This window comes from Pavona decussata, unplaced genomic scaffold (genome assembly GCF_977016875.1).
Source record: "Pavona decussata unplaced genomic scaffold, jaPavDecu1.1 SCAFFOLD_184, whole genome shotgun sequence".
NCBI classification, from domain to species: domain Eukaryota; kingdom Metazoa; phylum Cnidaria; class Anthozoa; order Scleractinia; family Agariciidae; genus Pavona; species Pavona decussata.
Window position 1 is genome coordinate 2,693,583 of NW_028145593.1, and position 72,089 is coordinate 2,765,671.

Genomic DNA, 72,089 nt, shown 5'->3' on the forward strand with positions numbered 1-72,089 from the left:
GCCGATCTAAAATGATTGGAAGGTAGTTTCACAACCGCTTTTGGTTTATCTCTTGTGTATTTGCAATGTAAACGCAAGAATTGATTTTTTTGTCGTACTGTTTACTTATGAAAATATCTATTGTCACTTTCTATAGAACTCAGTTCATTTAGGCCCGATTGCGTAAATGGAAAATTTCTGGATGTTGTTTCTTTCTCTTACAACAGACATGGAAGATGGCGTCGCAGTGGACAAGAAAAAAAAAATGCAGAAGTTCGCAAAGGAGCTTTTAATTCAATGAAAACATAATCAGTCTTATTTAAGGGAGGCTACGGCAGAAGTAATAAAATTGCTCCGATTTATATTAATTTTCCCAACAATTTACACACAAGTAAAAATAATTGCCACATGGTTGAAAAAAAAAAACTTATTAAATGTACCTCGATTGTCATGTCGATTGTTTTTTCTGCTTTTTTTTTTTTGCCTAAGATTAAAAACATGCAGTCGCAATACTTAATTTCCGTTTTATGATTTTTTGTAGTATACGAACTATAATTATAAACCTCTCAGAGAGCAGTTGATCATACATTAAAATTACAATTCTGGCAAGTTTGACAGCGGGGTGTTATCAGTATTGATGTCGAAAGCAGGTGGATGCCAAAGGAAAGAATACTGTGCAGAATCTTTTCAAAAGAGATTGGATTGCTTTTTGACCTCAGGAAAACGCCAATCTCCCGTTGGATAGCAAAAAAATGTTATAGCTTTCCTTCAAATTTCAAAATATCAACATTGTAACTTTTAAAGTGTAACTGGAAGTCAAAATTTCCTTCGTTCATTCTATTTTATAATTATTTTTCTAAACATGAATTAGCAATAGAAACCCTGTATGTGTTATCGATCAATTTTACAGTACTACGGCTAACGAAAGTACATAGAGGCGCAATTTAAGAATAATACTATGAACTTGATTATGGAAAATAAAAAGGAAGAGTCGAGCCAAAAAGCTTTTATTTAAAGTCTTCTTTGGTAGTGTTGATTGCTACAAGCTAAAATCTTGAATACACTTGAGCACCATATAATGTATGATTTTAGTGAAACAGAGTGATCTCGATATTTCATTCGAATTGTCAAACCTTAGCGTTTCGTCAAGTAACGCAAACAATTCAGCCACATTACAGTGAACCGACTAGAATGTCAAGTACAAGAGGAAGATATACGGTTTTAAAACCATTTTCGCTTTGAGACTGATGTATTATTTAGTGAGTGACACAGGTATAATCGGCAAAAGAAAATCCCTAATACTCCTATCGGGAGTCGAGCTAAGACCTTCCGATAACTAGCTCGGATGCTCTACCACTCAGCTATATGAGACTCGTGGGAACTATGGTCATTAAACTAGGTTCATGGGACAAATATCCTTAATACTTCTAGGATTTGCATATCTATGTGTAGCATGTGCCCAATGGGATAAATGTGATGGTATATTTTAAGCCTGGTAAATGAATGACAATGATTTATTATTCATTGAATGACACAGGCTTACTCGGGAAAAAGAAATCCGACTTTGTTTTCTCTTTCCGCTCCAACTGAAAAAAATTCTTAATATGTTGCTCACAATATTACAATTTACATTTTACAACTTTTATTTGATATATTTTGGAGTATTTACAGTGTTTTTAATTACTTTGGTCTACCTTGGACTTTGTGAAAACGTGTTTAAATACTGTTTGCTTTCGTTTCAAGAAACGGTTTTGTCAACTTAATTGCTTTTAAACCATTACACTTTACGAGACAAGAATATGGAACATCCACTTTGTGAAAATGAAACTACAGTGCATTTAAAGAGTCAATACCTTTTGAACATCTTGACTTATTCACTCTTTGGTGTTGTTTCAAACTATTTGTCGCTTTACATGAAACCATTGTAATTAGCGCGCATGTGCTATTGAAGTTTTTAATTTCGATCATGGGGATCTTTTCAAAGAATCACTTATGGCTGGAATATAACAATTATAATAGAAGATTTGACTGAAATAGTCTTCAGTTACCTTGGTTTGAACCAGTTCCTGTAAACACTATGTTCTCAACTGACAAGAAAGATTATTTTTGTTGTTGTTGCTGTTGATGGTGTTGTTTATGATAATAGTGTTGTAATTGCTTCAGCTGTTATTTTAATGTTCGAAGGGACCTTGAAAGTCCATATCACTCGCGAATTACCACCAAAAAGATATATTTCAAACAATTACCACATAACTACTTATTATATACATGCTCTACAATGTATGGCGATATAGTTTGGTCAAAGTAATAAGAACTCCAAAGCCTCTGTGAATGCTGTTCCGGAAAGCGCGTCCTCAACGACACTGGTTGGTCTAAAACGTACTAACATACTATTAGAATATCTTATAGTACACTCAACAAAATTACTCAATTTTGATCGGTCGAGAGCAGTACAATTAATCTGAATTGTACTCTGATGAAGTACCTATTATGTTTCCATGGAAACGGCGCGTTAACGCAGCCAATCGGGCAAAATTTGAGGTATACTGAATTTTTTTCTTTTTCATTGAAGGGTCTTGCTGTTCTGTTTTCATAATTCTGTGACGATAATTAACTTTTAGAATGAAAACAGAGAGAATTGAAATAATATTGTAATGCTTGGAATTCGGACAAAGCAATTCCGAAAGTGGTGTGCTCGTAATCAATGACTGGTAAAAAGGCTTCATCTTGCACTTTAAAATGAAATAAGTTTGACAGTTCTTAGCTGTTGCCCAGCTTCTATTTAATACAATCGCTTACTTGTTGAGGTAATGTCAACGCTTGATCTAATCCGTTCAAGAGTCTCTTTGTTTTTCTTTTTTTGTTTGTTTTTTTTTTGTTTTTGTTTTAGTCCTATCCCTTCTTTCCCCAAATAACGGGGTGTTTACATGATACCGGCGCGACTTTCATTCCGGTACGAGTTCACTCCGGTTTCCTCTTGTAGCTCTGTATTTGTTTACATGAGACCAGCACAGAATCTCATACCGGAGCGAGTCAAATCGGTGCGAGTTAGTTTACCCCGGTACCTGTACCGGTACGGAAACTCATTTCTGTGGCATGTAAACGCGGGACGACTGTTTGTTCCGGTACAAAATCACTCTCTCGGGATTCTAGAATGAGTGAGGCATGCGTAATCTTCGACATACTATCCATGATGGCGTCACGATCACGTCGCCCGACGTGAAGTGTCTCTTTTTGTAAACAGTGTGAAATCACGTTGTCATACCGATATGAAACTTGCACCGGTGCGAGTTCTCAACTGTAAACACCCCCTGTTAAATTTCGCTCCATTTAGAGGAAGTGTTTAAGCGAGGACAGTAGTATGAAAAGAACCTTCTTCATTCCTCTTTACAGCTGGCGTGGACAATGTAAGTGGTACTAATTGTAGGTTTCCCCTTCCTTCCAATTCATTGACCTCTGCCGGATGTATGACCTTTGAGGTAGTATGATCTCGCCACAAGTGGTGTTGAAAGAACACAGTGCTTTGTGTATCGACGGCTTCAGTGATTGCTTCTCCTACAGGCTCGACGCCAACGGTACATCTCCTATCGCAGAGCAGTATTTTACGAAACTGCCTTTTGAATACAGGATTCATTCCTGCATATATAAATGGATTAATTGTGTTGGAGAAATAAAGAAGAAACATGCAGAGCAGTTCTACATTTCGTGGCATTTTGGCCACTAGATGAAAGCGCCGTAAGACAACGATAACCCAAAATGGAACCCAGCAGACCATAAACGCGAATACGACTGCAAAAAGGGATTTGCTGAGTTTGATTTCGTGGGCACTGATTCCAGAATTCGCCCTTGAATTCGCTCTTCCTCTCTGGGTAATGGTCGATGCATCTGCATTGTGTTGACGGATCTTCTTTGCGACTTTTATGTAGCTAAATGTAGTGGCTATCAATGGTGTTAAGAAGAACACGGTAAGGACGATGCCGTAATGGATCATTTTGCCGCTTTCACTGAGATGAGCGATGGAGCACTGGGCATACCCTGGAACAAACTCGTATCCTTGAAGACCAAGTAAGCGTGGAACGACTGTGTAAAAAGCAACAAAAGTCCACACGAGAGCAAGCAAAGTGCGCGAATTGTGTGTTGAAAATAATCTTTTGTAATGTTGTTCGGACTTACACATTCTTACGTAGCGGTTTATAGCTGTTAAGCCCATAGTTACTGGTGAGACGTAGATAACAAACAGGCTGAAGAAGGCATGAAGTTGGCAAATCGTTCCGCCGAAAACCCATTGGCTGGTAATAAGCACACTCGTTCCAAAAGGCATCACAAACAAAGCGGATAGCAGATCGCTGACTGCCAAGGCGATGATGTAGAGGTTTGTAGTCGTACGAAGCCGAGTGTTCTTGTAAACTGAAACACAAACCAGCGTGTTTCCTGTTAAGGACAAAACATTCAAGATAACAAGCGAACTGACTTCCACAATGGTTAGAAAGAGACTTCTTGCGCTCAAATCATCCGCCATTGTAGATTTGTTTTCCACCAAGCAATGCCACCAGCACAGCCGCCTTCTCTGTGCTTTGTTTCTGGGTTATTTTCAATGTATGAAAATGATCACGGTTTTGATAAATGTGGCCATGGTCATGTCAGGTTTATCTCGAATCCATTTTCGCCGAAAATTGCGAATGCTTAGAAAGTATGACACTTTATGACATTTATTTCCGAATGTTTCTAATTAGTCCATCAATATGTAAATGCTTTTATAGCCACAGAATAAGGATTTTTTTTTTCTTTTTAAAACTGTTGTTGTTTGTTCCAGCGCGTTCGATCACTCGATGTTTCGTTATAGGATTGAAGCTAAGGGGCAAATCATCCTTGGAGTTGTATTTGCCAATGATTCCATATATCCGTGTGGTATAAGTAAGTGCAATCCTATTCTTGCGTTCCCAACGAACGTGTATCCCACGTCTTGCTGATTATAAATGACAGAATTATTGTTTCGGGAAAATCACACGGCAAAGATAAAAATCTTTCCCACGTACACTTGACTGTGGCGCCTCGTCTAGTTATGATGCGAGCAAGTGCTCTTATCGGAGGCTATCGGGGGCATTATTTTGTGTACCTTGTTCAAATAGCGCAATAAATGCTAATGTCCTTAACTTGTTTTTACGATTCGCCTTGTTTAAATAAGACGAGAAAATCTATAAAAATATAGTTTAACAATTACTACAAACATTAACACCACACATGAATATTTGTTGTCAACGACTTTCATTTCAAGAGCAACACCTTAATGTTTCATCAGCAAGAGCAAGAGCCTTGGTAATTGAACTGAGGGATAAAACAAAAGGACTTCTGTTTTATCTTTGTGTCGTTTTCCGGCAACCATTAATTGAGACTACCATATTGAAATTTCTAAACAATAGATCCTAATAAAGATACGTCTTATAGTGCCGTTGGCCAAGATAAATACTTTTAGAGAATAATATTGTTATGTCGGCTAAGACCTCTAAGAACAGAGTTCCGCTCTTAAAAGCAATAGGCAGGCTTCTACTTCTAGAAAATTAAATATTTAACGGCCAAAGTGTACTTTTCTTCTGTATAAATCGTCAACTTCTTAGCAACCAGGAAAAACACTTAATAGTTGCAATTGATTTTTCCGCGATTGGCGTTTCAATTTCTCTGTAAGACGTAACTGAATTTATCAAAAACAAGTTATAATATACTCCAGAAAAAAATAAGTTATTGATGAATGACGCGCCGTCTACCACGGAAGATGCTGAAAGAGGAAATTGAGTTTTTTTTTTTTTTTTTTTTGTCAAGGCTAGACGACCGTTTTTATCCTTGGACTAAAGGACACGTGTAAAAATAATTATAGAATAAACTTCATCTTCAACTTGATGATTTTGATGTACTTTTTTTACACCAGTTCTACTGCCCGCAGGGAACCAAGTGCTGATCGAGGTGGGTAGCAAGAAAAGAAGTATAACTGATGCCTGTACAGACGCTTTTGTTCACAAGAAAAGATTAACTAAGAAAAAGAATACTAATGAAATAAAGGTAAGAAAAGGAAAACTAAACCGATGTTAAGGAAGATAATAAATTTTTCGTGTGTTTGCATTTGTATTTTCTTATGCAGTTGAGCTATAATAGAGTTAGAATAATTTTATTGTTGTCAACAGTTAAGGGAAGATCTAGACGCTTGCTCGTACTCTTCGGAACCTGAATCATAATAAGAAAAAGCATATGGTGTATTTGTGTTTTAAAAGCGCTGCACTTTGACCGTCTCAAATCATTCCGTATGATATACATTGCATAATCATTTCCCTACACTTGACAATTCCAACAGAGGCTGCTCTGGTGGCAAAAAATATTTAAGAAACTAAAACTTTACAACTGCAACGATAAAACCGTGAAAACAATGCAAAAATGTGACTGCTGGCTAGCTTATATTAAATAGCCAAAGGCTATATTAACGAACCTCACGATAGTATTGTTCCGTCCGTTTCATTTTCAAGAAGTCAATTTAAACCTTAAGAACAGTACCACAGGCAAGTGTTGATTAATACCTTTCATTTTCAAAAAGTTCATATAAACCTTATACAATAGTACCACAGGCAAGTGTCGATTAATACCTTTCAGTTTGATATTAATTTACACAACCTGTTTGAGTATTTGCACATAATTTCCACTGATCATCCACAAAGCCCATTGCAAATAACTTCTTTAAGAAGACTAAATTGATCAGTTCACTAGATAAAAAAAATAATAGTAATAATAATATAGATAATTAACGAGTGCAAATGATTAATCTGAACTGTCGTTAAACTGTACTTGCCTTATTTGGGGATTAAAAAGTCTCATTAACTCGATTGTTGGAGAAAAAACAATTACTTGTAACTGCATTGTATGTCTCACGTACCGACCAAAATTTATACAATCAGCAGTGTTGTGAAGGTGAAAACACTCCTGCCAGGCCGAAGAGGTGACGATTACTCAAGGAGCTAACGAAGACTGAAAACTATACATCTGAAAGTCTAACCGAAAAAGAAAACAGGTTTTTAGAGCAATCCCTTCGAAAGCGAAACTGATTTTTAGTTGAAGAATACGATAGAAATTTCAACTAGGGTCCTGAATACTACTAGCCTCAGCGACGTCGACTCAACAGTACTCTGCGAGGAAGAGTATTTCAAAGGCAGGAAGACGGCGTTAAAGCCATAAGTGTCACACATCAAATAAATTTTAATGCTAGATTATTCCCACGTACATTTTCTAGCTAAAGGGGAATATCTCTGAAATACGTCCTTTAAAAAGGCAACAGTAAGAAGGTATCTCTTTTATATGAATCCTGGTAATCACGTAGGCCTTCCCCTCCCCCCCCCCCCCCTAACTCCGCTACCGTTATAAAGTACATTTGACAAACGTCAAATACACACATGACGTCTTGGACTTTAAGAAGTAGAATACTATTGGCTTCGTTTCAAGCCCCTTTTAATCATTAAACACTTTTAATCCTTGTTGTTTGCGGCTCATGCAAATTTGTTTAAAAGTCGAGGCATTTATCGAACAGTATTGCAAACCAGAGGTCAGATGTTGGTCACCATAACATACGCTATTGCAGAAAGCTTATTTTAATCAACTTCCTCGTGTTTGGTAAAGATCCCATAATTAATTACATAGTGACACAACAAAAAACAACAACTCGGTGTGGCTGAAAATGGGGAAGTGGGTGACGAAGTGCTCTACTAAGAAGTCAGCCCCGTGTACTCCTGGAGTATCGCGCTAAGAAAACTTACGGCCCAGGGTGGTGCACAGAAGGTATGGAGGAGGGAGTAGGGCCTCCTCCCAGGGCCAACTGTGACCATTCCTGGGTAGAGAGGAGGGAGTTGGGCCTCCTCTCTGATTGGAGGGAGTTGGGCCTCCAGTCTAACCTAAATCCAGGGAGTACATAATGGAGGGAGTTGGGCCTCAATAATTTCGAGTCTATGGGGGCAAAAGTGTGACAAGAGGAGCACTTCATCCCCACAAAATGCAAAGCATTCCCCCATTGACGAGCCACAGAAAATACCAGTAAAAACACTAAAAGCAAGTAAAAATTTACAATAGGTTCACTAATGTCTGAGGAACCTGTGCCAGAACTGAGGGTGGGGTTTTGATGTATCTCTCAAAGCAGTCGGAAGACCATCTACCCAAAACCTTAATTAACCATGGGGATAAATTTGCTGAAGCAGCCGCTGTTGCCGCACCTATCCGAAAACTATGCCCGGCGAATTCACTTGAGTCTAACCCTCCCCTAGAAAGTAAAAGCCTTGTTTCACTTGTGAGTTTTTCCCGAGTAAGGAATGATCCAGATACATAGGAAAAAAGGGGGCCTGTGGTGGGAAAGGGGGTCCTTGAGGCCAAGTATGCTTGCATAGCAAAAATAGGGCATAGGTTGGAGTTTGTCCTCCCAATTACTATGGTTTGCCCCTTTCTAAAGGGGTCTGTCTTTGAAACCTTTAACCGAACCAGCATATACTTGGGAGAAGAGTGAGGCATAAATGTTAAATCTGTTACCATCAAGTGAAGTTTGGGGTCAAAAATAGAATTACATGTCAGTTCACTTATACGTAGGAAACCAAAAAAGGCAAGGGTCATTGCGGCCCAGACCATGAGAGAGTCTTTGTTGTCGGTATATTTGACATTGAGAAGGTGGTAGAATAAGTTTAGCAGTTGCAATGTGATTGGTCTGCGAACTTTAGAATGTGCCCCTTGGGAGCGTTTTATTCCCCGAAGAATTAGCTGCAGGCGAAGAAAACCGGCCATATGCAGCTCATAGCCATTACTGGAGTGGTAGTGTTTAATGGCGGATAGATAATTCTTGATAGTACTATGTTGGACTGTACGGGCCATGTAGACCGAGAAGTTGATCAGAGTAGCCTCATCAATGGGAAGCTTGGGAGTAATTCTCATTTGTGAACAGAAGGCATAAAATTGTCGCACACCAGAACTGTACGTTTTCTTAGAGTTCTGGGCAAGGGCCATCCCCAGGAAATACTGAGCTTCTCTACTTAGAGACTGTACACATGGGCTGGGATGGGGTCTGGAGACACATTGGACTGAGGAGCTAGCTGGCGAAAACGCTCCATCTGAAAGCGAGAAAGAGAGTCCGCAATGTTGTTATTTTTCCCAGGGACATGTACCGCACGGAAATAGAAATTTTATTTCAGGGCACAAAGTGTAAGGTCCCTCACCAAGTCCATTACCCGGGGTATTTTTGATTTTCGAGAATTAATGACCTCAACCACGCCTTGATTGTCGCAATAAAACTTAATGCGCTTGGATGTCCATTGGGAGCCCCACAGATGGCAAGTAATATTAATAGCAAATAACTCTTGCCAGAGAATACTTATACCAGGTTGACCTAACTGTTGGTGGGGTAACCATTTTCCCTGAAACCACTTATGTTGAAGAAAGCCCCCGTAACCCACCGAACCAGAGGCATCTGTGAATAGGGAAAGGGTGTCGGAGGTGTCCCACAGTGAGGACAGGAACAGCCCTACTCCATTCCACTGTTCTATGAAAACGGCCCACATTTGAATATCCTTGTAAAAACCCGTGGTGAGCTTGATGTGATGATGGGGTTTTTTGACACCTCTGGTAAGCTCAATCATTCTTTGGAGGAAAGGGCGCCCAGGGGGGATGACCTTGCATGCAAAGTTCAGGGTACCAATCAAAGACTGAAGCTCTTGGAGTGTTGTTGACCGCTTTGATTGGAAGGTGCGCAGAGCGGTTCTGATTCGCTCAATCTTGTCCTCTGGCAGTCTCGCTTCCATTTTCTGCGAGTCTAAAATGATTCCCATGAACTGGATGATTTGACAGGGACCCTCCGTTTTGGCTGCTGAGATTGGAATATTGAGATTCTTGAAGGTCAAGATCATGCTAGATAGGCTTGCTTGACAGGGCGACTCATAGGGAATGGTGGGAGCGGGTGGTTCGATTATAAGGAAGTCATCCAAAATATGACAAGCAAAGGAAATTGAGCAGTTGTTCAGCAAAATCCACTCAATGGCGTCGGACAATTGATTGAAGAGAAATGGGGCGGAACGGAGCCCAAAGGGGAGGACTTTGTCAAAGTAATAGTGCCCATTCCAAAACATTCCCAAAAGCTCCCAATCATCTGGATGAACTGGATAGAGTCTAAAGGCAGATTCTATATCTGTTTTTGCCATAAAACAATTGGAACCAAACCCTTGAATGGCGGCTATGGCATTGTCAATAGTAATGTATTGAAGGGAGAAGTCATCCTTCTCTATGAAATGATTGATGCTGGTGGTACCAGATTTAGGGAAGGACAAATGAAATATTGTGCGAAATTTGCTTGAATATTTCTTTGGGACAAGACCAATGGGGGAAACTTGAAAATTCTTAAAAGGTGGGGAAAGGAAAGGGCCGGCAGTACGCCCCTTATTAACCTCGTCTGTTAGATTGGCAGTTACCACTTGTGGGTTTAGGGAGGCAGTAGGTAAATTTTTTGAAAAGCGAGAACACCTAGGACCAGAATAGCCGATCCTAGCCCCCTCCCTTAGTTCTGAGCACAATTTATTCACAAAGTCCCTGTTAGGGTGGTGAGAAAGAGCCTGGTATAGATTATGGACATTTACTGGGGTGACTGTGCTCCCAAAACTACTTGTTGTGGCGACGGGCACTGTGCTCCTGAGGGTGGGACTTTCCAATACGTGGGACTGGTTGGTGTTTTTCGGAGTCATGGGTACTGGGGCACTTGAACCCTGGGTGATCCCCCCCACAGCCGGGTCTGTTGCATTTGTGTGCATAGGAACAGGGGTTTCTGGCACAGGTGAAACCTTTGTTAAAGTTGTGGCAAGTACGGTTGTCGTTCCCTCTAAATGTACTTGTCGTAGGTGAGGGTCCTGATTGGAAAACACCAATCTCCTCCTTCATAAGTGAAGGGGCAACAGTAAAAGTTTTTAGCCATAACTGACTATCGATGTCAGACCATTTCAGGGTCTTTTTTGCAGCAGCCTTATGGCGAAACTTGTTGTCATAAACACACCACCCCAAACCTCGATGATATTTAGCTGCATAGCGAATTAAGGAGAGGTATTCAAGCAGCTCTGCAGAACGAAACGGCTCTCTAGTTATAATAACGCTCATGTAAGCGGTAAAAGCCGTGGTCCATTCCTCTATGTTAGTGATAGAGGCGACCTTGGCCTTATTAACTCTAATGACAGAATTCTCTAAAGTTAAGGTTAGGGGCTCATCGTGCAAAGGCTTCAGTGCATTAAAGTTCTTTGGCAACAATTTTGACAGTTCCATAAACTCACCAGAGAGGATTTCTTTAACCAGTTTGGCTGGAAGTTCATGAACGGAATCGTTGGTGCTCGTGGTTTCCGTACTTGCGGAGGCTTCGTTCAGAAGCGGCAGAGGTGGCACAATGGTAGTGGCGTTGCTTGAAGTAGCTAAGTCTTGCACTGGAGTTGGGGGATCTGACCCATTCTTGTCGGCAGATGGCTCTTTTGCCGGGTGCGAAGATCCAGTGAAAGCGTTCACAGTGGCTTGGGCCGTGGCGGACGCAGTTTTCTCGATCGTTTCGTTGATAGAAGCTTGGATGAGAGATTGAACCTGCGTCAGCTGCCCCGGGGACAGGAGCCGTTCGTCAGATGATTCCCGGTCTATCAGTCCTTGAACTTGTTGCCTAAGTTCATTAAACTGTTGCTGCAGAGCACCGCCTTCGGCGTCGCGATCGACCACGTGCTCGTCGCTATTTTGATCAGTGCGAATGGAGGAATTCTGCCGAGCATTTTCGAGTCTTTCGATCAGAGCAGCTCGAACTCCAGTTGTTGGGAGTTTTGCCCTTCCGCACATGGACCGCAAATCTTTAACGAATAACCCGTGGAGGTCGAGGTCGGCTGGGATGTTCAGTTCATGGTCGGTCACAGTGGCGCTCCGCGTTCTTCGAGTGGGCGGCATATTTGGATGCGTAATGTTTACGTTGTCAACAGCAGGTACAAAATCTTTGAGCGCTCCAAGCGGCAAAAACAGGTAGAAAACACGTATGGAGATGAGGAATAGTCCTCCAGCCCCTGTAAAATCGCGTAAAAAACGAAAGCAAACGCTACTGCTTCGAGAAACGTTTTGCCTTGTTGCTTGAGTTGAAGCAAAAGACCACGAGCACATGGAGCATGCGCACGATACGGTAACATGGCGTCATTTGATTGGATAGTTTGGTGTCACGGAGGCTCAAATGGTTCTCACGTGCGGTCACGCGACAATCACTGGACAAAGTTCAAAGCTCAAACAAGAGTTGTTGATTAACTAAAATTTATTTCCGATGTTCAATAAATTGTGATATATTGTCACTTTATTTATTAACTTGAGGTCAAACGTTTAGGCCTAAAAATTGTCAATGCCAGATTTATTTTTTTGGAAAGATTTAACTAAAGTCGCTGACTCACTCATCGTTATTCTGTTTGAAACGCTAAATAATACAACTTTTTTTTTCATCTTTCTGCCTTTTGATGTAAGACGGAAGTTAGAAATGTATTTTAAGATCACACTTCATTTCAGAAAAAAAGGTCAAATTCAGTTAGATAAGAATCTTAATCTTAATGGAAAAAATTGATGAATTATGGGGTAGTTAAGTTTAAGGGATGTGTCTTTACCAATGTAGATCACCAATGATCGATTTCTGTGTGTCTATATACTGTTAATTAATCGGCTTACTGCTTTACTATAGAATCTATGTGTTTTATTTTGCAGAAGTTTATTTCAATTACATGGAAGATTGAAGTTAAAGTTTAGAAAAAGAAATGTCGAAAGAAAGAATTAACAAAAAAAGTAGAGAGATGGTTGAATGCAAAGAAAAAAAGAAAAAACGAGACGAAGCGGAGCACAGTGAACTGTAAATGGCGTGGAAACCGAGACGAAATGATTTCAGCTGCTGGTAAAATTTACAACATGTCATTATGTGGGAGTGTCTATTTTGTATGAGTATCATAAAAAAACGGTTCTTCAGCGAAGGCATCCTTCAATGAAACATTTATCCATCGTTGACTTTTTGGTAGCTTGATCAATCAAATCTAGAATAAAATTCAGGTTTTCCCAAAAGGCAAAACACAAACAAAGAAAAACGTTAATGTCTGACTTGAACATGATTGTCATTTTGAGATTAATTATTTAGTGGGCTATTTTCTCTTTTTTAGATCAAAAATAATAAAAAAAAAAAGGACTGAGCGAGAAGAAAAGTCTTAAGGGGGTGGCCGTATTAAGCGTGAGCGAGAAATGAACTTGGCCCTAATAATTAGATAATTATAACAAAAGAACTATGTTTCTGTTGCTACCATGGCAACAGAGAAGCACCAATACAGATAATGTCTGTACGTTGTTGAAATATAAAGCTGATGTTTTCTTGACGAGCTTCTAAAAGCTTTTATCCAGATTATCTATCTAAAGTTGAAATGTTTGAAAAACAACATGACGAAAGCCATTACATCAATTTCATGTTATCTGAATTGAGACAGCATATTTCCGAAAAAAAAAGTAAATTAAATTAAAATATAGTGTTGTTCAAATATCATTGAAAGTATTAGAAGTCGACAAGTTTTCTGCTGAAAATTTTCTGGTGGCAAATGAAAAGGGAAAAAATAAATAAACAGACAAATAAATAAATAAATAAATAAATAAATAAATAAATAAATAAATAAATATATATATAGCTCCACAGCAAAATGTTGTTGTTCAGCTACTTTTAGATATTAAGGAAGTTGGAACTTTACCAGAGTATCTAAATTTCCCGCGCGTAATTTATGTCATAGACATCCATATTTCGCGAAATAAAGAACTGTATTTCGGTGATGAAGAGTACATTGGAGCAGTTAGTTTTGAGATTGAGAGCAGGATTACAAGGATGATAATGGGAAAAAACGATCGACGATGGAGCTAGATTATAGCTCACCTGATTTCGGCAACTAGTTAATTATTTTGTCCTTACAATTTATCTTTATTTCCTTTTATTACTTTCCCCAAGTTCTTGGCCTGCTCAAGAAACAATAAAGATTTCTGACGTCACCCAAGACACAGTCCCCCTGGCAGTCACAAATTACGACTACATGCTAAGACAAAGGGTTGCATTCTATATCCCGAATAAAACAACTTGTACTGCCAAATGCATTTACTGAATCTGAATATCAGGCATTTGACAGAATGGAAGAAAGATCAGAAGACAAACCTACACGAGATATCCTGACTAATAATTTCCATATCCGGCGATGAGTCAAATTTTGGCGTTCTTCGATAACGTATTCAGACCAGACTCTGTGTGCACTACAGTGTAGTAGTCAGGTGAAGTATGACAGCTGTCATTTAGTTCCACGAGACTGGTATTAAACGAATCCGAATCCGTTACTGAACTTGTTTTCTCATGGAATAATATCGCCTTTGCGTTAGTCTGAAAGTCCAATGGTCCACTTCTTCAAAATTCCCGAATAATGTGTCGGAAACTGATAGAATTCTGAAAAAGGCATTTATTAATGACAAAAATATCGTGAGAAAAAGGCATGTGGCCTGAACCACAAACCGTAAATCTTAATGTCCCCTCGAGATTTTTATCAATTTCTTACGACTTTTAGATCAATTCAGAAACTAATAGCCTTCGGATTGAAGATAAACATTCCTCTCAATTATACACAAGTAAGACTGCTGTTCCTCTTTGTCCTGCGTTGAAAAAGTTAAAAAAAAAAAAAGGGCAAAAGATAACGTCGAAACAAGAGCGCGCTTTTCCACATTTTCATTCGTTTATTTTTGAGTATTGTCACGAGAATCAGAGAACGGAACAAATCTATGAATCTCTTTTGTCAGCGCACTTCACGTTTGATTAATCTTTTACCGCTTTCAACAAACCTTTACGTCACTCGCCTACCTGAACAATTAAGAAGACTTCATCATGGGCCCCCGCATGTGGCCGGAGGCAATTTGATACATTGTTTTTACTTCCAGAGATTGCAGTAAAAGTAAATAAGTACTTTAAATTATTCACAAAACAGGTCCTCGATCGAGAAAACTAGCCAAATGTCTGGGTGATATATCTCCTACTGGAAAAAAATATTGAAAGCAGTATTAAGTGAGATTGCGAGAGAATGTTATAGAGATGCTGATACGGATGGCGAAAATCCAAACCGTCATTTCTGTTGGTGACATAATTTAAGACTTATTTGTGTCGGATGCGTGCATACAAACTACGGAAATGAAAGCAAGTCGGGCTGACAACTTACTTGCAAACTTATTTGACAAGTGTAGCTTTGAGGATAATTGGAAGTATTATATTTCAAGGTTTGCCAAAAATTTTAAGAGTACGAAAAAGCTTTTAGTATAATTACGTTTGGTCGGCAACATTAAGGCATGGTGGAGAATTTACGTCGCTTTTATTTTTGAAATCATTCCTAATTCAAGGAACTTAGTTGTTACGCTGTGTTGAAAATGGCCAGTGACCTGGGATTGAGAAGTTTAAGTTTGGTGGTTTGGGAAGGATCCTCGTTAATCATTTTGAACATTCTCTCCCTCGTTGGGAATGTTCTTGTTTGTTTGACGGTGTATAGAAATCCTCGGTTACGAACGTCTACAAATTTTTACATCATAGCGTTGGCGGTAAGCGACCTGCTCTCAGCGATGTTTGTTATGCCACTCGCAGAGGTTGTACTTTTTGCAGGGAAGTGGCCTTTTGGTGAAAGCCTTTGCGAGTTTCATGCCTTCATTAGTTTGTTCGTGATCTACGTTTCCCCAGCAACCATGAGTTTGACAGCCATTAACAGATACGTTAGGATCTGTCGATCAAGCGCAAGCTACAAGAAGATATTTTCTCGCAAGAAGTCTCGTTTTTGGCTGGCGTTCGTATGGCTGTTTGTCGCGTGTTACATCGCGATTCCTCGTCTGGCGGGGTTGCAGGGATTTGAGTTTATTCCGGGTTACGCCCAATGCTCCATAAAACACCTTGATGAGAAAGGAAAAATAATTCACTATTCGATTGTTTTGACTCTTTTCCTTGTTATACCGTTGGTTGCAACAACATTTTGCTACAGCAAAGTTCTAAAAACCATTCGGCAACACAAGATGGAAATTCACCCATCTATTGGCCAAGTGAGAAGTAACTGCAACGAAGCACGGATATCTGTACAGGAAATTAAACTTAGTAGATCACTTTTTATTGTCGTTTTCGCGTTTATGTTGTGCTGGGTACCGTTATGGGTGATTGTACTTTTGAGGCGATTTTTCGTAATACACATGCCAAGAAATGTAGAACTACTTTGCATGTTTTTCCTTTACATTTCAAATACCGTCAATCCTGCCATATATGCTGGCATGAATTCAAACTTCAGAACTGAGTTCCGTCGAATCGTTACGTGTCGATCAAGCAGTTTGGTGACATCACGAAATTCACTGAAAAGAAACCCTCAGGTCGCCTTGAAACTTGGTCAGATCACGTCCCACGTACCAGGTTCTAGAGCCGAACCAACTGGACTAGTTGAACGGAGTGGTTTCTCAGATTTTCCAAGGACCAATCTTCATAGAAATGGTGATAATCTTGAAAGAGAAAATGAGAACGCATTTTTTCTACACGTCCCAACGAGGTAATTATGATGAAAGAGAACTGCTGGAAAAAAACGACTTAATGTTTATTGTATGTTAAACATTTACATATTTGGTTTAAAATGTTACAGAGCTTTCAAAAAACAAAAATCAAATAAAAAAATCAAATCATAACAATGTTGACTACCCAGTCTTGGTGAATAGAGTGTACTAAGGAGCGTTCGATTAACCTTATTCCAGAATTGAAATACATACAACGACGTCAAGAATTAAATCCTTCGTAAGAGGTGACTGGAGTACAAAATCGCTCTTAATCATAATCTGTCAGCCAACATTTTGCAGAAATGGCTCCCCAATTTATATAAAAGGAGAAATCGGAAGCTATTCCGCTTATTCTTATTCCGGAATACGACACAATCGAACGCAGCCTAATTCTGTTTTTTCCAGTTTGTTTTTTTTTTTGTTTCCTTTTCCCTTTTTGACAGTTTACTTCATGTCTGAGAATAACGGGAGCCGGGTTTTGGGCTCCGGACTTGTAAAGCTGTGTTCCCTGGTTCAAATCTCGCTCAGACAACTTGGATTTGTTTCACGGTAGCCCGTTTTTAAATCCAAGGCCACGCTTTGTAAATAGCCACTAACCTGATTTGCCTCCCACCTGCTGAGTGTCATGTTCAGTTTGTATATTGATTATATCTCGAACTCGGGTAGCTAGTGAGAGACATTTATTTCACTGATTTATAGTCTCCCCAAGTAATATGCTACAGTGCTAAATACTTGGAACTTAATCAAGTATCTTTTTTTCAATTTTTTTTCTGTCAATGAATTACACTCTCTTTGGCAAGGAATATTCCACAGCTTTTCTTTTCTTTGCTTTTTGAACCCCTTTGATACATTCGTACTGTTTATTTTCACTATGAAATATGCTATCGCAATAACTTTTTTGTCTTTTTTTCACAACATTTCATATCTTATTTTAAAGACACTGTAAATTATTTTCAAACCATTTTTATAGCGGTTACCAATAACACGCGAAAAAAAAAAAAGAAAGAAAAAAAAAGCCGTTGAAAAAATTTGGGATTCTGTTAAGAATTCAAGGCAACCCGGCAAGAAACTGATAACTTTACCTCACTGAGAGAAGATTAAACTATCTTTAAATTAATTTCCGAGCCATGCCAAACGGAAAGTAAGGTGTTTTTGATAATAATAATACAGTCGGACCTCTATTAAGCAACCACCCTGGGGACTTTGAAAAGTGGCCGCTTAATAGAGGTTGGCCGTTGAATAGAGGTATCGAATGCAGCACTTCACTGACAAAATAATAATTCGGGACTTTGGAAAGTGGCCGCTTAATGGAGGGTGCCCGCTTAATAGGTGGCCGCTTAATAGAGGTCCGACTGTAGTAATAATAATAATAATAATAATAATAATAATAATAATAATAATAATAATAATAATAATAATAATAATAATAATAATAATAATAATAATAATAATAATAATAATAATTCCTCGCGAAGCGAGGGCCGAAGGCCCGAGCGTAGCGAGGTTAATAAATTTGTCGGGCCGAGCCGGCCCGAGTGGAGCTAAGCCGCGCGAATTCGAGCGAAAAATATATTTATATATGTTGATATATGTTTATATCTTTGAAGGTGTCCGCACAATGACGTCAGACTGTCTGGCGTTGTCTGGAGCAAAATTTGCATACACCGAAAAACATATGCGTGCATGATCAAATTTCAACTGCAATGTTCATCAATATTCACTGGATACAGAACTATCTCTCCAGAATCTTTTCTCTTTCTTTTAGAAATCTTCTTTTGTGAAATAGTGCATTAAAGAAATTACACGCTTTGTGGCCGCGGTAAATAATTTTCCGTGGGAAATAAATTCATCGAACACGACAGCGCTGCACGCCCGTTGTACATTACGTCGCGACAGAAATAGATTTTCAACCGCAAACTAGCCCGTGGAACTACGAAAACACTATGCTCATAAAAAAAAAATCTTATGCGCCTTTTAATCTCCTCGTTTGATGCTACAATACGTGTAAAGAGGGCTTTCCACCCAGCCCCAGCTTCGCGAGGTTTTGCGAGTCACGTATTTCTAGTAATAATAATAATAATAATAATAATAATAATAATAATAATAATAATAATAATAATAATAATAATAATAATAATAATGATAATAATAATAATTAGGGCATCCTCTAAACAATCCCCTTTTCTTTTCTATAAACTGGGTCGGAAATCAACTTTGATAAAGTTTATCATGTCAGCAAATAGAACTGGCAATTTCTTGTATCTTTTGCCTTCAAATGTGGTCAAAATTCAAAATAATTTCACCACCAAAAACGCAATTTTACCCAACTCTTTTGAAAGAGAAAGGTCGCGTGTTATTGGTAACCGCCGTAAAGCAGTTATTCCTGTTAATTTAAGAAGCAATACAATTACAATAGATTTTCGACATTTTTATTTCATTTCACCATAGTTTATGTCACGTGCGAAAGGAAAAATACTAAGCCCTTGAGGTGTTGATTTTAATTGGTCAGTATATTCGAAAACTACAGTTAGACGTAGCCAGACCTAAATTGCTTAGCTTTCACTGCTGAAATTTATAAACCTGTTTGTGGTTGCTGGATATAGAGATGAACAGGTTATATTATTTCAGTTTATTATTCAACAGTGCCTCAGTAATTGCTCTCCTCTAAAATACAAATTGCAAAGACATTGGAAACAAAATCACATGCAGGTATATCACACAGAGAGTATGTTGTATGTCAAGGCAAAGGAAGGAAGGAAGAGTTATTAATTTTCGTCGGAACCTTAATAGAATAAAAAAGTTATTGCCAGTTTGAATTGAAATTTCTCTATTAGTCTCTTTATTACACTTTCGGGAGATAAAAAGCAAAATTATAAAATTTGACTTCTTTAGTCATCGTCGGAAATGAGCACAAGACAGCATTAAAGTTCAATTTTTCAAGCCGAGGAGCTTAATTAATTAAAACATCTGGTGGGTTTCGACGACATCAAGAATTTTGCTTGTATGGAAAACACTATTAACTCGGTATATGATAAGGACGACTGATCATCCTTTATAAACGAATTATTGCGAAAAACACCTACATGATAAATAAATAGTCCTACAGAAGGAAAAGAGGACTATTTTGCCTCAAGCGTCATCAGCTTACTTTCGGCATCACATAAACCTTGTACGAAAATATTGGATTTCTCGGCACTCAAGTAAAAACGCAAGTAGATCAGGATGGTCGTTAAATTCAAAGTAGAACACTTAAAATCCCATTATGATAATTTCTTAAGTTTTGTTCATTTTAAAGAGTCAGTCGCTCAGGCACTGACCTGGTCAATCAGTCAATAAATTCAAAAAATGCATGGACATGAAGCTTGTATCGAAAACAAAACGACAGAGGCTGTTTTAAACTTTTTTTTTTCTTAGTTATTATTCTCTTGATAGAGTTTGGGCCGTAAGCAACGAAGCCGTCATCTTTAACGGTGAGGGATCGGAGACTGTTTTTTAACCGCAAACATGGTCTGATGTTGTTTCAATCAAATGTTTTATTGCTTCGTATGGTTGTGCGATCTAATAATTTCTACAATCGTTTAGTTTCTATTACCAATTGCTTGTCTTGTTCCTGAATAGTATGGTTGTCCAATCATTTTATCAGGCTAGCTGAAGTTATAAACAGCCAACTCGTTGTAACGGTGCTTTCCATATTCTCACTATATCGTTTTGGGGGAATGTTTCACTTTCGCCGTTCATATTTTCTTGATCAAAAAATCACTCTCTCGTTCTTTGGAAACTCATGCTGGCGATACATGGCTTCTACATCTCATAATCGTCTTAAATTCTTGCCGGAAGGATCGATTCATACCAGCGTATATGAATGGGTTGACAGCACTAGAAGTATAGATGGACAATGAGCAGAACAGCTGGACGCCCCGTGGAATGATTGAAACGAGACGGAAACGGAACACTATGGCAACAGCCCATGCTGGAATCCAACACATGATGAACGCTAGCGCCACCACAAAAAGAGACTTGCGGATTTTTACCTCGTGGACTGTGACGCGACCCAACGCGTGCGAAACCTGCAGGTTGGGTACGATGTCCAGATTGTGTTGGCGAATCGTTTTGAAGACTTTGTAGTAGCACACAATTGCAGCCGTGAGCGGAGTTAACAAGAATAATGTGATCACTGAACTATAGTGAACAATAGCACCAGCTGCGCTTAGATGAATCACGTGACACAGAGCATAGCCAGGAATGAAGCCATAATCTTGAAGACCTGTCAGTTCAGGAACTATGACATAGCATGCGACAAACGCCCAGGCACTTCCAAGCATCAATGCTGATCGCCGCTTGGAGAAAACGGTCCTGTACTTGTTTGGCTTAACGAGTCGTATGTATCTGTTAAAGGCTGTAAGAGCCATGGTTGTTGGGGATACATACAGAACAAAGTTCATAGTAAATGCTTGGAGAGAGCAGAGAAAAGACCCCAGAATCCACTCTCCGGAGACAAGCACTGCAGTAGTTAAAGGCATGACTATAGCTGCGGACATGAGATCTGCAACGGCAAGAGCTGTGATGTAGAGATTTGTGTTGGTTCGTAATCGGTTGTTTTTGTAGACGGCTATTAACACCACAATGTTCCCGACCAGAGATGTAATGTTAATAACAAGACAGATGACAGCTTCTAGGAAAATACTCCCAGCCTCTCTGGGAGGTAGTGTTGGCAACTCCATTATATTTTTCGCCAATGTTTCAGATGAATATCAAGATGTCTCACAGGCGAGTTTTACCTAAAATAAGTCAATAGTAAAATGTATATAACTTCGTTCTTCAGAAAACGTATTTGCAGACCAAATATTTAGCTAGTTGCTCTGTTCCATGCATGCTTCATTCGTGTTATCGAAATAAGATTGTGTCCTGGATTATTTTGGGTTAAAACAATAATTGTTTGCTGTTTCTGACGATCCTGAATCGCATACACTGTATACAATGGCCCGATGAAATCTGTCTTTCAAATTTATACAGCATTAAAATTAACCAAAGCTGGGCGCCATTGTGTGGAGATCGATGTGTTTTACTCCTCGTATCTTGAAAAGTCGAACTAAGGCAGTTCTTAAAGAGAGTTACTCAGTTAACTTTTTGACGTGTTTCCTTAACAGTAGTGGAAAAAAATAGGTAACCTGATAAATTGATCGAAAGATGAAATGAGTAACATCTTTGAAGTAAACATACAATTAAACGGGCTTAAAAATAGCACTCACCTTTTCCACATCGAGGTATTTTCTAACGATTTGTATTCGCTCCATTTTATATATGTTTGCTAGCATGCTGTTAAATATATTCAGCTGTTAAAAGGATCGAAAGAAGTCAGTATTGTTAGTATTGACATGAATTTGATTGAGGTGACTTTGTGGAAGTTAATATGTCACTAGCGTCTCTCACAAGACAGTAGATTAATTTTTCATGGTAAAAAAAAACCCTTTTTCGGGTTTTCATATGTTATTAGGTCAGTCTTCAAGTGCTGCATGAATTTTTTGCTTTGAATGCTGTCGCTACCAATGCCTATTGAGACTGAAATACTAACATGGTAAAATATCCGGAAGAATCAACGCCCGTTGGTACGGTTATCGCGCAGTTGAATTGAAGCTATTGCCTTCACTTGTGCATGAATGCTTTGCTATGAATAAAAGGATATGTGTTCCATTTGAAAGACAACTACTGCGGTGTCTGGCCATTAAAACTAAAAATAATAATAGAAAAAAGAAAATAATTAGAAAATAAACCTGTATCAAATTTCGCCTAATTATTACATCTTACATTCGATGACCATCCCGGCGGGGTGATCATGACCCAGTGCGAGTTTTCACTCGAGTGAAGACAAAAACATTACTGTCGCGCTGATTATTTCAGCAATGAAAGTAAGTGATTGTAAAACCGAGGAAAGACTGATGAGACAATATAATGGAAGAAAAAAGCGGCTTTAACTTTTTTTTGCTAGGGTGTGTGTTCATTATGTTTGCATATTAAGCATTACATAATTAATATAACAGTCTTAAATGTTTGGGCGCTTTTTATGAAAGTAAAATGTTCTTTGTCGGTAAAACCTGGCAAATGTTTTTCATTGTCATTAATAAATTGAGTTGGGGGTTCAATTTCACTCGAAAGTTAATGCACATTGCTTTCATTTTAGCATAGCACGCCGAAATAAAACAAAATAAAAGAATAAAAACGATTTACCGACAGTCATTTTACTTTCTTGCCTTCCGAAAGGATGAAAAAAAATATGAAAGTGTTTCAATACAAAACAATCAAAAATCTTTTCCTAACCTTTTTGTGTGGTTAAGAATGTAAAGGTTCCGATGCAGATTAACATGCATGCCTTCTTTCCTTTACTTTGACCTACCGTTTAAAAAAAAAGGGTTCTTTATAATATGGTAAATTTTTTTGTGTGATGCCCCTGTATGTCATGATTTTCGACATTTGTGACAGCTGTCCTCCAATTGTTAAAAGGAAAAAACCATGCATGTGTAACCAAATCCAACAGCTAAAAAGAATATTTCAAAATTCATGGTGAAAATGATATTTTTTTTATTACATGTAACTGAAGTTGGATAAACTTATAACTAAAACACAGCCCCAAAGTTTTGATATATGACTCGTAACTCTGAAACATTACATTCAGAGAGAGCTACGTAATCTAAGGAAAAAAATTTAAAAAGCTCGAAAATCTGTATTTATTAATCATCAATCACTTCATAGTTTCAAAATTTCGTTCCTTTAAATTTTATTAAGGTAAGTCGAGGTGACATATGTTTCCGTTTGAAATATCCTCACTATCATGTGATGTGATGGTATTATGGTGTACTATTTCATATGTAAACTTAGTGGAAAATAGAATTGTGTGAAATTAAAGGAGTTTGAAAAGCAGTAAAGAACAAAACCTTATGGACAGCTCCTCTTCGCTTATTTGACGGAAATTCACAGATAAGCCTTAACCAACAAAAAAGAAACACACAAACAAACAAACAGACAAACGAAAACGTAAAAAGTAACCAACAGTGCTTTACAACAATAAAAACCTTCATTTAAAATAACTAACAAAAATTGTCCTACCACTGATACCACTAAATTACATTTTAAAAATAATGCTTAAAACGAAAATTATTTTTTCTCTTGTCTCTTTCATCTCTTGTTCTTTATCAAGGAATGACACTTCCTTCCATCATCAGGCCGGCAAATTGTTCCACTCGTAGCTGCCAATGAAACGTAGATCGCAACCAAGCTATTGAAAGTATGGAACTCACAAAGACTTCCACGAAAAGGCAGTTTCCCTGCCAAGAATAAAACGTCCGCGAAGGGCATTACAAACATACTGAAAGCATTTCGCTTAATAATAATAATAATAATAATAATAATAATAATAATAATAATAATAATAATAATAATAATAATAATAATAATAATAATAATATAAATTCGTAATATAACAAGAGTAATGCCAATGAGTCAGAGTTACAAATCATTAACGACGATCCTTCTAAAACTACGATATACGTTAACTTCTAGCTCCCTCCCGCTATTTTTGAAGCTTAAAAACTAGGTTCGTTGTAACAAATCAATTTTCCAAAAAAAAAAATGATAGTAATTGCAATGTTAATTCGTCCTCCCGAAATATTCAGAAAAATGTTTTCTCGCCACTGTAACAATTTCTAGTAGTCCCTAACCCTTCAAGTTTGTTAACAAGGCCTTTGTCTCAAAGCACTTTCATTTCCGAAGTTTGTTTTACACGCTTCCCAAACAAAATGGTATCTTCAATTGTCTCAACAGAAGTGATGGTTTGAATATTCGCCAAACTTAAGACATTTTCTATGACATTAGCTCACGTTTGAAGTTTTCTTCCCTCTTAAAATATTACAACCAGACATTTAGCTTGTTTCCTGAGCGAAGAGTTGTTCTAACAACCATTTTAAATATCTATTTGTAAAATTTTAAAATCCCAAATCTGGTGAAATAACAAAATGTATCATATCCCCTCCAGCTACATGAAAGGAAAAAGTTGGAATCTGTTTTTAATTCTTACGGTAAAGATAAGTGACCCAAAATTAAGGTTTGTAGAAAATGGTCAATAATTAGGCCCTCAGAAAATGAATAACAAATGGAGTAGGTTTGTTCTGCTCTGTTACTAATCTTGGAAATCAATAGCTCTAAAATCAATAATTAAAAAAATGAATTGAAAGCAGCATGCTCATTTTTGGACATTATTTTTGATCCCTTTATTTTTTACAAGAATCACAACGGTCTTACTTGTGTGGTAACGAGAAGAGCTACATGTAGTTTTTAAAAACTAGGTCATCTCATATCCAACGTACGCTCGTGGAATAGTTGTTAAATATATCTGCCATCCACAGTCTCTTAGTTATTCCATATGACATAACGTATGAAGGATTTATACAATCTAGCAAATGCATATTGAGATCTGCAGCTATCTTCTGGCTTGTTATAGTTTAGTTTTATGTATAAAAAGACAGGAAATCATTGGAAGAAGTGTGTAATGGATTTTATTATCGTTTGTTATAGTATTTAGATTTTGACAAATTAAATAGTGACTGAATTACTTATAGCTGGAAAAATATTTTAATTTATGTCGCAAGTACGTGATCTTAATGGTGACTAATAGTGAAGCTGATATACATCGACAGCAACAGCATTAAAATGAATTTAACTCCGGAATTGGAAATTGGTAGTTTGTTGTCATAACCATAACCTTTTACACCTGTAGTCTACAAGCTGGGCCTCACTTTAATTGCTTTTCTACGGACACAGAGGGTTAACTCAATTTTAAACGAGTTTAATGACAAATTTATTAATAATCGTTCAACCCTCGCTTGTCCGACTATTCGACTTATAACGCAAACCAATCCACCCTAAAGTGAATTTCACTCTAGAAATATTCCTTAGCTACGCTGATAGAAATTTTACAACAAAAATGTAGGGTTAGAGAACGGACAATCAGTGTCACCACAATTCAACTGTGGAATGAGCTACCCGTGAATCTTAAACAAAAATCCAGTGTTCGAGCTTTTAAGAATAATAATGTTATTTTTCTACCTGAAAAACAAAGATCTACTGTATTTACAATTTTCAACTATAGAAATGACTGTTTATTTTAATCTTATTTTCTGCTGTAACTGTAATTTAATATATACATTTGTTTTTCTTTTCTTTTTATCTATATTTATTGATTTTAGTCTTGGGGACTACAAGTTTATTAATGTTAGGCGCTATTATGTATTACCCTCGCTAAATGAAGACTTTAATCCTTGCACAAAAAATCTATTGAGGTGTTTTTGGGTTGCTTGTTCAAGGAGATACTAGATTAAAACACAGTCTACGTCATGGCCTTTCTTCCAGCTACAACTGACAAGCTAATAACTTTCTCAGTTTTATGGCGTACTTTCGAAAGAAGAATTAAATAATGGCTTAACGCTTATGGCGTGGTTTACTTTAATAGCCCTTGCTATCAAATACAATACATGGTTTTGATTGGATTCCTGCTGCTGTCGTTGCTTTGTTCGCGTGTTAAAATTCATCTATTCGGATCTATTTTGATTTGGCATTTGCCCTACAAGAGTTGTGGGAAAAGCTTATCGCTTCATGTGCCCGCAGATGTAAGGTAGCTTTCTCCAGTGTCAGATTCAATGGGCGACACCTGATGCTTTCTTAAAACTGGATTAGGAGTCGCTGTGGTGCCGCTGATAGCACCCATACCATGCTTCCCCGAGAAGTCACCGGAGGCATCCACTACCGAGCGAGAGCTTGGGAAGTTGCTATTCTTTGTTGATTCCCATTTCTGCTTCCTTCGGAGATACGCTGCCCGGACATCGCTGCTTCGAAGAACGTGTATTACAAAGATGAAGAAACCCTGAAGAAATATATAGATAGTAAGACCTTCGCGTGACGTCACCACTTTGCGGTATGTGGAGATGTACACCTATATAAGAAAGGGTGGGTGGAGAACTGGCACAGAATACATCTAGGGTAATATGCAAACGATAGAAAGAACGCTAATGCGCCCGAGTATCGTTGTTCCAATCATTTACCCTTGGAAGAGATATCTTGAAAGAGTAGTTTTGATCAGATTGAATTAAATCAAATTAAATTAGATTACATCAAGTTAGACTAGATTAAGCTCACTAGCTATTCATTTCTTGAAAAGAACATTCATTGTACCTGTAGAGAGTTGAGAATGGTAAAAATGTACTGAAATGTTACGCCAGCATCCGTGACGCTGAGAATACCAAAAACCCAAGTCATCCCGAGGAGAGGAAACAAGACAACGCACGCCTTCAAGCCCTGCCTGAGATGAAAAAAAAAATTGAACAACAATAACAATAACAGAAAACATCAAAAAGGCGAACACGCAAAGCTTCTCTTGGGATCCTCGGTTGCCTTTTTGTATTCTGTAGGTTAGACCATTCGATATTGTATCCAAAACATTGCGATAATGATAACTGATTAAGTAGTCACCTGACGGTTAATTAAAACATATCATTCTGTTGTATTTTTAGAAGGTGAACGGAATCGAAAAGAGAACTGCAGCACTGGATGGTCAAATAGTCCGTCTGGATTAAAAAAGGAAAAGACCTTTATGAAACTAAATCAATTTGAGACTGGATCAAGTTTATTATAAGGTCGATCTCACTCTATACCATTTTCGAAGCAAATAGCACTATGAGAAGACGCCTACAAGACGCATTAAACAAAGAGTACCAAGATACTGTCCTAGTATTACTTTAGCATAGTAGTGTGATGTTAAAAAATCAGTTTGATAGCATGGGATTGACTTGATCTCGCAGTGCAGACCTTTGGTTCGATAGAAAGTGCTGCTGTTTGCCAATATTTTTTTTCTCAGAAATCTATCTGGAAACAATTTGACTTGGTCAAGAGGTGTTCATTGACTTTTATGTTACCATGGCAACAATTTTCTTGTCAGGCCTTTTTTCTTTTTTCCAGAAAATAGAATACCCTATTTCTAAAATAAGGACAAAAAATACTTTTCTTACAGGAACGTTTTTGGTTTTACCTCATATTAGTGTTCTTTAAGTGTTTTGATTACTTTTCTTTTTTCTTTGAGACTTGTGGAGTTTTCCTAGTTGATACTTTTAATATTTGTGGAATGAAACTTCCCAGCACCGGAAGACGAAAAATTATCTGGTCTAGACAGGGTCACTGTCTATGAATTAGATCACTTATTATACGAAACAAATCAAGATATTTTTCTCAGGGGATGCTCTTTTCTTCTGTGAATTAATTTTGGCATAATTATTGAATTTAGATTTCGGGCTTATTTTGTCTTATCTTACTTGATGGTGGAAATATCCTTTGCGGTCTGCATCTTTGTCATCTCACACACCACTCGACAAAGAATAACCGAGTTTATCTGTACAACGAAGCAAATAAGATAAAGCTGATTACATTTGGATGGGATTTTGGACATTTCTTCTGACTGGTAGCAAACATTCTGAAGGACCCACTGCAACAGTAGCAATTAACAGGGGAGAAAGCTGCCAAGCTAGACGCTTATGCTACTGTCATTCCATTTTCAAAGGTGCATTTTGCATTAAATGGTTACCCTATATCCTTATTCGATGTTAAGCACAGTTGGAAGTCAACCTGTTTGAAGGAAATAATCGAGGGAAAGGGAAAATTTCTTATGGGAGAGGGAACGATATTGTGCAAGGTGCGAGTATATATTGTCTCATAATAGTATCGTAAATTGGGCTAGATAAACATGTGAAAAATTACCTGACAAACAACTAGAACTGGAGCTGCAAATGTCCAAACCAGATTGCTGGAGAAGGAAACCCAACAGCTGTGAAAATAAAGAACATTGTTTTGGAAAACAAGGTACATAACGCTAACATAGCATACCTGTTTAAGTTTAGTTTAATTATTTTGCCACACCACAAATATAATGAAAACAAAAAAATTATAGAAAATAAAAAAAGAAATGCCTGATCAACCTGTATAGCACTTATACCGTTTCCATAATCAAAAGGAAACTGCGATTCCGCTTTCCTGTTAAGTCGATCGGTAGAGCATTTTACTTACTATTTGCATGAATTGAGAAGTTTAATCTTGACGAGACATGGAGAACCAAATGGCTTCCATTAGCGACCAATATGCTGTAATGGCCGTGTGTGTCCCTGGATTACAGTATCGTCCTAATAGGTTCGGACTACCTTAACATTCCCTTTAACCAGAGTCAAGGATACTTCAAGCAACTGCCCATTTTAGCAGCCTCAGCCGATCTAAGAGTTACCTTAAAGTTATGAAGAGCAGCCCGCCGGTAGGTGTAATACGAAACACGTACAAAAGAAATTAAATGGACTGGACTCCGGGATACGTGGTTGGTGACAATTAGCCTATTTAAAGGGGCTGTGTCACTAATTTATTGAGTTCCTTTGAATAATATATTTCTATCGATGGAAATTTTAAAATGATTGTTCAGTTTTGTTAATAATTACTCTACGAGTATACAAAAGCTAGTATTTGTTATCTTTTGCTGTGGATGGCTTAGCTTGGATGCAAATAGATAACAACTTGAAATTCTTGGAGAAAATTGCTAAAATCTGATTTATAGTTTTTTCTTCTTGGGAGAAATCAGTTGGTATCTTCTTCCCGGTGCTAGTTTCAAAAAATTCCATAATATGAAAGAGGTTCTAAATTAAAAATTTAAGTAGCTTTGATCAAAATACAGCAAATCTCCGCTACAGCACCCGTTTAACACTTGACTCTCAAACTTGTTAATCGCAATATATGAGAAAGTCTCGATATCAGATTAAGAATTAAAGAGACCGGCATAAACTTACAAGTTGCTCTGCAAGTAGCTCATCACACCCTCCTCTGTTTGGGAAGCGATCACCAAAGATGTAACCACTATAAGACATGGGAATCCTGAAAGAAGTGTGGATATCAGGCATTCATTTTAACCCTTTTTGGCCTGTGTTTCACCTGTTTTTTTCTTTCGTCCCTGGATCTTCGTTACTTCAAGGCCATTGCGGCTGCATTAATTAGACTTGCATGACCTACAGGTGTCCCAATATGTTTCCTTTGAGGTTTACAAAGTTGACAGATCATTTCTCATCATATAACGTTTTGTTTATATTCACGGCCGCCATCCTTTTTCCACCATCTTAGATTTCTCGATATATCCGAAAACACAGAAAACTTTCAAATTGATTCAAGACAAGTCACAAAGTATGCTGTTGTTTGCTTTTGCATTTTAAAACAACGTTCAGAACATTCAGTCATTGTGTGCGCTTTGTGACAGTCTCCTCCACTCTTCCCGAGATGAATACGGTTAAGATTACTCAAAATGATTTTAACTCCCTGGAGAAGACTTAAATCGCACGATTCCATCTTTCCTTGAAGACGACCGGGGTAAATTTTAGCCCAATCTTGTACTCCTATTGCTAGAAATTAAAGTAATTTTGGCTTAACATTACCGTACATGGGGTGTCACCAGAATATTTAAGATCATGTTTTGTTTTTCGCGATAATGAGATTTCCTAGAATTTAAGGAATACTGAAAACACACTAGATCTTCCACAACCCCGCACTGAAGAAAGAGAACGTTTCTCATACATGTACATGTACAGTGGAGCTTAGTTGTGGAACAGCTTAACCTTAGAATTACGGCAAAGGACTTTCTTGAGCGATTGAGCCGCCACTGTTTTAAGTAAAGTTTTAGTAAGAATTTAAAGACGGCCTCCAAGAAAAGCAGCATTTGTTGTTCTAAATTTTGTTCCTTTATAATTGCTGTTAGGTAGATAGATTGTTAGTTGAAAATAATTAGCAAGATGATGGAAATACCATGTAAATAAGGTTATGTCCTGTCCTATCCTATCCTAATATACTTTTAACAATAACTACTATTTTAGAATTAATCTGCAATAGACCACACGAAAGGGTCTAACATGTTTACGTACCCCACGCGAAAACGTAGAACAGCTTCAATTTAACAAACGTGTTAAACACTTTAACAACCATCAAGTAAAGGTAAATGCCTTCCATCAGCATCCAAGCAAATCCAGCCAGATAAAAATAATGAATTGAAACAGCCACTAAGATACAGACTGCCTGTAGAAATACAACGAAAGCGAATCTATCCGTTAATGAAGGGCACTGAAATGTATTAACGACCTCAAAAAAATTGGATAGCAATAATAGTGAAAGGAAAGGTAAAATGTGTAGCTGACTTAATATAAAACAGACAAAATTAACTACTTGGCCTAATCTTGCCAATCAAAACTCCACTGAGCTGACCAATAACCGCACTATAACCTTTATATTTTTGTCGCTTAACGGTGACGGTTACTTACAAAGGATCTTGAAATACAAACACTTTTAAAGATGCACAAGATTATGCACTATTTTTTATGCATCCCTTTGCTTTAGTAATTGTTATAATGTAAGTTTTAGTAAAGTACCTGTTGAGCTGTGGCGTCAATTCCTGCGAGAAAAATAATTTGCGCAATTGCTATGGAAACCACAAGGTTGATGCGTATTTGGTACTGCTCTTGTTTCAGGTTCCTTAAAAAAAGGAAGAGTTTATTTGTGACTAAATATATAGTAATAGATGACACCCTCAGATAAGCAAATTAACGACTGATAGTTCACCATTGGGTTGGATAAGGATAGGATAGAATAGAAAAAAAAGAAAGGAAAGTAAAGAATCACAATAAAAAGCTAGCAATTCCGTTGATAAGAAACCTGAAATACTACTTACATCAAAATCAGATACGTTACGACCGTCAGAACTTCTCCCAAAAGTGACAGACTACATCCCACGTAGGTAATGACTTGCAAGACCGCCTGATGTTTGGGAGAATTCTGTTGGGTGCAAAACATGCGAGTAGTGATAGCAGGATGTATATAGAGTGGTGTTCATTATCGATTCCCGAATTGCTTTGAACCTTATTATCACTAAGCGAGGCTTCGTGCATAGTTGTGTTTTGAAAATTTGGTTTCATTCATATCTAAACAAAACGCATTTTCACGTGAAAAGACTTGTACTAAGCTTCGCATTCGTAATATTAAAAGTCAAAGAAACATGACTAATCAAAATTAAAGATGCGAAACTTAACCCATTAGCGAATAACTGTACATGTTCCACTCACTTTTATTCCACCTATTTGCATCAGAACTGCAAAGTTTGTCAGATGATTACAGGTGCACACAACTTTGGTGTCAGATTTGTTGACCAAAGAGCATCCTCTTGTTGACCAGGAACCGTTGAATCGGCTTCTGCGCAAACAGTAATAGCAGAGTATATGGTAATCAAGAACTGAGCAGGCTTTGTTGCTTGAAGCTGTTTGGTAAATGGACCCCTTCGGTTTATTTATCAATGGTTATTTCTTAAGGCTTTTACTTAGAAGATTCCCATTAAAAGGAACAGTTGGACTAGAAGCGATGCCTGAGGTATGCTTTGAAAGCATAAGGCTTTGCGCTCTTATGCAGGATAAGTGACTGATTGTGTAACCCAGGGCCCGGTTGTTCGAAAGCCGACTAACGCTAATCCACGATGAAAGTTAACCGAGGTTTTCAGCACCCTCAGTAAAAGGATTCTTAAAAGCTCATGATTATTGTAAGCTAGTGGTAAAGAAAAGTCGACGTCAAAACTGAGGGACAAAAATCTTTTGGCAAAACTTTATTCATTAGTAATTAAACTAGAATCAAAGTTCACGTTAACCCAGGATTAGCTTAATCGGGCTTTGAACAACTGGGCCCTGAACATTATCATCCGATATACTTTTAACCAAGGAAGGGGATTAAATCACATATGTTTTATAACCTTCCATTAATTTTCAATAAGTACGTGCCCTTTGTCCAGGTGGAAAAAAAGAAAGCCAGTTCTTAGTTTACTCAGGCATATCACACTATGGATAGAAAATGTAGCCATCTCAATTTGTGATAGCCTAGTGGATAGGAACCAAACAGGACACGCAATATTCAGGCTACCAGTATATAAAATTAAAACTATCATTCCACGAAATGAGGTTATACACGAATCAAAGAGTTCCAATACGACCACCGTGATGGGAATGATTGCTTTAAATATACTCAGTCACGAGCAAAATATCAACGGTATTCAAAATGCGTTGGTGGAGGCTCCTTTCGTCCTATACCTTGAGTAGAGAACCAGTCAGATTCCCCCTGCGGTAAGTAATTTTACAGAGACATACCTCTCTTGAAAGTCCCAGAAGACGCAATATAGCTTGTCCTCAACTTTTGCGGGCTTGATGGTGGGAACAAAAATGGAATGACACCGATAGCGTCGTTAATACTCTCAATCTCGTTCCGTATAAAAATGCAAATTCATAATGAAGTCACACACTAGTATAATCCTCAGATTGAATTTGTAGTTTTACCAGTCAGCTCTTCTTTGTACCACAATGCAATGTTCAAAGGTCCTAAGGACGGTGCCTACTTTTGTTACTGCGTATACGCTCTGCGCATCTCGAGCTACTCGGGTTTTCTATGGATGGTGCCTACTAATACAGGGATATTTTTTTGTGAAAAGAACTTAGCAAGTGCTGCTTAATTATCTCTAAAAAATGGGTGGTTATCCCCAATTGTCTTTTTCGATTCAAACAGCCCTTGCTAAGATCTGCTTTTCCCACATAGTCATAATCCACGAAAAAATACTTCGGTATTAGTAGGCACCATCCGTAACGGGTTCTGGTAGTAACTATACATTGGTTCAACAGCTGGGAGTGAAACGGGAAGGGATAATGTCCTAAACGATTTAGTTAGTATGTAATACCTTGAAAAGAGAAGGAAAAAGAGGTCGGTAAAATATTGCTGTGCGATATACCGCGTAGATCAGACTGACTCTCCCAATAACGTAAAAAATCGCCTTGCCCTTCAAAACTAACTACATCAATAGAGAAAATGCATTTATCGATCCCAAGGAAGAATGGAATGTTAAAGAGAACATTTTAATGTAGAAAAGTAGAAAAGCGCAAACTGATAACCGTCTCACCTCTTCTAACGTAAATAGAATAGTCACATTTTCCCCACTAGGGGGTGTGGGGAGGATCGAACATGCGATTATTCGAGTTCCAAGTTTTGTATTCTTCAATTTCTTTCTAAAAGAAAAGAGAGCAACAAAGAGCTGCGTCAAAGAGCTTTGTCAAATCAGACCTCACTCCACGAGCTAGATTGTTTTTTTCTTTCTGTTGGCCGATGGATACATACCCATCAAGAAATGCATGACTTTCGTCTGGCAATAGTTCCAGTGTGTCTTTGTACACTATGCCAACCATTACAGTATCTGCCGAAAAGACAAATGGAAAGTTGTGAACAGTAATTATAAAGAGATGCTTTGAACCTCATTATGAAAGCGAGGCTAAGTGCAAAGTTTTTATTATGAAAATTAGTTTTCATTCATATGCAAACAAAACTAATTTTCATACGAAAAGTTTTGCACTTAGCCTCGCTTTCATAGTGAGGTTCACAACAACTCGGAAATGGCATATTGGTAAACGTTCTATACATGAGTACTGAACATTAACTTTGCCGCCCTCTTTTGCAGGCCACATGACCACTAACCGAGCTTTACATGGACGATCCATGCAATAAACAATTAAAACGAGTTGAAACCCTGGAATACGTTGCTACAGATAATATTATCAAATAGAAGAAAGATCATTGCAGTTACTACGCAACTTAAGCAGTTCAGGCTTGAACGGGATTCGAACCTATGGCCTCTTCCTGTAGCCGGTGCAGCCGAAGAGCATCAGACTAACAACTATGGAGAAGATCAGGTGTCCGACTCCTTTTGTGGACAATATATTCGTTGCATGGGTCTTTACACGCTAATTAGACTGGGAGGTTTTATTCATCCTTAAATAAATTTTACGCCGTAGGAGAAATAAAGAAAAAATTATTAGCTAAAAAATATCTGTGTCTAAAATAGAACCTTAAATTTATTGATCATTAATTGTTCAACCAACAGAAGTAATTTTTCATACCTATCCTTTTAAAGAGTTCTGCTGACAGGTCAATCTTTGCCATCTGGGCAAAAGAAGGTAAGTTTCCATCTTCATTGGAAGGGAAAATGACGTCATTTGTGTGACCAGCGCTGATTTTCTGCACCGTCAACACTGTTCAGGTCATAAAAGAAACTCACTTTAAGTTACTCGTTAGTGGTTTAATTTCTATCTTTGTGTATAGAGCAGCTGTAAATTAAACACCCCTTGAACTTTGTGAATCGATCACAACTCATCACAAATTATTTGATTATTTAAGTAATAAACATTGCTTTGAAATAACGTCAAAATTCGTAAGATTTACCCCTTTTGATGTCATGTTGTTACTTGCTAAATACCTTTTTTTAGAAAAATTTAATGAAATATTAGAATTTTCCCCATAGCAACGTCCCTTCGCCTTTTCTTTTGTTGTTCTGGCCAGTTGTTCAAAAAGCGGATAACTTTATCCATAGGATAGGTCGCTATCAGGCAGATAAAATGTGTGCAAGATTTTCCTGATAGCCCTATAATTTGTGGATAGGGTAGAAGCAAATGCGAGATTTAAGTATGGGATTGTGTGGAAAACTTGCCAAAAGCGTTAGGTGGAGTATATTTGCTCCGATGGATAGTGACTTATCCAGTGGATAAAGTTATCCGCTCTTTGAACAACTGGGGCCTGCTTATTGCTGAGAGTAAGGTGCTCACCAAAAGATTTTCTGACGGTAGTTCTAGAAGAACTTGAGTTTGATTCCAAATGTTCTTCTGCGTACTTTGCAGCAAAGGTTTCAAGTTGTTGCACAGCTGACAGCAAATTCACTTGTGTCTCTGGATACCAACCGTCATGAAACCGCGTCAACAGAAAGGACGTTTCATGTATAGCAATCTGCAATTGTCAACATTTTAATTACCTTCTACAACTAGTAGTAATCAGAGATTAGTGAGATGCGTTCGACCATTTGGGAAAAGAAAGTTACATTAACTGCCAGATATTTTTCACATGTTTATTTAAATTGCAAAAAAATGTTATCATTGTATAACCCAGTGTTTATAATATAATGGATATTTGGTGCGCTTGCGTGTCGGGTTTGACCTTCTCTTCACGTTTGGTGTGCTTGCTTGTCGAATTCTGGAGTGTACTTCCTTGCTGTGTGGACTGTTATCAGGGAAGATGCATTGTTTACTTTTGAAGTTAGAGTTATTGGCATTTGGAATCTTGCGAAAGCATAACGATATGTTCATTTCCTTTGTTTGTTGCGGGAGTTGAGTTTCACGTTAATGGAGGAATACAAGCCAAAAGATTGATAATTATATAATAAATAAATAAATAAATAAATAAATAAATAAATAAACAACTTAATAAATAAATAAACAACTCAATAAATAAATAGCTAAAATATACTAAATGAAAGAAAAAATATATAAAAATATATTTGCTGCGTAAGCAGTACGCAACGCGAGATTATACTTGATTGTACTTGAATCTTTTGAATGAAAACTTCGAAAAAAGCATTTCCTTATTTTAAAGCGTACAACATTTACGGTAGAATTCGGCAAGGAACCGGGGAAACTTCAACGTGGCCGTTCATATGCCATTGCCTTTGAGCAGACATTGAAAGCCGCCACGAGACATCTTCGGCGTAGCGTTACAAATTTGCATAAATATTGAGATCATCTCAAAAGGCAATGTCACGTTTTCTCCATTCACTATCAACTGATTCAGATTGTAACCGTATCTTCCACTGATAGATGACTGGATAACTTGTTCACTAAACCCAGTTTTAATAGTGAATGAAGCGAAACTAAAATATTGCGACTTTTTGGCCGCTGTTAATTCACAAGCCGAGAATTGAAACACGCGCGATCGCTTTTAACCTCGCTAAACCAGTACGCTGCACATAATTATGGTTTAATCTTTTGAATCAAACCTTCGAAAACAGCATTTCCTTGATTAAAAAACGCACAATACTTTCGCTTGTAATTGGCAAAGAAGCGAGAAAACGCTTGAAGAGCGAACTCTTCCCAGCTCGAGCATACACGTGCGCACATCCATCGCTCCAACAAAATGAAAAACGCAAACAAAGTTGGCGGCTGTCTCGCAGAGTTGGTCCCCGTAAAACGGAACCGAACTGTGGCCGTTTCACTACAAGAAACCAACGTTGCCTTGGAATAACAAAAACTGGGTACCACCGAGTGCTTGCAATCCCTTATAACCGAATGACTCGATAAAGTGTTTGCCATTGCAACTTCACCAATTCGTTTCACTCGCACTAGGAATGTTGCTTTTCTCGAAACAAATCATGGCCATTTGCGAGCTACACAACTCGGCAACTTTTTGCTTTGGTGACCACAAATCATGGCCATTTGCCGATCTACATAACTCGGTAAGTAAATTATTTGCCGAGCTACACATCTCCGAAAGTAAATGTAATATATTTTGCTGAAACTACGCAACTTGTCTCTTGATTTAGTCAGCGCAAGGCAGCGTTGGTTTCTTGTAGTGAAACGGGTAAACAACACTACGCTGAACTTATCCATGTGTCTTAGCAGTCGTACACACTTCGTGAAGGCGTTGATAAATCTAAATTTAACCCGAAAGTATTTTTTTCTAACTTAAACAACGCAACTTCCCTAACGAAGCACAGCCGTCCAGCCAGCACACCAAAAGCGATGCAAGAACGTGAAACTCCACTCCCGCTGAAACGAAGGAACTGAACATCGATAAGCTGTCGCAATAATTTCGCAAGATTCCAAATGCCAGTAACTCTAACTTCAAGCGTAAACAACACAACTTATCTGATAACAGTCCACACAGCCAGGAAGCACAGTCCAGAATTCGACAAGCAAGCACACCAAACGCCAAGAAAAGGGCAAGCACACCAGCAAGCACGCAAGACGTGAAACTCGACCCGCTAGCAACATTAAAAGATGGCTCTAGCGCGAAAACGACGGGGCGACTCTTACACGAAAACCAGACTAAAAAGATGGCTCTAGCGCGAAAACGAGGTCAGAGTCGTCATAAGTTCGCACCAGTTTCCCGGCCGACACATGCCCCTGCAAAACTCAAGCGGGGGGGCTATTTGGGTGTCCTTACAGCAATCTCGAAAAGTTCTGCATAGCCGTACACAGGCACACCAACTCAAAAGACACAGGACGCAAAAACGAAATTAGGCTTGCGTTCACCTTCGTCGAACGCAATAATATGGTTGTCAATGGCAAATATTCCTAATAATCCTTTTTTAAGCGAGAATATACGTGAAAAAAGAAGGTTTATCCAGGAAGCAAGATTTACTGAATATTGGCCAAAGGTGTGATCAAAAGTTAATATTTTAATAATTTGGCGAAAATTTTAATTAATTTTCAAAAGTATAATGTCAGATTTTTCAAGTTTGCCAGCGTTTACAGAAGATTAATTGCCGAGGGAGTTAAATTCTCGTGGAGTTTTCATCACTTAAGGGATTTCCTCAAAATGAAAATTGAGGTGATTTTTTTTTTATCAAACGGCATGAAGCTTTACTGACCCACAACCTACAACGGACGAGCAAACGTTTGTAACAAGTTTTGAGGCGAGTAATCGCGCGCAGTAGCGATACGAGATGCAGTGAACGGTTTCACCTTATGAAGGAATAAAGAAACCAGAGTCAAAATATATTCTTTAACATCATGTATTGATCATTGATTACTATTTTCCTCATCAGTGTGAAGTTTCGTTGAACCCTGTTTAATGTGAACGTGAAAAAGTCATCCTCCTTTTTACATTTTTTTTTTTTTATTTTCTGTGCACACTTGTTTTGTAAAAAGCTGCGTGCACAAACTAATCCAGCACCATACCTCTAAAGAATCTTCCTCTTCTACGTTCAGCTCTTTAATCTTGGTGAAGTACTCTTCAACCTTTTCAAAGAAACAAAACTATATCATCATCATTATCATAATTGTTATCGCCGATGTCGTTGTAATCATTATCATTTACGTCATATCATCTTCCTCATCATCAATATCATATTGATCGTCAATGGCCACAAGAACGCTGACTAACCGCTGCCTTACTTGACTTTACTAGGATAGCACCTGTGAAGTCGCCTGTGACACGCTTTGGTATTGTCAAATATGATATTGATATTGTTCTATCTCAGTAAATGTTAATCACGCACGTCATAATATAAATCTATCTCCAACTGGGGAAAGAAACGAGATCTACCGCATTTTCACTGAAATTAAACTCTGGAAAATTTTGTTTCTGATGAGTGGTTGGGACTGGGACAAACTACTCACACGCAATGACGATTAAAAATTCTGACGTTCACCCACGTACATTTCGCCAACTAAGCACTTAATGGCATTTGTAAAAAGCCATAGCAAAGCTTCGGATTGGTGGCTAAAATTGGCAACGTTAAGTCAAGGAGACAGGAAAAAAGTACTAGATCTTTGAGGATATGAAATGTATATCGTAACTTATTACATAGACAGGAGTGTTCTACTGGAAAATACACCACTCGTAAAATTCATACGAAACTACATCCGGGACCCGAGTGGCATATTTTCCATATCCTCACTAGTGAGGGTATTGATAACGTCATTTCCCACTTTTTCACGGTTCTTTGTGAAAAAAGTCGGTAAAAAAACGGTGAGAGATCGAATTGTCTCTTTAATAATAATAAAGAAAAAAGAAAGTTACACGGTGGCTTGAAGAGATGAATTTTATTTTCTTGTGTTAAAAACAATATTTGCTCACTCGCTGCACTCGTTGGTAAAATATTGTTTTGTTTTTTTTTACCACTCGCTAATAAAATTCATATCTTCCCGCCGCCGTGTAATATCCATTCTATAGAATGTACCAAGGAAAGAGAATCACCTGTTTTTCTGGAGTTAAAACTTTTGACGTCACTGGTATGATACTGGAAGCGTGTGAAGCAGTGCTCAAGGTCTTCGTAGGCATGATCGTTGCTTTAGTTGTGACTGGGGATGGTGTTGTAACACTTCTGCTACTAGGCTGTACTTGCCATGTCGTAATTGTTGGTGCAGCTACAAGAGAAAGTAACTGACAAAATAAATGTGTAAAAAATAGCAATATTATTTGGTCTGCTTTTCCTAATGGCATTACTTTGTTGGAGTGTTTCCGTAGTTTGCCGTGAGGTATTGGTAAATTGGTGTACTGTGTGATCTACTTCAATTATTGTTATGGGGACAATCAATGTTGAATGGAAAGCGATTAATTGATAAACCCTTTCCCCTTTTGGTGTTATTTGCCATTTTCATTTGTACATGTGAAGTATACCTGGAACAAGATACATAAGAGGATCTGGACACTTGAACATCAGAGAATACGATAAAGAATTTTATTTTTAAAAATTGGATCCTCATATAAATGCAATTCCAGGGATGTGATTGGCCTAAAGGCCATGGTATATGAGCCATTATACCATGCCCGGGAAAAAGCGACCATTAAATTGTCTTGTAGTTGTTCTGGCAAATCGAAAACAGAAAAAAATATAGAATATTTCTTGATTATTTTAATAACAAAACAATTAGCTTACTGGAGCATGTTGGGTACGATACGAGATAAAAGATAGACAATGAGGGGAGTTAAACGCGGACTAATTGTTATTATTATTCAACACATTGTAACAGTCACTTCCCAAATATGGTCATTGTGCACTGGTCATGGAGTTATTGATTGGATATACCCAACTTGAAAAAGTTATTGGTTAGAGTCCTGCTCAACCTTGAAACTTTTCAGGCTTTCTTTAACAAGTTGTAGACCTAGCTTCTGTGGCACGTAAGGTGATAAATAATAGTCTCTGATTTACAAACTGTCATGTACACGTGGCAACGTTTCCTTAGGCACGTGACTAAATAAACTGCTAGAGCAATTGATCTAATGAGACTTTAATAATTAGTTATCCAAACATTATCAAAACATCCTGCTAAATATAAACCAAAGGTTCAAAACATGCATATGAAATCGTAATAATTTAGCTTACCTGAGCCTTCACAAACATAGCCATGGTTGTCCGAACAGTTTGCAATTTCCATTTGTGCGCTTATAGTTAACAGAAAGCAGTAATCAAATGAACTCCATGGATTTCGATCGAGAATTGTTTGGATTTCAGTAAAATTAACTATCTTATCAAATTCTTCGCTCTTTTTGACGCCAGTACCATCACTCCATTTCCAATTAACGCTTTTTCTGTGAAGAAAAAAATTACGTCCTCAATAAAGAAAAACTGTCGCATGACAGAAACTTCTAGGACAGATAGTATGTCAGACGGGAACAAAATATTTTGGACGAATCCTTATGGATTAGTAAATAAACTCGAATCAAAGTTCATGTTAACCCAGGATTTGCTTAATCGGGCTTTGAACGACTGGGTCCAGGTCCGCAACACCACTGAATTATGACGACATATGACGTGATAATTACGTCATGATTACAAATGGTCGCTATCACTAGATTTCTGGAAATTGGTTTTTATGACAAATCGGAGTCAATCAACATTAACCGACGATGTCAAAATTTTTCCAGACAAATTTTCCAAAAAAGTACTGAAGTTTTAGGGCATTTGCTCAACTTAAAAATAATAATAAAAAGATATTCAGGTTCAAAGTGACCGCGGGCAGAAACCACCACCCACCTACCCCCCGATGTCTAGAAAGGGTTAACAATAATAAACATCAAAGCATGACGGGCTGACTGACTAACTTACGGATTAACTGACTGACTGAACGATAGATTGATTGATTGATTGATTGATTGATTGATTGATTGATTGATTGATTGATTGATTGATTGATTGATTGATTGATTGATTGATTAAATGAATGAATGAATGAATGAATGAATGAATGAATGAATGATTGAATGAATGAATGAATGAATGAATGAATGAATGAATGAATGAATGAATGAATGAATGAATGAATGAATGAATGAATGAATGAATGAAAAACAATTGTTATTTTGCTGGAGGAAATGAGATAGCCGTCCTTATTTTACTACGAGCTTTTTGTAAGAACGTTTGGCGGAAACAAGTTATCGAAACGTCAGTGATCTGGTCTTATTGAAATCACGAAAGGGTCTAGCTATAAACGTTAGACATATTAAAGAAAACATATGCGTTTTCAAGTTCGTAGTTCACGAAGAGTACAAAGAAGCTCTCTGGGATATCTCTCTCCAAAGTACTTTCCTAAAAACTTGAATTCAAATCTCGTATTTGTAGTCGTACTCGTACTAATCTACAGGAACACAGTATCCCTGATGCGATCGCAGACACTACAGTTGGGAAAAAAGTAATGCAAAAATAACAACAGCTTGTTATAAATCTAACTCACTCCAAGCGAACGCCCGTCCAATACTTCATCCCTGAAGAAACATCAGAAATGGCTTTAGAATGGTTGAATTCAGTAGAATTGTCGATCTTTGCTAAATAGTTGAAGCCATAACGCCTACATGCCATGTCTGCTTCTGCGTAATTCTTGTAATCACTGTATGCCTTGTATTGTACGCTCCTCAGAAAGCCTGTGAAAAAAAAAAGATTTTAATCGAAAAAATTGAAAAAGGCTAATAGCCTAGCTATGGTAAAGCTAGTCTTCTTTAGAGCCAGAGCGACAATGAGAGAAATAACGGCTCTGAAATTTTGAATTTGATTGCTTGGTAAACTTAAGTACTTAACGATTAACTAGTCTAGTTTTTTAAAGGCTTATAAGTTTGTATACATACAAAACAAAAGGTCTAAAAATGGACCAGAAAAGATACATGATTAACATTCACTGCGTCGTAGGCCGCAGTCCTAGAAAAATTAAACACATGACTGTAACAGAGACTACCTGTCTGTCATAATGTGGTTGCCATGGTAACACCGAGATTAATTTCGAGACTGAACAGTTGCAAATTTTGGTCGCGCTGCGCACGTATTAAAAGGAAAGTTATAAACGTCCGTCTTGTTAGGGTTAATTTACTACTGGCTACCAGTGTTACTTCCACCTTTTCACATTTAAATCCATTAGAAAAAGTAATTGTAATTTGCAGTTTTTCGAAGCGAATCGTCAGAAAGACAAAGGCAAGTGGAATACGTTCATTAACACTCTCGTATGGGCATATGGCTCTATCCTTTACTACAAAAAATAAAATAGAAATAATAAAAAAAAAGAACAAATCGGAATTTTCAGACCTCATTACAGTTATCAAGTCGTCTCGCTACAGTTTCGCAGCACTGACAATGGTATTTTACTTCAGAATCCTCGAACAAAGTCGTATAAATCTCTTGGTTATCGCGTAATTATGTTTGCGGGTCCTAAATTATGGAACGCTCTTCCTTTGTTCATTCGGTCTACCACAGGTCTCTCTTCCTTTAAAGTTAAAGTTAAGACTTTTTTTTTATTTAGGAAAGCCTTCGACGGATTTTACACTGTAAAGCGCATTAGAACAATTTGTTGTTAATGCGCTGTGTAAGGTTTTTTTAGTTATAGTTATAGCATTAATACCTTTTGAACTGCATGGAAAAGCCGTCAGGATACAACAAATTAACAGCTTGAATGCAAAAGTTGTAGCCATCTTCTGTCATATTCTAGAAGAGAAAATAGAATTTAAAAGAAATACAAATTAAAAATGTAGTCTCATTTTTTTCTAATGGCATGGCCAGGACAGTAGAACATCAATGAGATTAAACTCTAACCTAACAATAGAATCCGTTTACGTATTCTTGATGCAGAGCAAAGTTTTACATTGAAAGGAAATCTCAAAAATTGCGATAGGTAAAAAGAACCTTTGTTGTATAGGATGAAATTTTAAAGAGATTTTTAGTTTACTCAGAACAAACAATTGGCTTTTAGTACAGCTCGGAGGAAATTATCAATAAGAGAATTTGACAGCTCCAAGGTCACTATTTCCTCGTCCATGTCATATTTGACGTTTCAATATCGGCATCCTGTGTTTTTGTTTGTTTTTGTCCAATCGACGCAAATCAAGTTTGTTCACGTTCTGTTTTCAATTTATTTATGAGCGAGAAAAATAAGAACATTTTCAGCTTTGTTCAAACAGCAATGCTACTTTAAATAAGGTGAACGTGCCTTTGGAAACAACAAGCTTATGGTTTGTTTCAAACCAAGCAAGAATATAATTATTGGTAGTAATTTTAAAATACATTTCAGTAGACTTGCTGAAAATTCTAATTGCAAGTTTCAGCAGAGAGACAGCTGACTATTAGGAAACGAATTTAGAAAAAAAATCAAACTTCAATTTCAAGTTTACTGAACTGAAAATAAAGCAACATTCGTGAATAAGAGCAGTCGGTTTGTATTAGCGACGCCAATATTTAATATGCTTTTATTGTGTTTCTTTATGCCAAACTAGCTAAATTGGGAAAGGCTGTCAGCACAAAATACGACACGGTCATTTCGCGTTTTTTTTTTTTTTTTTTTTTTCAATTTTGGTTTATGATTTTATAAGCTAAATCCTCCGGAAACAAATACCCAAACTTTGTTCTCTATATCTTGTGTTCAAGTGTTGTTAGTTCCTAGTAACATCCGCTGAATAAATTAGGGCAGAATCCACCACTGCAACTTACAGTTGGCACACACAACACAAAATCACAGGATTTTTAAACAAACAATTCTCCTTTTTAACAAATTTCCTCGTAAGTTGCGTTGTGTAGAAACACCTTCATTCTGTTTGATTATAGTTTGGTTAAAGGTTAAAGCTGTTTGCTTTTTGTTTGTTTTTGTTTTTTGCTTTTTTTTTTTTTGTTGTTTATTTAAAACCTTATATCTTTCTTGTGCCACCCATCTGTCAGCGACCAATTCTTTTGTCATTTTGGTTCATGCTGATGTTGTGTTGTTTTGGTTCTTGTCTTATATGCGTGCGCAACCTCGTTCACAGTGTCCTCTCTCCTCCCTCGCAAAAGGATCCCGCATGCGGCTGGTCACGCGACCCTCAGAATTTGGGTGGTTAACAAAAGTTGTCGTTAGGGAGGGAATAGTAAAGTTTACAGTTGTCGCTTTCTCAGAAATGTCCGAGACGCCAGCTGGTACAACAGTATTGGTCGTTTAATAAAGCATTTCCACACCACATACGAACTTGAGACGTGGAAGAGGTTCACGTTTCTTTCACTCAGGTAAAGTACATATTGTATTTCATGCACAAGAATTATTTTATATATTTCGGGACGCCAGAGGGGAGCCGACAAGACGATGGCAAACGTTTGGCTCAACCCAAACATGCACGGCTATTACAGCAGAGGTAGTGCTAGCTTTACGCCTTTCAACGGTGCTAGATATGTATAAGCTAAACGTAATTTTATAGGTAAAATATGTAACTTATTACGCAGTTTAAAGCTCAAGTAATTAATATTTCTGGTACAGTTTCAGGAAACAGTTCTGCTGTAGATAAATTACATCGATTCAAGTTGTAGAATTAATTATCAACCTCTGCTTCTTTAACCGTTCTAAGTTCACCAGTTTCTAGTTAATATACGATCTTTGCAGACCACATGAAACTGCGCCAAATGTTACGCATTTCTCTTGTTTATTTGCCCGCTGGAAAATATCCTTTCTGCTTTTGCAAACAATAACCGAGCGAGTGAACCTCAACTGGTGAGAAGTTTGTACGTGTGCAGGCACGAGACCAGCCGCAAGCAGGGTCCCTTATCGAGGTAGGAAGAGAGAGGACGATGGGAACGGTTTGATGCATGCTTTATGTCGAAGCAAGCTTGTGGTATTACAACCTCAACTGAACCATCTTGGAATGTTTTGACGAGTTTGTCGACCGAGACGAAGTCCATAAACTGGCATACAAAACGAAACCAGGAAATAGATTCACGGAGCCGTCCAGTAAGTTAAGATGTTTCCCAATCATTGCTTCTTAAAAAAAGCCTATTGTTGGACTAACAATCAGCTATTGTCCTGAAACAATAATTATCAAACATCTTTAGTTATCTTAGTCCCGTTCGCTCCCCCCCCCCCCCCCCCTTTTTTTTTTCAGGCTTTCTTTTCACAACTGCGTAAGTTGCGTACTAACTGTGAGGATCTTTCTTCTGTTTGATATTTTATCCGCAGTTCAAAATATATGTCTCATATATTTACATTCATTTATTACTAAAATATGAAGTAGCATATCAGAGCTTCTCGATCAGTGTATAGACCCCATGCAAAAATGGCTTATATTTTAATATTCTTTTGTATGCATTCAAATTAGCCTCACTAGCCTTGTTCAAGGTGAAATATTCTTTTGATCTTTTAAATCAAGAACGAGGTTAGCAAGGCTAATTTGAATGCAAACAAAATAATATTAAAATGTCAGTCATTTTTTCATAGGGTCTATATGAAGAATAAATGAAGAGATCAGAACCAAAGTGGGTGATCCCAAAAAATGCAATGCAATGCTAGGAAATGTAATGACGACTCAGCCCCAGCTACAAAATAAGAAAACCATTGTTTCATAGTTGTTGTTTTATTATTTATTTATTTATTTATTTATTTATTTATTTATTTATTTATTTGTTTATAGTTTTCACTACTTCTGAAATACACTTTGGTGCCATTTGTTTGTTGAGGAGGGGCAATTCGCGTCTTTGTAGTGTGTTGGTCCTCTTTGACTTTGATCATGAGCCCCTCAAATACCACATGATCATTCAAACCCAGCTTAATATTGGTGCAAAGTATTATTTTTTTCCTTTTATTCCTAAAGCTTCCTATTCGGTAAACTCATAGTGAAAGAAATCCGTATATGGACTCAAAGCCATTCTCTTTTTTATCCGCCAAATCTAATAGTATGTGAAAGACTGAATACAAACTGGCCTTAGCAGAAACTACATTTTTATTTTTTAAGTTCCGTGCTTTTAGTGAGCTTTTTCCGATGCTATCGTCTCCGTTTCAGGTCCTCAAACTAGACCTGCCGTTTCTGCGGTATTTATATATATCCTGAAATCCTTTTTGGAATTAACTTGCTGCTGAGTTGCTAACAGAAACCCAACTTCCAAGGATTTTGCACCAATTACCAAGTTGATGCCGCAGAAACTTAGAATTATTTAAAACAATAAAAATCTCAAGGTTGTTTAGACTTTCTACTTTGAAACTATCAATCCTACGCATTTACAAATGTTACATCGAGTACAAAACTAGCCCAGCAGAACGTTATTTTCTATCAGCCTCTAGACTGCTAAAATTTAATCACTATTACGAGTTAAGCTACCCTCCCATGTCACGTGAAAATCATGTGTCTATAGGAGTCATGTATTTCTGTTGATACAAATCAGGCAGGTTGTTAAATCCACTTGCTGGTCGAGAGGTAGCTTCGTTTGGTATGTTCTTTAAATCGTATGTGCCATTTTTTACCCCTTTGTCTGCCCTCGTGTTTCCTCGTTTGGCCGGTGTTTCCTCGTGTGTTTGGCCGGAAGATGCAATACTCCTCGATGTTTTCCACTTTTGAATTTTGCGATCGAATTCCGCCCTCACATCGTTATTTCTCAGAACGTGAAGTATGAAGATGAAAAAGCCCTTTGAAAGAAAAAATTACAAAAGAAAATAAACAATTCATGGAGACTTCTGAAGCTCGGCGAAAACCATTAATCTACACTCACATAGTACGCAATGCATCAGTTGGTTTGTCTTACGTCACCGGAAGTAAAAGCTAATTTATTAGTATTATAATTAATAGAATATACCCATAAATAAATAAATAAATAAATAAATAAATAAATAAATAAATAAAATAACATTGAAAAAATAGCGCTCCACGTAGGCCGAGAAAATTTGTTATACAGCCAGATGATTTTGTAATTAAGCCCTCTCTCTCTTAAGCTCCTCTCCCCTAAAACACTTCAAAACTTGCACTTACAAATAACTGTCATATTCTACAGGAATTGAACCAAGATTTAATCATTTCGGAGGAGAACAATGTGTTAAACTTCCAAATATTCACTGAGTTATGTTGTGACTTGCGAATCCTTTGAATGAATTGGCTTGAATCAAGTTCCTATCATTTTTGCGGAGAGAGATGGTCTTCAACGTGGAGAAATTATACCGATTGTGTTGTGACAATTCAATCCTTTACCTGTAATTTCATTTAATGGTGTCAGATAATTTTGGGAAAGTTAATTTGGTTTTGTAAAAACGTGTTTTGAAATAGGCCTTCCCACCTCCCTTGCCCTTCCTTCTCTTAGGGCCAGAAATAAAATAAGCCAACCACTATTTTAACGGCGTTTGGAGTCAGTATAGTGACTAGTAAGAAAGTTACTGTACCTGCAGTGAGTTAATGATGGTAAAGATGTACTGAAACACGAGACCAGCATTCGTCACGGTCAGAATACCAAACACCCAGGTCATTCCAAGAAGAGGAGAGAGAACTACACATGCCTTGGTACCTTGCCTTATTATTTGCAGCTCAGATGTTTTATCGCCTTGAATTTTGATGATTTCACGGACCACCAGACCCAGAATCACGGTGTTTATCTGAGAATGAATTAATTTTTAATTAGAAGAGAATTTGGCTGGGATATGGAGGGGAAGACCTCCGCACGCAACACTGGTAATACTGTTGAAATTGAAGTTGTTGTTCCTTTCTTCTTTCATAGGAAACGGAAAAAATCTTACCAGGCATACCACAACAACTGGCGTGACAAAGGTCCAAATAAGGTTATTTTTGAAGGACACCCAGCAACTACAAAAAAAAAAAAAAAAAAAAAAGGCAAAAGGCATTGATTACAACAAAAAACACTGAACATGGGGCACAACTTGGCTATTTAGAATAGATTGTCCTCTTCTTCTTCTTCTTCTTCTTCTTCTTCTTCTTCTTCTTCTTCTTCTTCTTCTTCTTCTTCTTCTTCGCCTTGTAAGAACATATACTATACATTGTATGAATGCTAGAACTGAAACTGTAAATAACTATTCAATTTAAAGTTATCTGGCTAAGGGCATTTGGAGATTTGAAGGAGCGGTACTAAACTATGTGGGAAGAATGGTAGGAAGAATCAAGATCGACAATCTATATTTTCTTTTATTTAAGCTTTTTTGGAAGTAGCAATGTCCAATTAACTCACAAGTCACCATGAACATAGCTGTGTATACCGCCATCTTGGCTGGAGGCAATCCCAATTGATAGCACCACAATCACGACAGGAAGGCCTTTGATGGGAAAAATATATAAGATCAGCAAGATAGTTAATTAAGACTAGCACGTTACCGGAGAGTGAATATGCTGAGGCCTATTGCCAGTTTTAGGATCATGTCTAGGCCTTGCACTTAATGTAAAAACGTTATGTTGAACGTTTTTTTTTTTCCAGTCAGTGACTGAAAAAAAAGTACACCATAGATCGTTGTGGTGTTCCTTTATTAGTTTTGATCATTTCCTTGTCAATTTTTAGTGGCTCTTTGAAGTTATAGAGTAAGAAATATAGAAATACAAGATGATGAATCCAACACACATGGCAAACACTCGGAAAACGTGAAGTAGTTCCCACACCCCGAGATGTCGTCACCTCCTGTGTGGATCTCAAAGGAAACAATTTTGGACGTACGATTCACTCTCACTATTTGCTGTTTATAGCTTAAAGGTTTTGCGACAATAAAAGAAAAAAAACCTAAATCTATATTGCGAATGCATTGGCGATCCATCAACTTCAAACATAATCTTATAGTCTCACAATAGTGCGTGAGGAACTTGCGCTGAATAACTGCAACGCTGAGGATAAAGCTGAGAACTGTACTTAGAAATGTTACGTCATCGAGATAAATAACGTTTCTATGTGTGCAGTGACTTCCCCAAACTATTCAAATAAGCTAAGAATTGGGTAATTCCGACATAATGGGGAAGGTAATTGGCGGAGGGTGAAGGAAGCTGAGAGTGTAGGGCGTAGCAAACCGGCACGATTAAAAACACCTTTACGTTATTCTTGTACTAATACTAATTAAATGAAACGCTTCACCTCATTTTACTGTTTGTTTGAAGTGGATGGCGAGAGGCACTCAGATTACGAGATTCATGACAGCTAAAATTTGGAACAGCATTCCCGAAAGCTATCGAAGACTCCCAAAGCACATATTCAAAAAGAAAATTCAAGTATTACTATTTGTAACTTTAGAAACTCTGGACAGTTATGCCGACAGTAGCATTCTTATTTCTGAAATAAAAAAAAGTCATCTTAAAGGGGAAGTGTCATGGGTTTTTTTTATATCTTTTGTTAAAAATGTTGAAATAAGACCTTCAATCAGCTGCCAAATAATTCTAGAATGACGAGAGGAAAGAAATCAACTCAATTCCTTAAAGTAACAACTTGTGATCTGTTCTAGCGCATTTTGGAAACAAAAATGCGAGAACTTGAAAAACATTAGCCTAACATTTTTCAAGTTTCAATCCATACCAGCCTACTCTGTCTCTGACCAGAGGCACCAATCGACAGTTTTATTGCACTGGGGCGATAATTTTTAACAAACTTGACAATTATTTCGTTGTTTCTGCTGACAGACAAACATTTTTGGGTTTTGAAATGAGAGCAAATGTGCGTGATACTTCTCCTTTAATTATAATTCAATCATAAATCATAATATTTTCTTCACTTTTCATTACTTTTTACTCTTTTGACAAATAATGTATTCAAAGGTGACTTTTTTAACGCCTTCAATTAGTAATTCGTGTATGTATGTCCTTAACACCGCTTGCCTAGATTACCTCGCTATTTGCAGGCGGTATTCATTGTAAGTAACTGTTTGAAAAACTTATTAAACTTGAAACTTGAAACTTGACAGAACGCTGCTTGATTTGTGCTAAGGTGCAGCCTATCGAAACACTAATAAGAAGCAGTATGGACGAGATCGATGTATGCAAGACAGTGCGCAATGAGACTTACCCCAGGCAACTACATAGAATAGGCGCATTTTGGTCACGGTATTGAACACTTTGACAACCATAAGGTACAAGTAAATTCCTTCAAATAACATCCAGGCAAATCCCACCAGGTAGAAAAAATGAATTAATGCTGCCACGAAGACACACACACCCTGTGGAAGACAACAATTTTTAATTGATTAGTTGTGTGCCTGGCCACAGGCGTTCGTTTTATGTCCACGACAGGTCGAGTTCTAGTTTCAGAAAAGCATTGCGTTGCATATCTAACTTAAAAAAACTGGGATTTGTATATCAACTCCATGTCATGAAAAATAAGAAATACGACATTGTTGATAATGAATGTGACCATAGGAAGGTGGACGACAAACGATGGACGATAAACAGTGGAATAGAACCAAAACATTTAACCAGAATTAAGCTTTTGAGTCTGTTTTTTTTAAGCATTTACTGTAGCCTTTTTTATTCCTATTAAAAAAAATTAATAAAATAAAATTCCTGTTCAATATGAAAGTTACTGTGGCCTACCGTTGTTTCAGTGGCATTTATTCCGGAAAGAAAGGCAATCTGTGCGGTCGCTATGGCAACCACAAGGTTGAGACGTATTTGAATTTGTTCCTGTTTTAAATTCCTGAATGTGAAAAAACAAAAGAGATGACAGCTTCTCAAACATACACGTGTTTTCACTTCCAGAGCTGCCTCTTTATAAAGCCATGATATGTCCCCTTCTTATCCTTAATTCTAGCTGTTAGAGTATTCTTCCGATATCTTTAGTGTACAACGTATCCCTGTATTTCTCCTTTTTCTTACAATGAGGGCCCTTCTGTCAACTACTGTGACATATGAAAACGAGACGTGCAGGGTATACAGTCAGTCAAAAATGATTCCTGAACTCACATGAGGACGCAATATGTTATTATAGTAAGCACTTCGCCCGTAAGTGACAGAGCACATCCAATGTAGGAAATCACTTCCAGTGCAACTTTGTGGCCTGCAGGGATCTCCTTTGAAGACAAAATTAAGATAAAGGAATGTTTCATGTACTTTTGAAAAGATGGAATCATGATTTAGCATATTTCAATAAACGATAAAAGATATTCCTACAAATCTCCAGTTTTATCCAGTATATATAGTATAGCGAGTAGTAAAAAAGGAGCTCTACGCCAGCAAACATAGTAATAGCAATGCAATGAATTAAAACGTTTCATACAAGTCCCTATTCGGCATGAGAGCTCAGCTGGTAGAGCATTGCACAGTCCTTGCAACAAAAGCCTGGTAAAATGTTTGGTAAGCTTGGTCAAGTCTGGTTAAACCAGGCTGACACACTGAATCACTTACTCGCTTGCTAGCTTTAATATAATCAAATGAATTTGCTTGCCTCAGGAATTGTTGATTTCTTTTGTAAATGTATTTATTACACCCATTTTGAAATCACTGGTGATCTTTGCATTCTGATTGGCTCTCAACAGTGCGATTTTTTCCTAAATTGCATCATTTTTTGCTCTAAATCGCATCCTTTCTTTAGCCCATCAAAATGGAAATGAAGTAACAAAAATATAATGAAATATTGACAATAAAACTATGTGATTTCAAAATAGGTGTAATAAAGTGGTAATTGAACATTGTGTCGTGCAATTTTGGTCTGAAATCTTGCTTGTGATTTCAAGACGAACTCGTGCTACGCGCTCATTCGATTTTAAATTTACGCGTATGATTTCAGACCAAATTGCATTCCACTCAGTTCAATTACCATTATAAACTCTCTTAACGTTACAGGTATAGGTACACTACGAGCCTAATCGCCCACACGGCCAGAGCTCAACACGGTTTTCTATATCAAGTGGTAACTAAGAGTATTGCTTTCTACTTCCAAGATGGGACGCTAGTCCAATGTAGGATTAATCCCAGTACTATGTCGCCGGTACCCATTTATACACCTGGGTGAAGAGAGGAAATGTGGAACAAAGCTTTTTTTTCTTTGCCTAAGAAAACAAAACAGCAATGGAGCGACCATCTCATTCTCGAACTACCCCAATTTTGATCGAATGTCGGACGAGCTAACCACTACACCACCACATCTGCACAGGAGTCTCAGTAACAGACTTATTATGTTATTATGTTGAGTAGCTATTTGTTTCAGACTGACCTTGGCGTTTTTTCCAACTTGCATCATAACAGCAAAGTTGGTGAGATGATTGCAGGAACAAATGATTTTGTTATGGTCTTTTTCCATCAACGAGCATCCTTTTCTGGACCACGACCCGTTCATTTCAGACCTGAAATATGAAAAAAAAAAAAAAAAAAAAATGTCAATACTTACTGCTATTTTTTTGCCGGGGCATTATGAGGCTAAAAATTGGTCGGTGTAATTGGAAGATCAGTGCAGAGTTGCATTTCTGATATTGTTAACACACGTTCAAATAATCTTTATAGCTAACTACGTCCTTTACAAGGCGATACATTAAAGTCTTGATGATGGAATGGTACAATGTAAAAATATAACATTTTCAAAACTTATCCAGAACCTTAGATCCATTGTCGTGGCAATTTTGGTTGTCTAAATAAACAATACAAAATCATTCTCAACAGTGAACTGAGTCGAAAATACTTATCACCCAACAGTTGATTAAAAACACTTTCCACAAGAAAATTAGGGCTACTAATCATCGTCACCATTATTATGACGTTGCATTATGGTAAATTGTAATTGTTTGACTTACTCGATTGAAAAGTCCCAGAAATGGCAAATTGGTAGTTCCTCCTTCAGCCTTGTTTTCTACAAATTTTGAGGAAGAAATTTAAAATTATTTCACATTTTCAGTCACATCTGCTTTTTTCTATCATTATTTCGCCCAAGCGAGAAGTGAATGCTACGTTAAAATTCGATCAATGTTTTACATACATTGCCATAAAGCGAAGAAATTGTGACATTTTCCTCAAGAATGCCAAGGGGTTCAGGGTCTACCCTTCCGGCAATTATCCGGCTTCCCAAATTGAGGTTCGTAAATTTGTCGCTGTGTAAAATAAACAACAGAGAAAGAACAAAATAAAACAAAACAAAAAAAATAAAAGGTGCATTTTATTTTAACAAGGTGCAAACTTTGGTATCATTAAAGTGTTATTAAAATCATAAGTTTTGATAATAATTTATCTCTTTTTAACTTCTTAATTTTAATTTCATCTGTGTTGCCTTACAAATATGAATTAAATTCATTTACCGGGTAGTCCTGATATTATATAATTTTAGGCGTTTTCGCTTTGGTCGAACTTTACTATCAATAGTACTAATAATAATGATGATGACTATGATGACGACGATGATGATGATGATGATGATATTTCGACATTCTCGATTTTCTTTTAATTAACGTACATCTTACTGCGTAAGATGGATCCTCTTATCAATACAAATTTGCTCTTGCTACTAAGCATGGCAGGTACACAAAGAAAGTTAATCTTGACAGATACTCTACATAGCTCGTTTCTAGAATAATTGTCAGAATTGTCCGTATGGCATTGGTCATCGAAATCCAGGACTTCCGGCTTCGAATCCAACAGAGGTCAAAGATTTTTTTTGTCTAAACCTCATGTGACCCACATGATGCAAAGGAGAAGATCGAGCGTATCTCCAAGAATGGTTTTTGTTACATTGTTATACATTATGTTGATATTGAGTTTGCTTGTACGACTGAGGATTACCTTTAATTTGCCAGGGAAAATGACTTGTTACACAAAAGTTATCTGGAAAGGTGCATCAAATTCAAAAACAATACAAATCAAAAACTCACTCATCTAATTCGACGTATTCTTCATCCGGGACCCAGTTCTCAATGCCAGTATACATAATGTATACAACGACAGCGTCTAACGGGAAAATAAAAAAAATTAAGGGAAAACTAAAAGCTTCATATTACAAACCCGTACACAAGCGCGAAGTGTCTGGGAGCCGCCCGTGGCGGAAAGTTCTAGTTTTTTTTTTTTTTTTTTTTTTTTTTACATTTATTGACTTTTTTGGGCAAAAAATATACTTTACCTATCAAATCAAATGTGATGAATCAACTTTGTTTGATGGTGTTGACACATAACAGTCTTCTACGACTGACTAATCCTCTGGCTCTCAGATCCCGGGTCGAATTGGAATTACAATTGTATAGGCATATACCACCCACAAATAACTCATTGAATATTAACATTGACTAATAATTAGGATCGATTAGAATTGATTAATCGATTGCGTTTCCCATTTCTGATTAGATACGCTTTGCAAAAATATAATTAATGAACTGATTGGCAATATATGGGATTAGCACAGTGTGATATTTTTAATGATCGCAAACAGCATCGGAACAACAATTGCAACATCTACCTTTTCCCTTGAAAACCCTTGAGGGTATGGAAATACGCGCCCAATCGTCCTTATCCGAGTAATCCGTCTCATAAAGGGAGAAACCGACCTCATGCTTGTTATCCGCTGGTACTTTCTGGAGCTTCATTGCTGCAATATTATTGAGAAAAAAATATGTATTTTCCATTGTGGTGAACCTCGATCCTGATGTAGATTTATGGACTGACAAAGGTTCTGTTCTTTTCTTAGACTACGGGACATGAATAGTACAGAATTTTTATATTTTAAAATCACGGTTCCAGAGCTGGAAAACAATATTTTTTAATTCTGATACCAAGTAATTTCAACCATGACTAGTTTTGAAATATGAACAAATTGTGAATTGAAAAGATATAACAATAGACTAACAGTTTCTGAAAAGAAAATGTTTTTTTTTAAGATTACAAAATATGCTTTGACAAAAACTTCTGTCCTCGTAAGTTATACACGCAAGAATGTAGGTATAACTTAAATACCAACTGAGTGAATATTCAAAGTCAGCGCCTCTCCACATCCACATCCACATCCTCCCATTATTTTTACAGCCAAGTCTGAATAGCCCTAACCCTACCTAGTCCTCGCAAGGGCGGGAGAGGCGGATTCTGCCCTTGTCGACTTTGGACGTTAATAACTTTTCAAAACAAAACAATTTGCGAAAACGACACAAAACTTCGTAACTTTTTCAGAAATTGATTTGAGAACAATAGTACCATGGTAACCAGCTTGTGACAGGCACATTTTTTTAAAAGTCCTATGATTCCCGTTTTAATGTGACCTGACTTTCACACCGTAAATTTCTTTTTTTTTTATATGATTTTTTAATGTTTTCTTGATTTGGTTACTTTTTGGTCAAACTCAAGATATCCAAGATGGTGAGTCCAAGATGGCCGCCCTTTTGAAATCGTGACATTATTCTCGTATCACAGGACGACATAACTTCCCGTTGTAGTCCTTGAGGAAGCACACTTTGGATTTACTTTACTTCTCTCCTTCGAGTCTCATCGTCATAGCATTTATACCTGTGGAGTCTTATGGAGGGCGGTGGGGCGAGTAGAGGGAGGACGGGATTGCCAAAACTGACCAAAGAATGTAATGGCCGGTTTGGATAGGGTTAGGGTAACGTTACGAGCCTTTCAGGTCAATAACCTGTTTATTTTGTTGTTGTTGTTGTGTTGTTGTTGTTGTTGTTGTTGTTGTTGTTGTTTTTAGTTTTTGTTTTTGTGGGCTTCTCTCTAATATCACGGACATTTACTTACAATAGTGTTCCTGGGAAATGACTTTGCTTTCATTTGCTTTGAAATGAATCTTGCTGTACTCAATAGCGAACGATTCCAATTCCTGAGTAGCCAAGAGAAGATTGATTTCGTTCCTTTTTACCTTTTCTTTTTTCAATTCCTTGAAGAAATCCGTTGTTATGTTAGCGACATTCTGAAATAGAAATTTCAGAACATAAAAATATTTTATTAAAAATTGGATCATTTTATAATGCAATTTCAGGGATTTTAATGGCTGAGTATCCACGGTAGATGAGCCATTATAGCGTTAGAATAACTTCAGTGCATGCCCACCATATTCGCACTGTCTGAATAACCATGAAACAAGCCTACGCGCAACGCTGGCATGTTTGTAACGCCTCGGTGTTATAGAGTCAGGCCACCTGTGTCTCGTGGGACTTCATCTGCCTATTTAAGCTTTGGTCCTTCTCACGAAATGACGCCGTTCTGGGATTATAGAATGGTTTTTGCCCAGACACCTCCCCTTCGGCGACGCGTCCTACATTTTCTTTCTCTTTCTTACGACCCTCTATCTTTGCAAACTCTCGCCTCCCATAACTTAGTTCAGCAAAGGCAGTGAGTGGCGGTTATGATAGTGAAAATGGCGTACCTTTCCACCAACACTTATTTTAATAATTGCTTGTTACCTTAGCACTGGATAGTTTCGTAATTTTGCGATTGTAAAAGAACAATATTTCGAACGTAAGCGGTATTTCAATGGCACTGTTAAGTAATATATCAAACACGAGAAGGTGTGTTTCATCAGATATCCAAACACTTCGAAGTAGGTTGAAAAACGAGGCGCAGCCGAGTCTTTTTAAACGATTTCGAGGTGTTTGGATATCTGATGAAACACACTTTCGAGTGTCTGATATGTCTTCTCAAATGATCAATAATTCTTGGAGAAATTCAAAGCTAAAGTTGGCAAAATTTTATTGTAATCAGGAATGCATATCCAAACCACGGTCACAGTAGTGATTTTCTTTGTTTTCTCTTGATGAATTGTTAATGAGTTTGAGAAAGGATAATAAATTTCAGAACACAATCATTGTTGCTTCACCTGCAAAGAATGTCTGTCTGTGGCATTGAGGGCTTTTATTGCTGCATTGTAACGCTGCATCTGTATAAGATACAAGATACAAAAATTACTTTTTTAAGTTTAAAGCGAAGTTTGCCTAAAGATAATTAGAAAAAAGGTAGACCAATATCCAAGCTGTACCAAAATTAAGAAAACATTCGATTTCGAATAAGGGTTGATCCACTAGCTCATAGACTACTAGCCAAGTTTCTCATAGGAGGTTCAGGGGAAGCGTAAAGGCTAAACGACGTCAGTTGACTAGGACTCCTCCAGACATTGACACGAAGCCCGCCATTGTTGTTTGATAACTATAGAGCATGTATTGGAGGATTGATTTCTATTATCGCATTGGCGATATTCCAACAATGTGACCAACAGATAAAAGCTGTAGCAACCAGTAGGCCCACCAACCAAGGTCGTTTTTACTACTTGAACGACAATTGCCTTTGTAAATGTTAAAAAAAAGCTTCCAATAGAAAGAAAACTCCCATACATGGGCATCTTTCCTTCGCTTTAACTTATTGGGGACCCATCTACCAGCCTTTTCGTTTTCTTTTTATCCTTCCTGAGTGGACACATGAAAATGGCATTAAAGAGTGTCCACAAAAAGAAGATTCTACAAAGATTAGACAAAAGCTTATCTTGTGGCGTTCTTTAATAAGAAATTTAAAATACCTTTCTCGTTGCGGTCTCCGGCTGCGTAGGGACTAGGTTGGACGATGTCAATGTATATATAGGAAGAAAACCATAAAAATTCCATTTTGAGATGATTGTAAATTTCTCTATAAACCAAATGAATGTCTTTCATAAAAATAAAAATAAAAATAGAAAATCTAGTGTAAAAATGTTATTAAGATAATTTCTTTTGTATAATGTAACCTCTAATGAAAAAGTAAAGGGTCATTATGTTACGTACCAGGCAATTAACAAAGGAGGCAATGTCACGAGGAGTATTTCAAAATATAGTTATATTATAATATAGTTTTCAACGGGATTCCAGCCTGTTGAACCATGCGATATGGTTGCAGTGCTTTACCAACCGAGCTATGAATCTAGCTGGGAGCTGGTCATTTTGTGAATTCGTGTAAATAAACCCGCGGAGGATGAATGAATAGAAGTTAGAAAATATCACGCATGTAAACTGTGGGTAAAGAAGTGGAAAGACGACAGAGCTTCAAATCAGTACCCATAAGAAGTAATACTGAAACAAGAAGGTAGTTATGGGTTGACATTGTATTCAACACAAGTGTGGGATTCAGTAGACACTGGTCCGGTACGGTGCCAATAGCAAGGCAATTAGCTTGGCGACGGTTTAGTTTCTGAATAAAGTAAATAATACAAATTCATTGAGATATTATAAATAAGTTGATGTTTAGTCTCCTATGAAATGCAAGTGTAAAAAAAATATTGTTACGTACATTTCTCGCAGATATATTTGTACACTTTGTTATTTTTACAGTCCTCTTTTTTCAGTTTTTTTCTGTTCCTTTTAACCAAAAAGCAACACGGATCTTTTTCTCCGTTTTCCCCTCCTCTGGGGGGCTGTGAGACAATGTCCTGAGATACATTCGCTTTCTGGTATCCTTTGTGGTCCCAATAATACTGCCCTTCACGTCGGTCCCACCTAAAGATACACAATTTTCAAACATAACTCACTTTGTATGTATGTACGGTACAGTAACCGCCAGGATCACAGGAGATGAAATTTCATTGTTACCATAGCGATCTATTTAGACCTTATGCAATGTTATGTATTCTAATGCATTTAAACAATGAACAGAGTCAAATTTGTGTTTTTACTGGTGTAGCAGAGTTTCTGTTTGGAGTACAAACTCATTGAGTGTTGTGATCGGCACACGCGATCAGAGTCTAAAGTCCAGCTTGAGTGACTGGTCAACAAAGTTTTGATAACTCTTTCGGCTAGTAGCGGACAAACTGCCAAAATTCTCGCTTAATAGGTAAAATGTCCGACGAAATATCCGAAAACGACCGTTGCAAGTAACCTCAGCTGGGTTAAATAATTTACAACTATGTTGTGATGTGACAAAGAAAGAAATATTTGCCCATACGTTTCGCCAGTGCAAATCCGACATATATTTGTTTGTTTATTTATTATTATTATTATTATTATTATTATTATTATTATTATTATTATTATTATAACTATTATTATTATTATTATTATTATTATTATTTTATTTATTTATTTTTTTTTTTATTTTTTTTTTTTGCTCAGTCAACGTGATACTCCTTCACGAAATGCCTTCCTGCTTATAATATAAAACGAAATAATATCATTTTTCCGTGGGTCTGTACTCTGTCATTCATCAGTCACGCTAATTGTAGCGTACTTTGTTATCACCACGTTTTGACATCAGTCAGTAGGTTGTCAGGGTACAGACGCACGGAAAAATGATTATATTGTATTGTATTGTATTGTATTGTATTGTATTGTATTGTATTGTATTGTATTGTATTGTATTGTATTGTATTGTATTGTATTGGAGGTCAAGGGCAGCGCGAAAAGGCAACGACCAAAATTTTGAAAACTATGAACTGGAGGCACTAAACAAAATTCTCGAGGATTTTGCAAAACGGTTCTTGAGAAAAGACGGGCAAGACAACAAGCCTGACATTCTTCGCACTGCAATTGACCGTTACCAAAGAAGGCAAGCCCACAAATACATAATTGGAGACCGAGGGAAAAAACGTTGGAAGCAAGCTCTTGAAGGTAAAGCTGACGGCTAATGCGGCAACAACAAGGTAAGGTAAGTTAAAAGCAAGCGGCCGAACAAGTCTCGAAGTTTGACAAACACTAAAGAAAAAAATGCGTAGGAAAACAAAAGGCTTAAAAAGGGAAAACCACAAGTCCTGGCTTAAACGAATTGGTGACTTCTGACTCAATATATATTTTAGCCAAGAGCAAAGAAAACAAGCTTTCTTTGTCGGCTTGGACAAAAACTACATGGAGTAAGTTGAATTCATTGATAGCCCGATTAAAACACGCCAGTCTGGACTGTCTGCAAAGCCCCAGTTCCTAAATTCCAGTCAGTTTGAAAACATGCCAATTACCAATTACATACTTAATTAATAAAAACCTGGCGAACAAATTCGAGCTCCAGTTTATTGTTAAAAGGGCCCATCTATTTGTCTAAATGATGCTTAAAACTCATGACTGTTAAATGCATTGGATAAGCCTATCCTTCTTACCTGAGTCCAATCCAGTATTCGTTATTTTCTTCGATGGCCATTTGTACGAGTTCAAGACTTTGTTTGTTGTCGATTTTCGCCGCTCTCCTCCCTGAAAGGCCACACCTGTCTTGTAACTTGTCAACTCCAGTACATGTGTCATTGCTTGCATAAAAGGTCACTGCAGAATCACTCACTTGTAAACCAAAGAGAAGAGAATAGAGAAGATAAACGAATTTTATAACACGTAATTATCGTACTAGGCATCTGCTCAGCTATGTAGCATGTTTTTCTGTAGCACGTATGGGCCATACTTTCTTACAGTAGGGCAATATTCTCGATGAGGAACTTATTAGTTTCTTTTCAGTGCTTAAATTAAAAGAGGAATAGAGTTCAAAAGTGATGACGGCACCAAAACTTAATTTATAAAATTATGGGATTTGTTAGCATATTCGGAAAGAGCATGATGAAAAATGCCTACTTGCCAAAAATCAGCATCTTATTGCAATTTTGGGGCGAGACATTAGAAACAAAGACAGCAGGGAATATTCATACTAAGTGAATCAGCCATATTTTCACATAGGATCACAGTAATGACCTGTTATATCAAAGAACAAAGTAATTCAACGTGTAAAAGCAACATATAACGTGCTATGCGAAAATATGGTTCACCGGTGAGGATTCGAACCCCGGTTTCCTGCGTTCAGGGCAGACGTGATAACCACTATACCACAGGCAGTAGTGTAGTGGTTATCACGTCTGCCTTGAACGCAGGGGACCGGGGTTCGAATCCTCGCCGGTGAATCATATTTTCGCATAGTACGTTATATCTTGCTTTTACACGTTAGCGAGATATAAGCTCTGTTATGCCCTGGTGACTCCATACAAATCCTTCTAATTTAAATTTGAAGGGTTTGTATGGAGTAATCACGGCATAACAGAGCTAATATCTCTCTCCCAAATTGCAGTAAGATGCTGATTTTTGGCAAGTAGGCATTTTTCATCATGCTCTTTCTGGCTTCGCTAACAAAAAATCAAATATTTGTGACGTCACATACAGAAATTATAACATAGAGGGCAAAATTACTGAATGCTGAATGCTGAAACAGAGGGCATTTTTTCTCAATTTTTCTTTCACCGAGGGCAAAATTACTCACTCCTGATTGGTCGAGCGGCGAACATCCTTGCTCCTGATTGGCTGAGCGCGCCATTTCTACATTTAGTTGCTTTCTTCATTTTGTGCCGCAACAACAACGACTTTTTTCAGTTTTATTTTCATTTATTTATTTACTTTTTTATTTTTATTTGACTTTTTAAGCCGGATTGGTTGTGCCAAAAAATACTTGGAAATTAAGTGCTACAGCTACAAAGAAAACTCCTAACAGTGAACTTTCGTTTCTTACAAGAAACAGCAAAAGATTATTCGTGTCAAAAGCTAAAAACTTGATTGGATATGTTTGGTGGAAAACTGAAATCAGTCATTCATTCATACGAAAACTTTGAAAATACGCGTGAAAATTAATCCTTAATTCTACCCAGCCTCATGTCATTACATATAAGAAAAGTAATTTTCCTTCATTTTAAAAAGGAATTTTCCATTCTCTGAACAAACGGCCTGTCAAAACTTGGTTGCCATGACAATATCAAAGTTAATGAACAGTAACCGATGACATCAAATTATTCCCAAATTAATTTTCGAAAAAGTCCTGAAGTTTTATGCCGTTTTCTCAAATATTAAAAAAAAAGGGTTAATTAGGTTCAAAGTCCCCGCGGGCAGAATCCTTCCCCGGTCTAGACTATGGACTCGTCCCAAAATAATCGGAGGGGTTTTTATTATTATTATTGTTATTATTATTATTATTATTATTATTATTATTATTATTATTATTATTATTATTATTATTATTATTATTATTATTATTATTATTATTATTATTATTATTATTATTATTATTATTTTATTTTATTATTTTTTCTTTTTGGTTTTGTTTTTTATTATTTTAATAAATATCATACATCGGTTTTCGCTGGCTTTTGAAATTGCCCTTTGGAAAAAAGTTACCGTTCTGACGTGACCAATTGAAATAATGAATTTGTCTTTCCTTTTTATTAAATTTAATTAAAAAGAAAAGCGAAAATGTTTCTTTTTTTCTCCTGAATAGACTTATTGCCGCTCTTTCGACAAAAGCGTCAATTTTCAGTCGGGTCAGTGATGTTTTGGTAATGCTCAGTCATTGGATGTCTTGTTAACTTTCCTTTTGTTAAACTCGTACTTTCTATAACTACTCTGTACTCGGCGATCGGAGCAGCTAGTTTATTGTTCAGCTGTTTATTGACTGGATACGCGACATCCGTGTAAATGCATGCCCCCAAGATTAGAAAATCCAATAAGAAAAATAGTTCCACTGTAATAAGCAAATGAAATAGAATATAACAAAACAAAACAAAAAACAAATATACGGCAGAGGACTTTTGCAGAATAGTTTCGTTGAAAGTAAGGTAGGGTAAAGTCGCACAAAAGCCTAAGTGGCCCTCACGGCCGGAGCTTAGCCCGGTTTCTGTAGCATGAAGCAACTAGGAATATTGCTAGTCCATCGCAGAATTACCCCCAGCAGTATGTCGCCGGTACCCATTTATACACCTGGGTGAAGAGAGACCATGTGGAGCAACCTGGCCCAACCTGGCCTCGAACCAACGACCCTCAGATCCTCCGACCGTCCGATCGAAAGTCCGACGCGCTAACCACTACACCACCGCGCCTTCACTGAAAGTTAAAAGTGGTTACACTATAATTCTACTGGCTCAAAGAGTAAAACCGCATTGCGTGGTGAAATGATTGAGTTAAGTAAGGATATAAGGTGGGAATTTTAAAGAATGGGAGAGAAACTCAGAGCGAAGTTGTAATTACAACAGAGTTGGACTGGTTCGTTTCTGCTGTGCATATATGCTGTTCGTAGAAACATTACAGGGAGTTTTTAATTGCCGTATTTGTGATGCATATCGATCAATGTTTTTCAGTACTGTATGCACTGGATTCTATGGAACCTGAATCAATACAAACTCTTCATCCTCCTTCGGAAAGACTTTGATAAATTACTGTTTCCTTCATGTTGAAAATTTAAACGTTGAAGGCGAGCTGGTAACACGATATGACAGACAAAACTGCTACTGGGTAAGCTTAAAACAACAAACAAATATTTCACCTGGACCTGGTTATGAACATAAAGGCAACAAACAATACAGCATATATGTATGTTCACTCACCGGTCGTTAAGATTGCAAACTGCAGTATGAAGTTATAGTTAACCAACAGGTTTTGGTGGAAGAATTCCATACTTCTAAGTCAGTCGCAATATTCTAAAGTACACTTAAACTGGTACCAATAACTGTAAGCATACAAGGTGGTTTTGTAAGATCGACCGTCTATCCAATGTTTTATTCTCCCAGCTACATGCCGTCTGATCACGTGATATCATTCTCTAAGGCGGAAATTATCTATTCTTCTAGACATGTAAATTTACTTCCAGAATTATCTGACTAAAATTGATCAATGGGTGATGTTGACAGGGTTTTGTTTAACAAGCGCATCCACGATCGCAATAAAAATACAATTGTTTCAATTATATGTTCTTTTAGACATGTAAATTTACTTCTAGAATTATCTGACTAAAATTGATCAATGGGTGATGTTGACAGTGTTTTGTTTAACAATGGCATCTACGGTCGCTATAAAGCAAACAACTTCCTTTAAAAAACGTTTATAGATATCTTTCAACTGAAAACATACTACCTAAACTTGACGAGTCAGTTTTAGTTTAGAACAATAAAACCTGTATCGAGTGGACGCAAAAGTTTTGTTAGTAGGTAACTGGCGGAAATTTAAAAGTCATCCTTTCATAACTGTTCCACTTCGGCTCAAAATATTCACAAAAAATAAAGTTTATCCAACTCAATGTTAAACCGTAGCGGCTAATGACGTTCTCTCTTTCTGACGGAAACGCCAACGAAATTGTAACTTGAAGATCTAAGTTCGCGTTACGTGACTACTTTGCGATTATTCCAATTCGTTCAACTTGTACAATGAACTATCAGGTAACAGAACAGTTGCGAAACGCGTTCAAGTTCAAGAAAATGAAACAGCTACAGTTATTGGACGAGTACGGCGAAGAAATGTACAAACATTTACAACGCCTATACCTATACCTTGTTGTTTTGTGACGTTCTCGTCGTCGTCGCCGTAATAGCTTCTTAAACTACCTAATGGCAAGGCAACGAGAACGTCAAAAGGCAAAAGGTTTAATGAACAAAACAATTGCTGTTTGAAAATAGTGTATTTCTTTGCCGTCTTCTACAAGACATCCAGATTCAAAGTTTTGGAATAGCGGAATAGCGTGGGAACACGACGGTGAATTTTTCTTTCTCTTTCTCGCCTTAAATGCCGTTTGCCATAAACAGTTAATTCGTCTATATTTTACAAACTGAACAAGTTAAAATAATCCCAAAATAGATCAGAGGACGTAAATATTTATTCCTAAGGGACGAATCCATTGGCGTTGGTGTCGTGCTTTCGTAAGGACCTTTGTATCCAATCTTTCAAGCTTTATATTTGAAAAAATAAATAAAAAAGGAACAAAGCTTGTTTGTATGGCATTGTGTTTGAGACTGAGACTAATTTTCTTACAACTGGAAATATTATTTTGAGCTTTTAAATTAATTTATACCCCTCACAAAAAAGGAAGAAGGAAAAGAAGATTTTCCTCGCCTAACGTGACTGGAATACAAAATTTTGTGTTCGTGTTCGATAATTAAGTTCTGCGGCAATGACTTTGGCGCCAAAAACCTCAATTTTATTAGTTATTAAATTCTAGGTAGCCTGTTAAACACATGTGAATTAGAATTTAATAGTTTAGAAACTACGCCACTAATTTCTCTGGTGCATGACGTTGGCTTAATTGTTCATGGCACGCTGTCTTTTATAAAGCGCCATTTTTTCCCCTTCAGGTTCTGCTTCCTTCAAAACCAAGCTATTTTATTTTAAATCTTTTGTTCCGAGATTCTGTCATTTTTTATTTCATTATTATTTCTTTCTTTTTTTATGAAAGAGTCATACTTTGTGAGCTGAACAATATCTTTGCTTATGTTAAGAGGACAAGCAGGTGTTTCAGTTGAAGCAGAACTCTCTTTTCCAGACCAACAATTGCGTCCCTTGAAGACATATGACAAAAACATAAAGCTTTCCGCCAAATAAGAGTAAACAGTTATTTTCCTAGTCATTCTTTGCAGAGATTATACAACCAAGCGAACGTATTGAAGCAAACAATGAAAATATGAGCAGAAAGCGATCTGCATTTTAATATTAGTTTATTTATACTTCAAAGCGAGCATAATGGTAAGCTTCAGTGTTCTATATACACCATGTATGAACTTGGAACTGAGAAGGATATCTTTGTTTTTTTTTTGTTTTTTTTTTGTTTTGTTTTTTTCGGTAGTCGTACGCAAGGACACGAACATTTTACCTTCGGCAATTTGTGTACTACTCAGATATGCTAGGCACAGTAACATGTGACTGAAATAAGTCATTTACAAGATTGCCATGTGACACATGCGAACAACAATGCAAGAAATATAAAACATAAGTGAGCAAATGACGCGTCTCCATTCCTTGGCTCCATCTTTTTCTTTTAAAATGTATAAAGTTTGATTTTTTTTTTCGCATATTACCCAAAATAAAAACGCTGATGAAAAGCGAAATTACACAGAAAAGTTTTCTAAAGCTCGACAACTGCGAATGGAAATTATTTTTGGGGGGCTCGAGAATTATTCCGTTTCTTCGACAATTATCCTCGTTTGTTGACATAAACTGGAATATGACTGAGTCACCTCCAATTTCATTCATAATCTTCTACTTGGGAGAAAGTTTTCGATTTCGAAAACCTTTTCTTTTTTAGAAACAAAGGTCAATGTCCCGCACTGTTACAGTGGACGACTGACCAGAAAAAACTCGTAAAAGTGGCTGAGCTTTCAAAGCTTGCTACCCAACCTGCCACTACTGGACGCGAATCCGTAGCCTTTCGTTCTGAGTTCCAGAAGGCATAGAACCCGGATATGTTCTTGGTAAAATCTAGTTTTAGGATTCCATGCCCATTTTCTGTTCGGAAACATGTAACGGCAACCAACTTCTACGAGAGGTTGTCAAAACAACCTGTATTTGTGATGCCATTGACTATCATGTAAATATTTATATTTAGAAGAAATACGTTGCTTAGGGAAAAACGCAGGACCTCTGTTCACTCTTGCCAAAACGATATCTGCGGCGTGACTGAAATGTTTTATCCTAGAAACTCGTCCCCAGTTCTGGTAAAATCTTTCAAGAGTTCATTTGTATTTATTTATTACAAATTCTAGTTTGGGGCTGAAATGAGATATTCACCGTTGATCAAATGTTTTATCTAAGGAACCCATTTTTCCCTCTCAATAGGCCATTTGCATTTCCTTTTTTTGCTTGTTTGTTGTTGTTCATTTTTTTATTTTGTTTTCCTCGTTTAACGGCAATTGTCTTTCAAGGGGGCGAAAATATTCTTGGGAGAACCCAGGAAACAGAAAATATAAAATTCCAGGAGATCTTATTCATTCATGCAGCCTGGCGTAGACGGTTTGATCGCCCAACATGTCTATTGATAGATCAATTTAGCTTATTTGCATATTGCTGAATAAACGGCCCCCCGATTAATATCCCAAAATTACAAATAAAAAATAAAGAAAAGAAAAGTAGAAAACCATTCATTTTGTTCCCGTGCTATTTATATTCATGGTTGAAAAAAGTACGGAATAAGGTTCATGTTTCGAGAATAAATTATTAGTGTTCTGAAGTAATAACTAGATGAGTTGCGATCGTCAGCTTATATTTACGCTTCTGTTGCGTTTGTTATCAGGAAACAGCTGTAGCAAGCCATCGCTGCTCAAGGGCTTCCACTACTGGCTAGAAATTACCTTGTTAAGCAAAATAAAACGCCGTGACCACATGAAATGAATTCTGACCCTCACACTTTAGAGTATCTTCCACAGGCAAATAGCTTTCCCGAGTTCATCCTTTAAGCTGCAATATCACATAAATTATCTTTAATGACAGACGATTTTAATCATTGGGAGAATTTGTTTTGGAAGATCATTCTCTTTGAGTATTTTAAGTTAAGATAATATTATTATGAAAACTAAGCTGCTAATATCTCTATTGGGGATAAATGTCTCGGTATAAGTGAAAACAGAGTCTATCACTATGTCGAATAATAATAACAAAAAGAAGAAGGAAAAGAATAATGATAGGAATAATAGTATTAACAATAAAATAATAATAAATTATCAGTTCACCTTTGGAAAAAAAATACAAGAACTTGATTTGACAACATAAGGGTAAAAGTTTGAAACAAACTTCAGAGAGATGTCCTTGACGTACGCGTAAGGAGGCACGTGGTGCTTCAATCATTTATAAGAATTTTTTTTTTTCATTTATTGATCGGAATTGGACTTAAAATAAGGTAGAAGGTGTCATGCGAGGGAATTTGGGATTCTGATGAACTACTGATCAAGCCGCCACATACTGGATCTTCTGAGGACGATTAACACGATACACAGTTGCGTTACAGCAATCAAGGAGGGAAATTAATAACAAAGACATGGACCAGCTTTTTTTGTCGATTGCGTCGAAAGGAATTTTCTTGTCTGTCGAATGCTGTAAATATTGTCAATATGGACGTTCATAAGCATACGAGCTATAAGGTTTCGAACTTTTTAAAAAGGTCTTTAACGATGGAATCCCCCAAAACAGCCGATTCAAACCTCCGTTTCCGTGCCATTGACCTTTAGAGCAGTTAGCAACAAGCCTTTAACGAATCCCACTGGTGCACCTCAGTACGGCGTTGACTTAAAAATGGTGGGAAGTAGGTCCAAAGGAAAGGCAGATTGGTGCGTCGTCAACAAATTCACAAGCAAAAGGTAGATAACAGGAAACAATGCTAAAAAAACCCACGAAAATATAGAGAATAATAAAGATTAGACCCGTTTATATTACCTGCCTCAGAAATTCGGCAGTTGAGATTTAAGCCATCAGATGTCTTTTCACCAGTGAGGACAAGCTTTTCTCCAAGAGGAAAAAATACCTCAAACGATTTTCGAGCTGAGCCAATGGTACCAAAGTTGTTGTTCTAAAAACGTGCCTGATCACTTGGTATCAAAAGCAGCGTTGAAGTCCAACAGCACAAGAGTTTCACTTCGTTGTTGTCCATACTCATTACGACATCATTTTGAACTTACGGAAACCAGGCTGGAATGTTGAAAGAGGGAGCATTAGCCCCGTTCTCTCTTTAACAATCAAAGCCGCCACCAGTTTCTCAGATAGTCGGAGATTATTTGATACAATCATTACGACAAAAAAAAGAAAAGAAAAGAAAAAAGAAAGAAAGAAAGAAACGAAAACGAGCCATGTGCAAAATAATGACTTATCAGAATCATTTAAAAAATGATTACACGATAAAATGGACAAAAGATAATTCGATTTCTTTTGAATTACAAAGAAGATCCATATATACTATAGAACTTTTTTATCTAGTGGATGTTCTTGTGGTCGTTTCTTAATCCCAACTAGAGACGACAGGGTTTTTTTCTTCTTCTTCCTCTTTTTCTTCTTCTTCTTCTTCTTCTTCTTCTTCTTCTTCTTCTTCTTCTTCTTCTTCTTCTTCTTCTTCTTCTTCTTCATCATCATCATCATCATCATCATCATCATCTATTTACCTTACTTTTTAAAAGGAAATAATCAAATTTACAAGTCAAGGTAATGGCGAGGAGACCGCAAGAAACCATCAGGCTTATAAGAGAGGCCACCTCGGTTGTCATTAATAAATAAAAAAAAAGTATGGTGCTGCGTAAGTCTGGCTTGGCCAATCCATGATTTTGATTGATTTTAATCGAAAGATTTCTTTTTTTAACTTTGCATGTTTTAACGCTAAAAGGAAAAGGAAGAAGAGGAAGAAGTTGAAAGAACGGCATCAAGACGGAATCCGCAGTCGAGAAGAAGTAGAATATGCCTTTATCCCCTGGAACGGCATTCCTGCACGTATCCTTTACAAAGTTAAGGACACAGTAAAATTCTGATTTCGGCTAATATAATGTATAGATATTGATTTCTTTTTGTTGAATCTTCGGACTGAAAACTTTATTCGAGCCTAAATAAGAAACGTGTATTATTGTTGTAATATTTCTTCTTTAGATCGAATATTTATAACTTGCATAGTTCATACAGGGTTTTTGATGTCAGGTATATATAGCATTATATTTCTTGTCATTTAACAAAACAGTCCTAAATGACCAATTTGGGAACAATGTGTTCCATCAACAGATAGGAACTCGGAACAAAATAGTCCTTATTTATCAATTTCGGAACAATGTGTTCCGTGCACAGATAGGAACTCGGAAAAAAACAGTCCTTATTTATCATTTCTTGTGAAAGTTTACCTACTGTGTAGTGTGTTGTAGTGTTTAATGTATATGGTGGTTTTTCTCTATTCTATGGATCGATAATCATTTATTTGTAACACATGTAAAGCTGCAATTTGCAGTAGTCAGTTATTAATTATTGCAATTGTATGTATTCAAAAAAGAGACGCTTACAATTAAAATTTCCAGGGATTTCCTAAAAAATATATATATTTTTTAAAAGTACAACATTATAAGATTTGCGTTAGTTTCAATTAACAAGTATTGAATAGAAAAATGTTAAAAACATTTTATAAGTTTGTTGTGATAGCCATGGAAACAGAAGTTTTTCTAAGTTATTCATTTTGATTGGGATGGAAATACATGTTTTAACCCTGAAGGTCTGTAAGAAATCAGGTATAGGAAAAAAAATCTATTGAGCAAGATCTCTTATTGATTAGTTTTCTATCAAGTACGGCAAACTGATTAGGAACTTGAGAATTTCAACTGTTAGAATTAAAGTTAATTTACGATTTGTTAAACAGACGTCTTTCTATTGCGATTGAAAATTTTAGCAAAAACAAATGACGAGCAAGGAAAATGCAACGGGCTTTTTAGTCGACATTGAATAACTTTTTGTCGAAAGAGGCATACACTAGTGCTGGGACTGAGAACTCAAGGAAATTCTGTTGTTGGCAGTAACTTTAACATAATTCAGTCAATATTCGATGACAAAAATAACATAAGTGGATATCTAAACTTCTCTAAATATCAATTACCGGCACATGTTTTCCAAATTTTAAACTAGTAAATGAAACACTCCCCAAAACCCCACTCAAAGTTCTTCAAGCTTCCCTACAGTATTTAATTGGCTGCTCCTCGCGTGCATATGCTCCTACACGCACGTTCGTCTTTAAGATGTCCTTAAGTTACCTTTTATAGTATTTCAATAAATCTATGCGGACGTGACCAAGACAAAAAATACAGCCTAACTTCGACGCAAAAATGACATGTTCAGCTATGTACCAGGGATGCAATTAAAAATCAATTGTTAATGTTAAAAAAATGTTTTAACACAAAAAGGGCCTAATTATGTGCCGACAAGTAATCGTTTGATAACTGAAATAAACACAACGACATATAACATCAACTCCTGCATTAACGTCAGATGGCATATATATACAAGATATATCAAATAAAAGAGGTTGTAAAACTTATCAATATTGAACACACTGAGTGCAACTGTATTCAAATCCAGCATTTGTTATTGGTATTTACGTTATTAGTGTTACAGGATACAAATAATTTGAAAAAAAAAAACATTAAGAGTCTCAAACCTAGGCCAAGCGGGAACTCACGAGTATCATTTAACGGAAACAATTTTGAAGAAGGTATAAGTTAAAAAGGTATAGGTGATTAGTAGACGTTCCTTAGGACACATTTCGGGTTTATTTATTGATTCTCATTTTTCGTGGAAACCATTTACCACGCAGACGACAATTGAGTCTAGGCACAGGTAAGCTGTAAAGTTCTTTAACTGGTTGTGTTACTTGGTTTCTTTAGAATACTGCTTATAATATGAATGGGAATCGATTATGGGGAATTTGATGTTGAAGCCTTTAACGACTCTGCATCGAACTTCCTGTCTTGGAAACTTTATAGGATTTTCATGCTTGTAAGACTTATGCTTTCAAACAGAATTTTGATCCTGATAGCGCGAAACGTATCTAGCTCGATTTTCGTATCACCACCTCAAAATTTCCTGTCAACTGTAGCGTCGGCCATTGAGGCAAATTAACTTATCTCGGTCATCGACATTATTGGCTATCTATTTTGACTGACATGCTGCCAGCTTATCTTAATTCAAGACGAGTTGCCTTCAAAAGAAACCTTCACCTTATGCAAACAGTTTCGTTTCGGCGCACCGCTAGCCAAGATTTTGCATTAATATGCTGTCGCGTTTTCCAGGTAAGTTACGTTGGGAATGCCCATCGAAAAGTTTGCTGAAAAGAACTACTAAAACGTTTAGGTTATCCACATTCGGCTGCAGTTTGAGAATATCATTCAGCCTTATGAGCTATTACCATATTCAAAGTGAGCGATGTCTTAGACTCAGCAGTTGTAGAATACGTGCTGTATTTAAAGCATGACATAGACGGTTTCTTAACTATTAATATCGAAGGGAGTATCAGACGTTTATTGGGAATCTCAAAGAATATAGTCTTAAGGTCATTTATTTATAAACAGC

General features: G+C 37.1%; 5 protein-coding genes across 5 annotated transcripts; 1 reads left to right on the forward strand and 4 right to left on the reverse strand.

Moving 5' to 3' along the window:
- Positions 1-1,928: 1,928 nt before the first annotated feature.
- On the reverse strand, positions 1,929-5,382 carry LOC146462960 (melatonin receptor type 1B-B-like). The gene has a single exon (XM_085084995.1). It carries the CDS (start codon positions 4,496-4,498, stop codon positions 3,323-3,325), a length of 1,176 nt encoding a protein of 391 aa, XP_084941121.1. The 5' UTR covers positions 4,499-5,382; the 3' UTR covers positions 1,929-3,322.
- A 9,671-nt stretch (positions 5,383-15,053) lies between these two features.
- LOC146462961 (melatonin receptor type 1A-like) lies at positions 15,054-16,692 on the forward strand. The gene has a single exon (XM_085085087.1). It carries the CDS (start codon positions 15,448-15,450, stop codon positions 16,597-16,599), a length of 1,152 nt encoding a protein of 383 aa, XP_084941213.1. The 5' UTR covers positions 15,054-15,447; the 3' UTR covers positions 16,600-16,692.
- Positions 16,693-20,286: 3,594 nt separating this feature from the next.
- Positions 20,287-21,474, reverse strand: LOC146462962 (beta-1 adrenergic receptor-like). Its single transcript, XM_085085222.1, has one exon. The coding sequence runs from the start codon at positions 21,315-21,317 to the stop codon at positions 20,376-20,378; it is 942 nt and encodes a 313-aa protein (XP_084941348.1). The 5' UTR covers positions 21,318-21,474; the 3' UTR covers positions 20,287-20,375.
- A 3,413-nt stretch (positions 21,475-24,887) lies between these two features.
- LOC146462963 (adhesion G protein-coupled receptor L2-like) lies at positions 24,888-43,425 on the reverse strand. Its single transcript, XM_085085155.1, has 20 exons — positions 43,289-43,425; positions 43,098-43,180; positions 41,946-42,132; positions 40,598-40,803; positions 39,469-39,638; positions 38,448-38,507; positions 35,325-35,502; positions 34,623-34,754; positions 33,847-33,922; positions 33,632-33,737; positions 32,832-32,884; positions 31,767-31,893; positions 31,376-31,479; positions 31,077-31,179; positions 30,576-30,726; positions 29,457-29,541; positions 28,390-28,456; positions 27,948-28,024; positions 26,815-26,941; positions 24,888-26,506 (listed from the first exon to the last, which is right to left on the reverse strand). Exons 2-20 carry the CDS (start codon positions 43,165-43,167, stop codon positions 26,237-26,239), a joined length of 2,349 nt encoding a protein of 782 aa, XP_084941281.1. The 5' UTR covers positions 43,168-43,180; positions 43,289-43,425; the 3' UTR covers positions 24,888-26,236.
- Positions 43,426-46,083: 2,658 nt separating this feature from the next.
- LOC146462964 (adhesion G-protein coupled receptor D1-like) lies at positions 46,084-63,912 on the reverse strand. Its single transcript, XM_085085069.1, has 18 exons — positions 63,638-63,912; positions 60,395-60,569; positions 58,603-58,808; positions 57,860-57,891; positions 57,167-57,226; positions 56,089-56,260; positions 54,815-54,943; positions 54,237-54,312; positions 53,351-53,462; positions 53,169-53,224; positions 52,595-52,724; positions 51,346-51,452; positions 50,977-51,079; positions 50,453-50,603; positions 48,647-48,731; positions 48,201-48,267; positions 47,850-48,059; positions 46,084-47,105 (listed from the first exon to the last, which is right to left on the reverse strand). The coding sequence occupies exons 1-18, from the start codon at positions 63,705-63,707 to the stop codon at positions 46,821-46,823; spliced, it is 2,226 nt and encodes a 741-aa protein (XP_084941195.1). The 5' UTR covers positions 63,708-63,912; the 3' UTR covers positions 46,084-46,820.
- Between the last annotated feature and the right edge of the window lie 8,177 nt (positions 63,913-72,089).

Bases quoted from the DNA above. Each gene is read 5' to 3' on its own strand.
- LOC146462961 (XM_085085087.1), top strand. From the start codon at position 15,448: ATGGCCAGTGACCTGGGATTGAGAAGTTTAAGTTTGGTGGTTTGGGAA.
- LOC146462963 (XM_085085155.1), bottom strand. From the start codon at position 43,167: ATGGCTACAACTTTTGCATTCAAGCTGTTAATTTGTTGTATCCTGACG. The intron at 39,639-40,597 runs GTAAGCTAAATT...TTTCTCTTGTAG, and splicing joins CTATGTTTGTGAAGGCTCAG to CTGCACCAACAATTACGACA. The intron at 26,942-27,947 runs GTAAGATAAGAC...TTTTCATCTCAG, and splicing joins AAGGATATTTCCACCATCAA to GCAGGGCTTGAAGGCGTGCG.
- LOC146462960 (XM_085084995.1), bottom strand. From the start codon at position 4,498: ATGGCGGATGATTTGAGCGCAAGAAGTCTCTTTCTAACCATTGTGGAA.
- LOC146462964 (XM_085085069.1), bottom strand. From the start codon at position 63,707: ATGGAATTCTTCCACCAAAACCTGTTGGTTAACTATAACTTCATACTG. The intron at 58,809-60,394 runs GTAAGAAGGATA...GTGTATCTTTAG, and splicing joins GAATACTGGATTGGACTCAG to GTGGGACCGACGTGAAGGGC. The intron at 48,268-48,646 runs GTGAGTTAATTG...TTTTTTTTGTAG, and splicing joins AGCTATGTTCATGGTGACTT to TTGCTGGGTGTCCTTCAAAA.
- LOC146462962 (XM_085085222.1), bottom strand. From the start codon at position 21,317: ATGGAGTTGCCAACACTACCTCCCAGAGAGGCTGGGAGTATTTTCCTA.